The following is a 56,716-nucleotide window of genomic DNA, read 5'->3' as shown; positions in this document are numbered from 1 at the left end:
TATAAAATTTTGGTTGCTTATTAAAAATACTTTAGTAAATCATTTTAAACATTAAATTCTGATAAACAATTGACCAAAACCGTGACCATGTCCCTTTGATAGGAAGTACAATTCACCTAATTAAAGGGGATGTGCGGTTTAAGCCAGTTTAAGAAATGTTAACATTCTTATCCTCAAATATACAAGATGGCCGCGCATCCCCTTTAAAGCAAAGCTTATTCATGCCTTGCTATTTCGAAAATCAACAAATAGGTGCAATATATCTTATTAATTATGTTTATTGCATGTACATGTAACATAACGCTTTCGCATTACATCAACAGAGCTGTGACACATGATATTACATGCCGATCATTCCTTTAAAAAAATGCTTGTTTCAATGTTATATTACAGCGGTAAGTCATGTTATTTTATAAAGACATTGTAAACGGTACAAAAATATCCGTGCTAATGGTGAATAGTTATCGATTAACTATTTACAGACAGCATTCGTATTTCATTGCGTTAAATTCTTTGACTCCTCTGGTGTTATTGTATACGCCATGTTTAACAACGTGTTTACCAAAAACAGACTCGTCCACAATAAAGTGGGTCTCTTTGGTATTTCAGTTATCTAATATTTTAAATCTTTTTGAGGTGACCTTTGATACACAGCTGTTCAGTCAGGATCATGAAGAGAAATTGGAGTTGTGTAATAATGTCACCTGTTGATATTATCAAAATCATAACATGTTTAAGCTTCCTGTTGTAATTTGCTCGCATAATGCCAAACATTTTCATGGGACATTGGTACTTCAACATTGACTTGCATTGAGAAGTGATTAAATACATTAGTTTGCAAGAACTGTGTTCTTGTTAGACATGTTCGTTTACAAATCATTTAATATAAATAGATACTGTATCGGTACAAGGCTCGGCAAGGGTGCACAAGAAGCAGGTAACACTGTAACGGGCAATTTATTGTATTTCTTCTTCCTCTTTAAATACTGTAACAATTAGGTATAAACTAATAAGAATCCACAGAATCTTCATGTGGGCTAACACCTGGTAGGTGACTTTGTATTAGTATTCCATTACGAAATCTTTGATTCATGTAATTTTCGTGTGATGTCTTGGATGTGACTGATAAATTGGCCAATCAATTGCTATTGTAACCTGTAACGTGGGTTCAAAACATTTATAAACAACCACCTGTTTCGACCGTGTTTTGAACCTAGTCCAAACTATTCATTTCTAATCCTTTGCTCCCGGACTATATAAAATGATTTAATCTCTCAATTGGTCAACCCGTTGCATATTTGGGTACCGCAAATAAAACAAACCATACCGACTAATATCGCTGTATATATCCTCAAACTAACCACGATGCACAGACGTTCGCCAATTTTGTTGACTCATTGCAGGGTCATCAAAACGTTTGAGACAGTTTACCACACACAAGGAATAGCTTATGATTGAATATATTTGATTGACCCTGATTGCCTTATTTACATAATCAAAGAAATTTTCATTACACTATTTCCTTTAATTATCATAATAAATTAAGAATGTGTGTTTACGGAGAAAAATATTTTAATGGGTTCTTTTAGTGCATTCAATATAGTTTTCTTGTTCTTCGAATTTACATTTACATGACGTTAAAGATATGCGGGAAAGAAACACACTTATAGATATATTACAATTTTCCACGTTATGGTATTGTATTATTGATATTCCAAGTTAAAAAGATCTACCTAAAAAATAAACATTGTTAAGGGACTCAAAATGGATTCAATTAGTGACAAGTTATCAAATTCCTTTTGTATGATTACAGTGACACTTTTGTGTGAAAATGAAAATGAAAATGCACATCTATAGAAAAATTAAAATAAACTACTATATGTTTAAAACTCAAAGGTGAGCAGAAGTAATCTAGAAATATATTTATATATATAAAAAATGGGAACAGATGTAGTTGAATTTTGATATCTTCTGGATATATATCTGTAAGGTAAGTGTCATTATTGCCCGCACAATGATTCGCTTTGAGAAATTACCCTATGTCTTAAAGATTTTATAATTTCATATTGGTATAGAACTTTGATATTTCTTTGCATTGGTGGACATGTAAAGGAGCAGTTCACACGTGTGGCGCCTGGTTTACACTTATGTTTTGTATAATCATAGAACTATTTTGGTGTCAAATTGAAATGTAGAGTGTTATAAAACATTGAAATCATTACTTAATGTTTACATCCACATTGTCAATTTATGTCGTAAAGTTCACATTCATCGGGTTGCTGACTACTACCAAGGATTACGTTTACCTAGTTGTCACAAATTAAAAAAATTAAATTTAATTAAAATTAAATTAAAAAACCCCAAATAGAAATGCAAATCTTTGAAATTAGGTCTGATATTAACTTTTAAATAACCAGGCTAATGATCAGTGTTTTATGCTAAATCAATGCAAAACACACGTAGGTAATATTTTATTTGGAGCATCGTCAACGAAAAATTGACAAAATGGTTAAACTGGTGTTTTTGTTTTGAACCTATAAATATCAAACCACCATTCTGATTGTTAATGTTTGATCATACTTAACTATACATTTATCCTTACTGAGATAACACCCGGTACAACATTTAAAAGAAGTGCTAAAACAAAACATTGAACACATGACTTTCAAAAACTTTTATATAAACAATATCATTGACAAGATGATTGAAACTACATGTATAGTGATTTACATTTATAGCCGCATCAGAATGTTTTTAGATTGCTTACTTGTTAGGTACCATGCAGACATTTGAGCAACCAATATTTTGACAGACAACCACTTTTTGTATTACAAAAATTCATAATAGATTTACCATGGTGAATGTTTATTCTGATTTCAACTCATAAGATGAGATGAAAATAACGATTTATTGCTTTTTTTCTATAATTAACCTCTGAACTTTGTAATCCTGATAAAATCAAACATGATATAAACCTAAGCGTTACGCATTAAGTAACAACTGTTCAAACATCTGATTGAGTACATCGTGTGTAACATGTAAATGCTCTTTGCGAAAATGATTTCGTGAAAATAAAACCAAAGTCCGTACAATTTTGGACTTTGATCATTGCATGCAATCTCAAAGTGCGTCGATATCTTCTAGTTGTAGGCATTTTGAAAATATTAATTCAAACGTTATTCATTTAACTTTTAAATATGATTCTATTACATCCTTAATAATAAATATAGTTTTTTTTTTGCATATGTGATACAGATGACACCCCAAAACTCATATCGGCCTCCGGGGCTGATACAGGTTATCAACCCAGGGCTGATAAGGATGCGTATCACACCCCCTGCGGAACTGTACTCTTCTGTCTTTTTCCGTTTCGGCACTTCTGCATGTTTACAGACAGAAAACTTCAGTTTTGGAGAAGTTAATTTTAATACGCGAGGAAATTCGGGTTCTGTAGCTACATGTTTGGTAAAACAATAAGATCCAATATTTTTATTTAATATATGTACAGACTACTTTTAATAAATATTTAAAATCAATTTGTTCAAGTTGATGCCTTTTAATTATTTTTTTACTAAGTATGTAATAAATATAAAAATATATATACTTTTTCCTTATCACAGCCTTGGGCTGATATTGGAGTCTCGATCTGATACTGGTTGTGTTAGGAAAAGGGTATGCCTTATTCTCTATATAATTTAAACGCAGTAAATTAGTTTTTGTGGTGAAGTCACTTCTGGATCTATTCTATTAAGGTACAGATGTTTAGGACCCATTTATTCCCCATAGGTATCATTAAAATGTATTAATATAGAAACGAACTTCTGTGGAATGGAAGCGATGAAAAGCTTAAATTCATTTTACCCAATGTAATGTTACATATAAAGAAAACCTGTCATGTGGGTAAACTTCTCCAAGATATGTTTTGCATTTCTTTAATGAATTTGTTATATAAAAACCAAAAGGTATCTTTCATAATTCGTCTATGTCATATTACTCAATTTCACTAAAAGAAAGTATATCAAACGTATTCTAGGGGTGGTAAAATGGATATTAAGAATAAAGATATGATAAATCTTGTCAGATCTTCTTGTGGAATAAGCAAGTAATACATGTAACTATTGCAAAGAAAAAAATGATTAATTTTTTTTAAAAACTTTGATATACAACAATATATTTATTTTGTGAAAAATGGTTCAAAGAGATACTGTATACAGGGTTACTTTTGCACAGTCTAATTTTTACCCGTCTACACTTGCAAACAGTTTCGCCCCGTTTTGAATTAACCCAGGCGCAGTCTTCTTTAAAAAAAAGATAATATAAAACATTGGAACTCTCCCAGTCTTAAATTCACCAGCTGACAATTAGGCCTACTGACAATGAGGGCGGGAGGGGCGAATATTTCCCGGTATACATTATCTGAGCAGTAGCAAATATGCTATATCGTGGCCCACTTCAGTGTTAAAATACAAAATAAGTTGGAAATCAGATTCTGTTAAACAAGGCAAGTAGACACAATTAATTTTTATATTAAAACGTCGTCAACTGTTCATTAAAACTGACGCATATACTCGTCGCTCTCCAATGGACTATCTGTCCTAATACTATTTTAATACTAAATCACTCCATCATTTGCATATGTTTCTTAATCTTGTGTCCACTTTAGAAGGGATAGTTTTTTTTTAGTTTGGGCTCGACCACGACAGTATCAATAGTCGAGTTTGGATATTCGAATTTTAAAGTTTATCACAACTCTTTTGTTGCCCTTGTTGAGAACAACAAGATAGCGGTTTCTTTGTTATACGTTTGCATGGTGTTGAATATATAACTACTTGTTGATCTGTTGTTTTATCGTTAACAGTTTCCCTGTGGGGTTCGTCCACTAAACTTTCACTAATTTCCTCGTCATGTCTCTGAAAGTCACAGTCGTGATATGTGTTTTGGATACTTTCCTCCCTTTGCGCCTGCTGTAGGGGGACGTTACTACCAGACGCTGTATCCCCGGCCACCGCCATACTGCCCATGTGATAGATAGAATGGTTGGAATGGTGAACTCTAAGGTTTAAATGGTCGTAAATGTCGTCGTTTGGATTGGACTCATCTGTTTCGGAACGGTGGTTTCTGACTGTGGAATCTGTTACAAGTTTTATTAGAAAAGTATTAATATGTTAAAAGAAACCCGTTAAGTAAGGATGAAACTATTATTTACTTCATCTTTGAAAATAAATAACTATTTATACCTTTTATCATTGATATAATTATATTAGGAAAATACTTACCTGTTCTTCTTTTCAAGATTTGTGAATATCGTATTCTTAAAAAAACATAACATAATCTAAATCAAACGATTTGATATGCCACTGATACTATTTTAGAGTTTTAGGTATGATTTGAAAATGGTATATTATATTAAGCAAGTTTACCTGATGCAGACTGTGCCAAAAACCAGAAAGGCTATGACAGGAATCGATAAAGGAACGGCTACCGCTTCTATTTTTTCTTCACCTTCATCAGTCACTAGTAATGAATAACAAAATACCATCAAGAAAAGAGCATTAAAGACCGATGCCTTGCCAAAGGAAAAATATCTTTAGATGATTTCGTCTCTCTGACCCGATTCTTTAAGCCCGCTCCATCTGTGGTCTTAACTAAACATGATAATTGTTTAAAATAATTATCTTTCATAGAAGTTTCATGATTCATAACCTTTCAATGCTCTCTATGATCCGATGAATTTCATGACATACACTTCACCAGAGCGCAAAGTGCCTCTGTAAATACTTTTTAACTGTCAACTTACCCCCTAATTGACCAATGAGACCTTAATAAAAATGAAATAATTTTGTTGATTTTCCGCTTACCACGGAGGTTCTAAGTAAACGAGAACTATAATTAACAAATCATACATGGTAAAGTATTATTCAAGATTCATTATAAATTTTCTTGCATAATTTTCACTTGTCAAATTTCTTTTTCGATCATCATTATATTAGAAATTTCCGATATGTGATTAGATACAATATATACGCCAATTTTTTATGCCTTGCTTTCGCTGTCGGTCTTAAGCTTGTTCAATGAAGTTTATGAATATTTTTAACTATTCTTAATGTAAATTCAAATATATTTCGCAGTGTAACACGTTCAATATGTTAAACGAATATTATAAACAAAGTAAATAAAAATGCATTTCGCAGTGTGAAACGTTTAAAGTGGGTGATCACTATATTTTAATTTTTGTACAAAATAATACGAATATGATGTAATGTCTTATTTTGAATAGTATCGGTTTTAATAAATATGAAGCACAACGTACAAAAATTGATAATAATCGTCTTGGATGAAAATTGATAAGAACCGTTATCTTATCATCATCATTGTTTGTTTAAGAAAATAACATATTTGAGGCATCTCGGTTAATATTAGACACAGCCAATTGCACTTCCATAAGAAAACATATTAGGTTGCTTTGGTTATCAGAAAATAATTTATTTCTGGTTGTAACGCGCTTTTTGATTGGCTAAAAAATTATTTGATATCGTATAAAAAATGTTGCCTACGTCATAATAAGACTAACGTCAAAAATGTATCAATACGCCTGACGTTACGTTTGAATTTTGTACAATTTTATGTCATTTTAAAGGTCAAATAACCGTTTTTATCTACAACGGAGAGTAAAAAAATTAAATTATAAGCAATGAATTCAATATTTATTAGTTTGTTACGATATAAAATGGTTTGAAACAGTTTACGCTTTTTTATAAACCGCTTCGCGGTTTATAAAGCGTAAACTGCCCCAAACCATTTTATATCGTATAAAACAAATAAATATTGAATTCATTCCTTAACTGTCTGGCGTTTTCGGGCGTTTATGATGCATATATCGTATTTGCAGCAACGTGTTTTAATTTGGGCTATCTATTGATTTATCCGTGATTTTCTAATTCTGAAAGTTATCAATACTGAAGAGTGGAGTGTTAGACTTATTTTGAACACACTGATATAAGCTTGCCATGTGTAATAAGACTAAATGACAAATAAAAAGACTTCACAACAATGTTTTAAGTAAGGATAAGTGTATGATGGATTCAACTTGGAAAATTGTCCTTTGAATATATACAAACCGAGGATTGATGTTAAACCCTTCTTTAATTCCTAGTGTAGATCTGAATTACTTTCTTTTTGCATGTGTGTTTATATCACTAATATGACCTCACATGTAATGTAAAATCTGATTACTTTATAAACATAAATGTTTATGATTATTATCTAGTTTTCTTTGATTTAGACAAACCAGTCCGGTATTGATAGTAAATTACTCACTTTTAACAGATAGACTAGCTGTCGGACTAACAACTGTTGTCAATGCCTTTGTAGATTCCTTTTCTGTCAAAAATGGTTAGAGGTTAATATCAATTCAACGTACGCGCCCATGTGTTTAAATGCATTTTCATACGTTTCTTTATAAGCCGCAGTAAAGAATTGTACCTTGATCTGAACAGTTACCACTTGTTATATTACACAAACATCCTCTTGCAGGCTCACAATACATGTCTAGTGAACAGTTACACATCCCGAGGCACCGACGTCCGAAGTACCCGTGTGGACAGGTTCTGGAACAGTTTATACCCACGTAGCCTGGTTCACACTCTACAAAGGATTTCTTATGTCAAACTGTAAAAACTGATAAGTCTTAAAAGGGATTGCCATCCAAAGGAATTTATAGGCACGACCTAAACGGACTTAACATGTGTTTACTGAAAAACTTACTGATAGACGTAACATATACATGTATCACATGATGTAATATGGATAAAAGCTGGGCGTTTGCAATTTTTACAAAACACTTGTTAAACCTGCTTCATTTATAATGACACTAAAATATTGACAGATAGTTCAATATATGTATATACGACATTCAATCACGTTCAATGCTTTTTATTACTCTTCCGGTGTTGATAAATACATGTAGTACTAGTTTTACAATTAATGATAAAACTTAAAAATAAAAATATGATTGAAAGTAGAGCACGATTATTTTCATATTTTGGGGTTGGATGGGCTCTGAAACATTCTTTTATTGTAGAATTTTTATTTTCTGAAATATATTGTTTTTTGAATATGTAGGATATTTTCTCCTTTTCAATTGATCATAAACACAGTTTAAAGCACAATATATATTTCAAAGTAAAATCTTGTGAAGCGTCATATTATTTATTAGTATACAGATTTCATGCGCTCTCCGTCGAAACTTTTCTTAGCTATTTCCACCTTATTTTTAAAGCTATTTATTAAACTTTAATGTTGTGGGCGAGAAATGCATACTGCTGCATATAGTCCTTTGTTTGCATTCTTTAGAAATATTCTTCCCAAAAACCACCCGGCTAAAAATGTTAATATTTGTGTGAGAGCATCCTCCGGATATATTCAAGTTATCTCAAATTGTAATTCCCTGGGATAGGGTTAAGGCATAATGACAAGTTGATTTTTTTACATAGATAAAATATATTAAATAGAGAAAACTCGTCTCAAAATTCATTTGACAAGAGAAGCTGAAACATGTCTAATAGCATTTTTGAGTACTGTAGATTTATTTAAGTTTGTTCAAATTATAGGGGTATGCTCGGGTTTTAAGATACGAAAAAAAAACTTCTAAAAAACTGAAACAACAAATGAAGTTTGATGTTTATTTATAATTGTAGAAAAATATTATATAGTAGTAACAGTATATATTCTACCAACATGTCCAAATATTCTGTATTTGATACCTAAATCTGATTTGATTAGATTTAAAGCTTGTATATCTCAGATGAGCAATGTGTCCAATGGGCCTCTGGTGCGACTACGTATCGCAGTTCATTCAACATAAGCTGCCCCAAGGATTGCTTTACTATATAACGTAGAATTCATTCATCAGATAGAAAATATTCTGTATAAATTTCTCAAGAACCAATGTAGAGTTCAACAAAGTTCTACAGTGTGCTGAAATTTCATTATTTCATAAGAAATTATTTTCTCTAAAGTTACATTATTTACCTAAGAAGATAAAAAAAGGATCACTGATACTTACCATTACATTTATTTTCATTTAGAAAATATCCTGTGCAACATTGAATGGATGAGCTTGAAATTAAAGTAAAAAATAAAACAGTTGTAAAAAAATTAGAAAAACCTCATTTGTTGTATCTAAACCATCAAAAATACTCTTAACTCAAAATATGAAAAAGACGCCAAACTTTGAATTTGATCTGAGGATATGCACACCTATGCAAAGTTATATAAAAGTAAATAAGAAGTAAATAAGAGAAAACAATACTTGAAACTGACAGATACATTAAAAGCCTTCATTAATGGTATAAAGTCCTTATATTAGTACTATTTGAAATGTAATATATTCAAAGAACTGTTACCTGTTTGGTCTTGAACAAATACCTCGATTTGGATTAGATTGGCAAGCTCCCAAAGAAATGCTTAAATAATGTAAAACAAACATCCATGGCTGATAAACCATTGTAATTAAATTAGTTGAATGAATGTATCTTATGCAGTACTGCAAAACATGGAATATAATACTGATACTAATTGTTTCCCGTTCTAAACATCACAATTATATTTATATTATATTTAGATGATGAGTTTTGCAATGCGGTATTTATCCTGTTATTAACTTATGCAATGCTGTTTTTGCCCCTAAATTAGAGATAATTAATAACAACCAGAAATGATGTTAAGGGTATATAAGCCACAAATACAATCAATTACATCTTGTGTAATGTTGTCCTGACACCGCTGCAATGCAGATTACATGTATTTAATGTGAAGAAAAACTGATTAACTCAATGTTTTACAAAGTTGTACCTCTGTGGTCGTAATAGATAATAATCTCAATCTAAATAACAAACTACACTCACGATTAAACAAACCACTTTTCTATTACGACCAATGACTTAAAAAAACACCTAGATATACATGTATATGATATATCTAAAGCTATTTCTAATTGCTACAGCAAAGTATATTTTCATATTACACACACATTAACATCAAAACAGTATTTTAGATAGAGGTTGCCTTTGTTAGATTTTTATATATTCTGAACGAAATTTCGAAGAGCGTTATCGGAAGCAATTATGCGGTGTCAGTCAAGTCTTTGGTATCTGTGACATTTCTCAAGTACTACTTGACAAAATGTGTATTGTTTTGTTTTATTTTTTAACAGTGTCCCAAGGAGTTTTAATATTTCCAGTTATTTAATAAATCTACGAAATTAATGTAACAATGTTAGATTCAAGATGGTGATCTTGGAAAAGAATATCCAAAGGAATGTTTTTATTATTTAGGATTGGAATTAAAAACCCATTAATTTTTCTTCCTTAAATATGAGTCAAGAACTGTAACAAAGAACATGTTTTTATGTTGTTACTTTAACGATATGTCTGTGATTTTAACAATATGACAGAAAAGGAAAAGTTGGGTATGCATTTCTATATTAGTTTAATACAGTTTGATATGTAGCAAGAAAGCGGTGTCGCTAATATCAATAAAAATGATTATTTCAATGTTTGAATATACAGTTTCATTCTAATAACGTTTTCAAAATTTTTAAATGGGATTCTAAATTAAAATTTTCATTTGATATACAAAGTATGTGATGATTAAATATCCAAATGATGAAATCTAAACGTTAGGGTACATTATTGGGACACATCAACGGGATCATCTTTACTAGCAAAGCGTGACAATCCATGATATTTCTCTATTTACCCTTTGAAGATTTAGTTTGAATCAAGATACAAGGCATAGCAGCTCATACATCGATACAATAACGTTTTAGTTCACAATGTTTTACATTAAAAAAAAAAAAAACTCGGAAGAAGTAAAGATTTTAAGTTATTAAAATGGCATGATTAATTAGTCGCTTGTCATTTCAGGTGAAAGTTGTATGCATAATCCGATAATCCTATGATTTTTTTTAGCACTCACGAGACTAACAATGTGTATTGTTTATCACTTTTTCCCGATTAATTACCGTATAAAATTGGAAAGTATCCAAAGTCCGTAATATCACCTCTTTTTGACCCTTATGATTATTATAAGCATAGACTTGAACATACTTAACTTTAATCAACCTGGCTCCACGGCCACTAAAATGTTCAAATCACGCATTCAGTCCTCAACACAAATCCTTATATGAGAAGTGCATAAATTTGAATTCAAATCTCAATATTGAAGCTGAGTATTGACTTGAGGAAAGTTGGTGACGTCGGGACCAGGTCATTGGTTCAACTAAGGCTAATATTTGAATACAATATTATACATTAGCTCGCTTTTACAAAGATGTGACCGTTTCTAGTAGTAATGGCGGTCCTATAAACTGACCTTTATTTATTTTACAACGATTGACAAGCAAGTCCTACAACTCATACTAATATTTCTCGTTGGTACCGATGTAAGCGCGAGGGGGTTATTGGGGTGGTAAGAAGCCAGAGTACCCGAAGAGAACTCACGTGTCCAAGCTGGTGACCGCCATACCCTATCACTTGTAGCCACTGTTGATCACGAGGATCGAACAGATAAATTGAAAACCGCGCGTTAGCCCGGTATGATAATTTGTCTGCACTGCTTGGTTTGTCATAGGAACGACGACATCCAAAAATAAGCATTTAATGCTTATATTTATATTTTCATACTGATGTCTAATTTTATAAGATATTGTGAATCGCCACTTTAAAGCCATGATTTGCGCTTTAATTTAAAGATATGAAACATACATGTACATGGAACATCCATATTAACATGTTATTTAGTAAGCTTCCGCGACAAAAATATAGAACCAGAAAGATTTTGGAGAAAAATCTTATTTGATAAAGGAGAAGATTTATAATAATAATCGTTTTTCGAAAGTACATATTGAATTGGTTATGAAAGATTGAAAGTTTCATTCAATGCTACAAAAATAAATATACTAAAAAAACGTGAAAACGTTTGTATCTGTACCCATTGCGCATGAATTAGCAAAGTGTATTCATTTAAACAATAAAATGCATTCCTTTTCTGCAGAAAAAATACATAACCCGCGTTATCGGGTTATGTAATATTTTTTGCACTAATCGCTATCTTCATAACCCGAATGAATCATCAAATTAAGCAATTTATTGTTTATATTAACATCTTTCTTTTAGCTAAATAATAAATTGATTTTGAAAAGTTAGTAGAATTCACTAAATCACTGTTAATGAACAAAAGTACGTTAGCTTAAAGAAACAGTGATCAAATTGTGAGACTTGGAATCTGACATCATCATGATTATATTATGCAGTCCGTGATCTTTCTTAGATCGCTGTAGATTTTGACCAATCGATGAACAGCTAGGGCGTGTAGATTTCAGTCTGGCTGTTTCTATAGAGCTATGAATTAACTATAAGTTTCCGTAAGAAATAGAGGAAATAATACTTGGTAGATGTAAACATAGAAAATTGAACGTTGCAGATTTCCAATGCAAATATAAGGGGAAATATACACTGAATATAAATATATAAGGTTAAAAGCTTAATTTTCTGGCCGCTTCCTGGCGCAAGGGGTTATGGTAATGGTAAAAACATGTGAAAAATATAAAGGGAAGTTTGTATACATGTACGGTGTAATTGCTTTTAGAGTGTAAGTCTAGCATGATTTTACAGTTAAGAACTACGACCTTGTCACAACCTAACATTTATATAGTGATAAAAATAATTTGTGGTTGAAATACATTAAATACACGTATACCGTATGTTACTTCAATTAGTTTTCGTTTTTAGAATTAAAAGTATATATTATAACTAGAAGTAAATAGTTTAATAATATTTTATGAAATCTGAATATTTTAATGCAATGCTTGAATAAACTGTTTAAAAGGGACATACATTCCAATTGAAAAGTAATTAATATATTTGTCAATATTTTTTGATTGTATAAAACCAAATTTTAAGGTAATTGATCCACATGAACATTTATAATGTTTTGATAAAAATTTGTTTCTACACGTGGTTGATAAATGAGATGACATTAAATGTTAAAGAAAATAAATACCAAATGTGATTGAAGCTAGGTTTAAGGATTAACTTTGTAAATAGCATGTCACATTGTTAAACACGTATTACTCGTATTTGATATTCACAAATATGGTTGATTTAACTGTATATATTGTTATGATTGCCACTTTTGAAAACACTCATACCTGATTCTTCCTTATTTGTTCCAAGTTTCAGTTAAAAAAGACAGCTGTAATACGTAGAAAACTTCGTTGGTTTACATTTGTCATAGGCTTATTTCCCTCGGTGCATGTACAACCGGAAATACTTTTATGTCAGGTTGGACAAAGGACTAAGTGCGGTTTTATGCAATTTTTGCCCCCCAAAATCAAAGTTTTTGAAAGAGCTTTAAAATAAGGTGAAAGATAGTTAAAATCATATTGAAAATAAAGGTGTAAAAAGTTATCACCACAGTGACGTCATAATGTAGAAATGACGTCATGAATATTGCATTATTTTGATAAATTGATGTTTTGTAGCAAAATATGGTGGTTTCCGATGGTTTTTCGACTGGGAAACATCGAGCGCAGGCTTGCTCAAGTACCATTTTTTAGTATAATATGTATAACTATCTGAAGAAAAACATATGTTAAAATCGCACTTGAGCAGACCTGCGCTCTATACTTCCGAATGCAAAATATAGAGCAAAAATGAGAATATTTTCATTTGTTTGCAAATTTACGGGAATTAGGTCATTTAAGTGACGTCATAGATAAACAGGGAGTGAGCAATGATGACTAAAATCAAGATTAAAGTTATAGGCATCCTCTTTACAATGATTTGTGAAGATTTCATTTTCATACGATACTATTTAAAAATTGGTTGAAATCGGGGGCACATATTTGACCATACCGCACATAGTCCTTTAAGAAAAACCAATGCAGTACAATTTTGACAACACTGTCATTTTATTTAAAAAAAAAAGCAGTAAGAGTTTCATTCTCTCGCTGCAGTCAAATGATTTAGTCGTTGATCATTGTTATATCAATGCTTGGTTACTGGAGCAAATGTTGTGCAATCTGACAATGTTACAATTTAAATTAAACAAAACAAAACGTAACATTGTTAATGCTTTTGTTTCAACTGAATTAAATTTAATTATTTTTCTTTCTTTAAATTATGCCTGCAAATGTAAGAATTACTTGAGATAATTTAGCGTTATTTAGAATACACACAAGCTTAAGTTTAAATATAAATATCTCCACATAGTAATTTACGTTTGTAGTTTTTCATTTTACTTCTTTCCTCGCATTTTAAGCAGAGTCCTGGCTGTAGGCAGGCAAATCGCCAATGTTACTATAAATAGCACAACTTCAAAACTAAACAGAAAACCAAACAGCATCAAAGTAAAAGCTTTCGCTATATCAAATAGTTACACAAAGAGCCACGTTTTGTCAAAAGTGTTGGAATTTTGTGTCTTTTTAATTTCGAGAGAATTCTCTATCTATTTTTAGTTCTCTTATTAATAACGTATTTTAAAAACAAGACTATGCATTTTGGACACATATAATGCGTATGAAAGAGAGATATTTTCAGTCTTTACTACACAATATGCGTAAAGACACACCAAAAGAGCCCGGCTTTCAGTACTTTATGAATTGTTTTAACATCATTTTAATCCCTCTGCTTTGTTTTGTCAGACACACTAGAATTTTACAATGCTTGAATGTTGTCATATGTTACATAGACTACATAACCTCAGAGTCCTATTTGTCCATTTGACTGTCTGGTGTATAAGATTTGTTTGTATGAGTCAAATCAGCTTGATTCGCATATAGTTCTTTATCGGAAGACGGTTCTTGGGTTATTGAATATTTTACTTGCATTTTTCTTTTGCGAGAAACTGAATCAGATTGTGAGTCAGGAAACTTTAACATCACAGTTTTACCGCCATTTTTCCGTTTCCCTTGTTTAGTGTTTACAGAATGGTTAATGGTTGTTTTACACGGATGTGTGGTTTTGTCTGTTTGTCGATCTGACGATTGGTTCTGAATTGCTTTACAACTAATGTTATCCATCTCTTCATCAACTCTTTGCTTGGTGGTATTCTGTAGATGGCAGTTGATATTTACACTTTTTATGGTTTGCTGAGGAAGGGCATCCGGGTTTAACCCTAGACAAGGTGCCGGGTTGTCTGTCTGCACGTTCTGCGCGGATTGTATATCTGAATAGAAAGTGTCATCGTTACTACAGAGCTTAAAACTTACCAGTACCACTTAGATTTAATTTTTTTTTTTTACAAAAATAAAAGATTTTAAAGCTAGCTTAGTATATCCCAACATGTTAACATTTTCTTTTCATTATCTTTGAATACAGCAATCTACAAAACAAAAACAGAGTATTCATATAGTCCTTACTTGGAATGAATGTATTTATCAGTTTTAGTAAAACTCAACTTACTAATGTTCATACCTGATACATATAATACTGATGAGCAATACAGTGATAGCAAATACCAACGAGGGGATGATGTTTTCGTCAATGAATTGTGATTCTGTTTTAAAAAAAGTGACAACCTAGTAAAGGAAACGATACTGTATGAAGTACTACGTAAATCTCAAATCTCTCTCTCTCTCTCTCTCTCTCTCTCTCTCTCTCTCTCTCTCTCTCTCTCTCTCTCTCCTTCTCTCATTACAGTACCTGGATCAAAACGGTCGGATCAGAGAACCTTCGTCCATAAAATGACTATGCCATCTTTATATGATAAAATGTGCAGTGTATACTTATTCAACAAAGTTTTTAAAAACGAACTCTCTTCATAAGTGTTAAACGTTATTGATTGTGTACTACGTTGTAAATTTCAGAGAGTGATGAAATGATTTTTGAAAACCACTGTAAAGAAATCAGAAAAAATCATTCTGTAAAATAAACAGTGGTTGGTTGGTAATTAGTACAGAGTCCAGGACCACAAAATCACAAAATCTCGAACCAGATTTTAACCAGTTTCTTTAACAAGTCGACGGAGGAAATTCGATATCGTCAATATTAAAAAGAAGAAAAAACAATTGTAATAATCTAAATAGTTCTTTCTAGTTTGCTCTTCTGTAGCAAAATCTTATGGTGTTTTGTATGCACTTACTATGATTTGACTTATAAACTGTTGAATTATCGGCATATTCTGTTGTCAATTTCTGATCTGTAAATACACATTGATCCATTCGTAATGAGTTTAACCGTTATTCACTTTTCTTTGAACATACCTTATTTTATTGGTTTTCTTCAATGTTGCAAATGTAATATCCGAGATTTTCACAAACTACTACGTTATCATTTTTGTGCATCAGATATCTTTAAAGCGTATGCATATAATTTTTTTTCTTTTGGTATGCTGTGCCAAAAATCACGCAAATATTTATTAGGATTTACTAAGTATTGCATTTTTGCTTTTTTAAATTAAAAAGATATACGAGTACCTTGATCTGTACAGTTAACACTGTTTGGGTTACAAAGACAACCCCTTATAGGATCACAAAACATTTCAGAGGAACAAAGGCATGGTTTACTGCAAAAAAGTCCATAATATCCAGGCTGACAGGTCATGGAACAGTTTTCACCTGTGGTACCTGGTTCACACTCTGAAACAATTCAATGTCATTACGAATCATCGATAAACCCAAATGGTGAGTCTTTACTAATGTAACTTCATTATATCAAAGTATTTTACACACATGATAATGTGCTAAAACATTAATGAGTAAAACATAACTTATTTAAAAAGCAATATACTTTGATATATGATACTCAATTTGCAGCAGAACAACTCGTAATTGATTGCTATCTTCAATATCACTGAAAACTTTGAACAGTTGTAATTATAAATGTATTATCATGTATATAGACGAACGTCAAACAGTACATACGACAAATCAAAAAAAAAAAAGAGAGAGAAAAAAAGAATTGCTTGTTTATCTATCAACAAATAAAACAAACTTTCTTAAAACAAACAAATCATTTTGCTGAGATATTAACGATAAAATGTCAATAAATGACATTAGATAAATTGAATAAACGAAATTTTTTCGAGCAAAATCTGAAAAGATGAAATAAGTGTTATTGAAGTTTGCAGTGCGAAACAGTTGATCTAAAATGATCTAAATTGGTATTAAATATAAGCAGGAAATTGTATATGACAAGATGTATCAAGCGTTGTTCATCTTTGTAAAAACCCCCCTGAATTTTCCCAAATAAGAAGTCTGCGTTTTCAGTTCATAGATAAAAGTGGCAATTGCAAATCGTAATCTTTACGATAATTAGAAAATACATTGTAAAAAAGGTTAGCTGCTCTAAAGTGTAGAGAGCGGCAAAGGAAATGAACTTCTTAAAATTTTGTGAATAAATGTCGTTACATATTGTTAAGATACTGATCAGAGAGAGGCAGTTAAGGAGGGAGTCTTTTCCGGTTTTCGACTTATCAAAAGTTAATTTGATTAATTGTTTTTTAAATGAAGATAAAAGGAAATTAAAATATCATATTTTTATTTTTTCAGTATCACAACACTTTTGATAGAAATAGTAATCAAGGTTTAAAATCTAACAAGGACCATATTTTTGGCGGAACGTTGGCGTAGGTAACACTTTTTTGCAAATAATGTGAACTAATGATAAGATACTTGGGTTTCAAATATGTTCTTAAAATTTGATTAAACTATCAAACAACATTTTTATTAGCTTTTAAGCACTCTCACTCTATAAATAGATCTATGTGAAAAACTAATATCGGATTTTCTCTCTCATTTAATGTAAAAATCAGAAACATTTGTCATAATTAAAGCATAAAAAAGATAAACAAAATATTTTCAAAATTTAAAAAAAAAATGGCGAAAATGCGGGCTAAACAATATTAATTTAAGTTTAAATATTTATTCCGATTTAGTACTATACTAGACTTTGACCCATGCGTGCACGGGTTGACATTGCATATGTTATCGGACATTTACATGTACATCATGAAATAGATACATCGACACACCGTTGTGTTGACATTTACAGAACCAAGCTTTAAGCCTACAACTAATACTCTGCTTAGTTAGAATAAACAAGCTGTGTCTCCGAACAGGATTTCACCACAGTTAAAATGCCTCCATATACCCTAATGTAGCAAAAAATTGCAGAATTTTTCCTAAACGATTTTGGAGAAAAGTAATGAAATTGCATTGAAAAAAAAACAGTCATAATATACACCGTGTACACACATCGGGATTTATCAAATTAAATGAAATGTGCTAGAGTAATTTCGCGTAACTTCTTTTAATAACAGAATATAGAGCAAATTTCCAATGAAAATAATTTACACGTATTTGTATTATCGTTTCAGAGTTTATCCATGCAAAATGTGATATTGTGGAAACATAAATCAAAAGCCTCCCGTGATTTAGCGAGATTGCAATGTGCATGCGCAAGATTGTAAAATCCAGATAATCTAGATGATTTTGGAAATTTTTTGAGTAATTTTCGTTGATTATCAATTAGCGAAAATTGATTTTAAAATTAAAAAGAAATTGGTAATCTTCTAAGACAAATACTTTTTAAAATATATAAAACAAATTTCAGTATTTTTCCTATTTTTCGGTATCAAAGGCTAAAAGTCCGAGTCTATTATTGATATATAGTAGTGTTGAAGACAATTTTTTCCCCCCTTTTATTCCACTGAAAAATAGCAACTTCATATCTTATACATGTGTCTAGATAACTGCAGATAACTACATTTAATTTTATCATCATTTTCGTTGAGAGAAGTGACCTTGGTAGTGACCTCGACCAGGCCCTTTTGCAAAAAATTGATTGAACTGATATAATTATAAAGTTATATGATCTGTTTGACAGTGTAAAAAATTCATGAATTTTAATGTTTCAATATAGAATGTATTCTTTTACAAATGTATCACCGTAGTAAGATCAAACCACCGTTGAAATGGTATTTGCATAATCGACAATAATCTTTTCTATCTCTTACACTGTGTTTATTAAATTTTCATTATCGGATTTTTAAATTTGATATAGATCTCTGAATAATTGGATTGATAAAATAAAATTGTCTAAGCGCCTTAATATCAACAGACAAAATATTGAGCAAATCATATCTTTTTAAAGATGGATTACATCCATTGTCAAATAAACAGACGATTGATAATACAATTCGTGAATCATTTACACCAATAGACCTGAAATATAATTCTCGTTGTTAGTTCTTTAAAGCAATTTTGGTTGGTTTGTTTTTTGTAGAACGTCGACAGAGAATGAGCAAACAAAACATTTATTTTAAAAAAATATAATAGTATCAAATGAAGATTAGAGTTATACTAAATAAACGTTTTATAATGAATTTAACACATCCAAGAACATATCTTTATGAAAGCTACCTTCTTTCAAACGATTTACAATTTTACTCACCGAAACACATGTTTTCTTTTAGAATATATCCAAAACAACATGTGATGATTGAGCTGAAACATAATATATCTTTAATTTAGCATTAGCATTAACGGTTAGCACAAAAAATAGTCAAGCATAAAAAATAAGCCTGTAATTAACCCTAAACCTTTTCATTAAATGGTATAAAAACCCATCGCAAATGATTTTAAGGTTAATGAGCACAAGCCCACTTTCAGTCTTGTGGATTATATTCTACGCAGATTTATTTCACACATTGTTGCTCTGTCGTTCATGTTCATGTTTGCAAATGTTCAATGTTTGATTTTGAGAAAAACGTTCGTTGATAAGAATTCAATTCAATTAAAGCATAAACCAACCTGTTCAGTTGCATACATACTCCTGGTCCAGTGATATTTTTGCAGACAGTCAAAGAAAAGCTTACACAGTACATCAAACAAATCAATGAACGGTTTTCCATTACTAATTTTGGTTGCTGTTCAAATGAAACATACCAAGAAACAAGGGGAAACACGCTTGTACAGTGCTTCACAAAGAACGGTCAAACGTTGTCGGAGGTATTTCCTAGTTGTTGCTCATAAGCTCATAGTAAATGATACGCGTACTTTGACTGCTCACTTCATTATATTACGAACACATACGTGTTTATTTCCTCATCATTAATTTTGTGTACTTACTTTGGGCAAAAAAATCAAATATATTTCATGTAGAAGTGCAGTACCTTATGATTTCCTAATTATAAATTCATACGTCCTTATTTTAAGCGTCGTATCATTCAGAGAAAGAATTGTATATGTTCAAGCAAACAGTTCAAATCTGCATTAATCAATATACTATCATAGAAATAAGCATATCTGGCTTTGTTGTATTATTTATTTTTTTATCAGAATACAAACAAGTCAAAATCTATTCAAAAGTAATTTTTAACAGTTTCAAAAGTTTAGATTTCATGTATCATGTAAAGATTTGATGTTTAATCAGATAGTGTGACAAGGGGAACAACTCTTCGACATCATAGCATTGATCAATTATGTACAACCTATGCTTTATACCTTTTGGGCTTATCAGAATTTGATTACGTGACCAACCAAGTTCATATCGTTTGAACGTTTTAACGTGTTTATATCTTAATTAATTGAACAAAGTGCACTTCTCATTGCATTTGTTTGACGTTATTTTTGCAATCAATTTTGAAGAAAAAAATTAACGTAGAATTTAAAGCATATTGCTGTTAAACTCAAAATATTATAACCTAATTTTAAACCCGTTATAACAACAACATAACTTTGGTGAATTTTAATGCAAATAATAGAGAACAACATAATTAAATATTGTTATATATTGGGACTAATGATTTGGCAAATCACATTTTCATCATGCGTAGCAAAAGTTAGGGATATAATAAATGCAAATAAATTATTTTTGTTAAATTAAACATAGCAATCATGGACGGTATTTTGAACGTATCATAATTACTATGTGATTTTTTACAGGAATATTGAACAATACTCCAAACTTATTATAAGGGAACATTTGCTATGTTGAGATAAAAGCCACCATGGGGTATAAGAAAATTTGGTTAATTCTCTTTGAATCTATCATAGAAACGCCTACATCACAAAGCATAGCTAGTTATGAAAATGCGTCATTTAATAGGTAACAAATTGTTGTATTCCATTTCATGATTATGAAATCGGAGTTTGTATAATAAAGTCACCTGTCTATTTATATATAGTATTGTTTTTGTTGCGTAAACTCTGTTTTTGTAATTACTTCAACCTTCCTTCCTGAAAAATAAAAACAGCTGGTTAAATCCGATTCTGTAGGAAAATTAGTACTATTACATGCATTTCCGTTCAAAGATAAATAATAAATAACAAGACCTTTATTCTAGTCATGCTTGTCAGCTTATGAATTACTTTAAAAATATTGATACATAATTTAGGAAATTAAAAAATTGTTAATTTCTTACTTCTGTCATTGTTTTGACCAAGAATATTCAAGAGAGCTTTTGACCTGATTGTGCTCCTACGGTTGATCAGTACCTGATCTCTACATTCACTAAGAGATGTTGGAAGGGCTTTTAGAAAAATGCTTTACATTTCTGACCAATGAGAAATTAACTGCAATCTATATTACAGTCTTTCTGGACTACCTGCACACTCCTGTGCCATATATGTCATCTAAACATGAAAAGCTAAGCATTAATTCTATCAGAATTTGTTGTTTTATAATATTAATTTCTACACCTGCATCGAGAAATAAAACCCTTGAAATAACTTTAAAAAATAAAATAAAAGAATGAGTTGTATGCATTGAAATAATACATAATATGTGATAAGATTAGAAATAAAAGGTATACCGTTTGCGTAACAACAATAGCAAAACATAGTCAGTCTATGAACGATCAAAGTCTGACTTCCGTTGTTGATCAGCGTGGTAACAAATGTTAAAAATGTACCATTGAAACACTTTTTGCTTTTGATAGGTATCCAAAGTACAGATACGGTATATAAACAAAAGTAATTTATAGAAACATTCGGTGGATTATTGTGAACTTGTCGTTATCCATGTTTAATCACGTTATGTTAGATATCAAAGCTTATCAATCACTCGTCATTGAGTGTCCATGTCTTTTACGCTCCATCATCTTCTACTAAAGATATCTCAGTTTTGCTTCATTGTTGACGGTTTTTTATATTGTGTTACAATTTCTGAGTTGTCTGTGGTATGAGTTGTTAAAGTAGTGTTCATTGCGGGAACTTAATCTTGTCATTGATTAAATATTTTCTTACATCCGCTGTCGATCATGGCGACTTTTGTTTCCACTTTTCCCGTTTTAATATGAAATGGGTCACTAAATGGGAAAAGTTGTTTTCGGTGTCCGTCCACAACCACCAACATTTTTATTCTTTTTATTTTACTTTCAACAGTATGTACATGTAGTGTATATACATTCATAAGAATCGAATAATAAATCAAAGAGTAAAAAAGCATATCAAAGATACCTGAAAACTAAAGCTTACATACAATATTCATAAATATTAGTACTCTTTTAAATGAGACTTACAAGTTTTAAATATCGAATGAATTCAACGTAGAATATATGTTTTTTATGTAGTTGTAAAATAATCACCAAAAATATCATTCGGTTTCAAGTTAAAAGAAAATAGAAATAGTAGGGCATTTGTATACCGTTTGAGTGGTAGTAAAATTAATTAATGTTGCAAGTATCTAATTAACAAAACAAATAGATATTACACTATTTTCACAAAACAATGTTAAGAAAATTTACTCATACTTTAAAGAACAAGAGGCCCATGGGCCACATCGCTCACCTGAGGAACAATAGGCATGATAAAATCAGCTTAATGGAGTCACAATATAAACTATCTGGACAATGTACAGTAATACATGTAGATCCTGTATAAATAAAATCCTCCCCCCCCCCCTGGATATTCTTATGTTTATAATCATTAGTCCCTTTTCTAACAGGATGATTTTATAGTCATATCACATGTTGAGTATTGCAGTTCTCAAAAAGATCCTTAAAAATAGTTTATATACGGGATATAAAGCTTCATCAAACTCTTAACCTTCTTGTGAGACCAAAGAATTGTCCTGGGGCCAAAGTCTTAACAATTATAAAGAATATTCTGGCTGATTAGTTTATGAGAAAAAAAGTTTTAAAGATTTACTCAATATATTCCTATGTTAAACTTTGATCCCCCATTGTGGCCCCACCCTACCTCTGGGGATCATGATTTTCACAACTGTAAATCTACATTACCTGAGGATGCTTCCACACAAGTTTCAGCTTTCCTGGCTGATTAGTTTCTGAGAAGAAGATTTTTAAAGATTTACACTGTATATTCATATATAAAACTTCGACCCCCCCATTGTGGCCCCACCCTACCCACGGGGGTCATGATTTTCACAACTTTGAATCTACACTACCTGAGGATGCTTTCACACAAGTTTCAGCTTTCCTGCGCGGGTAGGTTAAGGGAAGTCCGAGTTTAATGACAGTCAAAATTATAATCAATTTAAAAACTGTTTATTTTTATGAAAACTGTGCGGAATATAAATACTAAGTGAATGTGTTCACCAAGATTTTATTTTTCTACTTCGGAATTTACTCGATCTTTGAAGCTGCCGTACCATGGTATCACGTGACAGTTAAAAATAGATCACTTTTTTACCTTAACAAAAAATCAAAAAGTGTAACACTACCCCGAAGTTCATTTGTATGTTTGCTACAATAATTCGATCGGCAATTACTTCATGTTTATTAGTATTACTGCTAGAATCCTATTGTTAATCGCATAAATAAATATTGTAAATATTTATCGGAAACCCTCTCAACTTCTATAATTTCATTGAAAATACTACGTATTTTTCATTTAAAACAGCGAAGCACAGGATTCTAGCAGTACTTTTCAAGTAGTTTAGGTCATATACCGTTGATTTTTACCAAAGTCATCTTTCATAATATCCGGGGTAGTGTTACACTTTTGTCTTTTTTTGTACACACTGACAGAGGAAAGGCTGGTCAAGCCATATAAATGTCGATCTGCTTACCTTATAAAACTCGCTAATTAAACAAAATATCCATGCCTGTGTTATCCTGATTATATCCTAACTAACTCATCTAAATCTCCTAACTAACTCATCTAAATCTGAGTTATCTGTATTAAATAAGTCTTATTCCGGCATTGTTTACACTGCATTCCGATGATTTGTCTCCCGAACTGATCTTCTCTATTAAACATGCTTGTGACGTCATCAATGATAATTATACGCAATAGAGAAAAATCGAAAATATATTCAGTTAGAAGAGTTTCTAGTGATATTTTATGCCTGTACATTTATAATTTAAACCAGAGATAAAGTTAAAATCGACAAGATTCTGAGTAAAATATGACATCATGCTGCTTATTATGACGTCATATCGATCAGAGGAATTTGATCGCTGAGAGTTGCCTTATCATACCCGCGTGGCTGATTAGTTTCTGAGGAAAAGATTTTTAAAGATTTACTCTATATATTCCTTTTTTAAACTTTGACCCCCCTATTGTGGCCCCACCCTATCCCCGGGAGTCATGACTTTCACAACTTTGAATTTACAATACCTGAGGATGCTTCCACACACGTTTCAGCTTTCCTGGCTGATTAGTTTCTGAGAAAAAGATTTTTAAAGATTTACTCAATATATTCCTTTGTTAAACTTCGACCCCCCCCCCCATTGTGGCCCCACCCTACCCTCGGGGGTCATGATTTTCACAACTTTAAATCTACACTACCTGAGAATGCTTTCACTCAAGTTTCAGCTTTCCTGGCTGATTAGTATCTGAGGAGAAGATTTTTAAAGATTTACTCTATATATTCATATGTTAAAATTCGAAATCGCATTGTTACCCCAGCCTATCCCCCGGGGGTCATTATTTTCACAACTTTGCATCTACACTACCTGAGGATGCTTCCACACAAGTTACAGCTTTCCTGGCTGATTATTTCTGAAAAGAAGATTTTTTAAGATTTACTCTATATATTCCTATGTTAAACTTCGAACCCCCCCCCCATTGTGGCCCCACCCTGCCCTCGGGGGTCATAATTTGCACAACTTTAAAGCTACACTACCTGAAGATGCTCTCATACAAGTTTCAGCTTTGCTGGCTGAATAGTTTCTGAGAAGAAGATTTTTTAAAGATTCCCTCTATATATTCATGTTAAACTTTGACCCCCCCCTATTGTGGCCCCACCCTACCCCCGGGGGTCATGATTTTCACAATTGTGAATCTACACTACCTGAGGATGCTTTCCTGGTCTTATGGTTCGTGAGAAGAAGATTTTTGAAAATTTCTCGAAAGTTTTCAAAAATTCCTAATTATCTCCCTTTGCAAAAGGGCGTGGTCCTTAATATTCACAACTTTGAATCCCCTTAGGCTAATGATGCTTTGTGCCAAGTTTGGTTGAACTTGGCCCAGTGGTTCTTGAGAAGATGTTGAAAATGTTTACATACGGACAGACAGACAGATGGACAGACAGACGGACGACATACAAAATGTGATCAGAATAGCTCTTTTGAGCTTTCAGCTCAGGTGAGCTAAAAATGCAAGTAATAAGTATCAATCTACTGAAAAGCACAGGTGCTTGAGTACAGGACCTTTGAGAACAGCCCACTCCCCTTTCCATCCCCCAAGTATAGACCCCTGAGACTTTATTTTTTTTTTATTTACGGTAATCATCCATTCATGACATGTTTCTAATCTAATTTATACATGTATTCATTCAAAATAAACATTTTTAAATAATCAGACCCTCTATAAATGTATTAAAACAAGGTTGCTAACTTCGTCTGACAGCCGAAAGGCACTGCTGACAAATATTTGTTTGAATGTACTATCAAACTACAACTACCAGTAAAAACGGTGACCTCATGTTGTAGCCCAATAATTCCATTCACTGAATAACACTACTGGCTCTAAAAACCCCTGTCCGTATGAAAATCCCCTGTCTTCCCCTGTCACCCCCTGTGTTTTCACTGTCATCCCCTGTACATCCCCTGTGTGCCACTGTACAGAACCCCTGTGTACCCTGTCATCCCCTGTGCGCCCCTGTACACATCCCCCTGTGTGCCACTGTAAGCCCCTGTCACCCCCTGTACGCACCTGTCATCCCCTGTAAGCCACTGTATACCCCTGTGCATGCCCCTGACATCCCCTGTACGGCTTTTGACTTGTTTTTTTTTTAATGTCATTTTCTTAATTCAGCTATTGAAATCACATGTGTTATATTTTGAGCTATATTTGCACTCAACAGCGCCGAATCACAAGACACACTGTTATCGTAATTTTAGAAATCACATGTTTTATAGTTGATAATTTATTGATACTTAAATAATCATGCTAACAACTAAACAATTGAGATTCACCGGGTGGTTAACCTCAGGTGAAGGCGGGAATTATTTTTTATATTAGGTGTTCAAGCCTCATGTTGTCCTTTGGAGCTCGGGAACATCACTACTCCCTAATGTTTGAAAAAAAGACATAAGAATACAACCTATAGAGTGAAATATTAATTTTTTTGAATTGTCTACAGATATATGTACACTTTACTTATGAATATCTTAAGCCTATGAATCATATGATTCTTGGTAATAAACAACACACTAGAGACTAAGATCAAGCGCGGCACATGGTTTTTAATTTTGTATATATCTAAACATATAGGAGCGAACTAAAACCAATAAATCAGTCAAAATATAGAATTTATAATCAGCTATGTAACGATAGAGTACACCTTTCTTCTTTTTCGTAACCAAGTTCTTGGTTATACCTTTATTAATTCCCCGTGCATAGCAAAATAAAGCTTCAATAGCTTATATAAATTTGCCTAATAAATTATCTTTTTATGTTTGTTCAATACGTTTCTGACCGGCTAATTGGAGAGAGAGAGAGAGAGAGAGAGAGAGAGAGAGAGAGAGAGAAAGAGAGAGTTTGCATTGATTTTGAATTAAAATTTATTAATTATATAGTTTACCCTGGAATTAATTTCCTAGTAAAAATGCAATCCTAATTTTTATTACCTTTTCGTTATCATTCAGCAGCCCTGGTCAGAACATACACAACATACATGTAAATGTAGAACTAGTGTGTTCTTTACATGTAGCCTAAGGAGTTTATACAGAGAGAGAGAGAGAGAGAGAGAGAGAGAGAGAGAGAGAGAGAGAGAGAGAGAGAGAGAGAGAGAGAGAGAGATTGCATTGATTTTTAATGAAAAGTTACTAATAGTTTAATCGGGAATTAATTTCCTAATACGTAAACATGCAATCCTAATTAATTTTCATAACCAATTTTCTATAATTATTTAGATTAACTTAGAGCTGTCATATTGATTTTTAATACATCAATGTTTTATACTAGACCAGATCAATTGATCAAAATACTTGAAGACACATGATTAACAACTAGCTGATTGAAGCTACAGTTTTCAAAGAAGAAGATGTTGACATTATTTCACTCGGTCAGTGATTATATAATAGCTACTGTACACAGCCCTTCTTGACAATTTGCAGTTCACGGTAGCAAGAGATGATAGACACACGTGTACACGTATATATACACACAGTTCCTCAGATCTGAATGGTCGGTCAGTGATTATATAATAGCTATATACTGTATACAGCCCTTCTTGACAATTTGCAGTGCACGGTAGCGAGATTAATAACAATGAGGTGACAGACACACGTGTACTTGTATATACACACACGTTCTCAGGTCTGGATGCTCGATAATGCTACACAATAATGCAATATGTTGTTCAAACACACCTTATGACCTTTTTTCCCAGTCTGTCAAGTACAGAAACAAGAAATTGAAAATTTCAATTTTTCAGTTCTGAGAATTTCAAACATGAAAAGATTGAAGAGCTTTAAATTCAGAACATTATTTGGCACAGTGATATGAATTAAAACTCTATATAGTGCTTTTTAATATTTTTCATTTTTCAAATGAAATAAAATTTAAATAAATGCCTGATATTTTTCTGATCCGAAACCCGGACCATTGTTTAAGATAATACATGTGTGTATAATTAAATGGTACCCCGTTACCGGCATTTGCATACAGTCACGCATTAAATCATTCATTAACGGTTTCATTGAACTACAGTGTATATGCATGAGGACAATTCTATAGAATAATGCACATAGATAACTCAACTGGAAAATGCACACTAACTGATAGAAGTTAAAAGTGTCAATGGACCGGTCTAATCCCCCTTTCCGAAAAAAATCAACTCTCTCTCTCTCTCATGATTTATAAAAAAACAATACTGACAGCAATTATCAGCGATTTACATGAACTTCATGAAGGCTGTTTAATTCTATGCATCATTACACTAGTCAAAACATTCAAAATATATCATTTCATCATTTCGATCGGTGTGTGGTTATCTGCACGTGTTGATCATGTTGTGTTATTATACATGGCACAGAACATTGCAGATTTCACGCACTCCTCCACTTATTTTTCTTTCTTTCTTTTTTTATACAAATTACAGAACACGGTCATTTGTATAAACTAAATGCATGTAATAAAATAAGCGGTTTATCGGTATACAAGTATATCTTGATTTGTGTCAATGTTGAGACAAAATTATTTACGTTTTTAATAATATTGCCCTCTATGAAATGCAAAGAAAAACAAGCACCGTCTAAAACATGAATGCTAAATATAATTTTTAAAAAATCCGAATTAATTAAAAGCTATTTATTTACTTAGCGAGCAGTAAAAGACAGTACAGGGGATGTCAGGGGCATGCACAGGGGTATACAGTGGCTTACAGGGGATGACAGGGGCGTACAGGGGGTGACAGGGGCTTACAGTGGCACACAGGGGTTGTGTACAGTGGCGCACAGGGGATGACAGGGTATACAGGGGCTCTGTACAGTGGCACACAGGGGATGTACAGGGGATGACAGTGAAAACACAGGGGGTGACAGGGGAAGACAGGGGATTTTCATACGGACAGGGGTTTTTAGAGCCAGTAGTGTAACTGCATGCCATGCTGATGTAAATACTTTTTCAATCTTTAGTTTTTAAGATCTGTGTACAAACATAGAATTGTGAGCAAATCTTTGTATCTTGCTTATAATTCGAAGCTTAACACTCAAATATGGTTAGTAAATAGAAATTGTAAACAATTAAACACAAGAAACATGCACTATTACAAATAAAGAACACAATTTATTTTTTCGAAATGAATCATATATAAACATGTATATACCTACATATTTCCGTCAGCGATATCAAACTCTATTTAAACTGAATAAACTCGAGAAAATGCCGAGCATCTCAACAAAACCTATTGCATTAATCTACCATTACGCAAAAGATAATGCCGATCGATTACCGATAGAATGAATTGTATTTTAGTACTTTTTTGATACATCAGATTTTGCTTTCATTTGCGCAGGTAAACAGTTAACTGTTTGATTTACCGAAGTCTCTGTTTGATTTGATACGTAAAAATCACGAAATACAGACGATAGTACCCAGGTTACAAAGCATAAATAATGAAAACGAAACGAAAATCAGAACAAGCTAACACCAACGTCATGTGTGAAAACTGTCGACGCATTGAAATATTTAGCCTCAATTAACTTCACAAAATCGGCACCAATATATTTTGCATGTTTCAAAAATTTCCCTTCATACGCGAACTGTTGCACAACAAGCAAATTCATCATAGTCAGATCGACCCTTTTTCGTATAATGTCATGGCTGCTTTAAACAAAGAACCTCGTTTTAGAAGTATGGAATACGAGTCTTGGTAAAATGGTAATGCAAACCCGGGCCGTGGCAAAATAAAAGCCGGGGCAGATCGGCAATCGTCAATTCCAAATATGCATTATTTTGCAGCAATATTTACAGCGAATACAAATATACTGGTCCATCAAATATCCTGAAATTTTAATGAGATTGGCAGATTAATACCTGCCAATCTTTTGTTTTGCTCAGGCCAAGTCTTGCCTACCCATTTTACCGTATGCCGAACCCGAAGCTATTAAACTGATTGAAACACGCCTTTCCTTTATTATTTTTTTCGTAATAACTCAGATTTGAAACAGAATTAGCACTTAATTTTTGCAATTTTTATTTTCTTTCCCATAAGGAAAATTTATGCTAAACTACGTTGAATTGGACTCGGTACATGTAGTTCTTGAGAAGAAGATTTTTAAAAATGCACCCCCCCTTTTTCTACAGTTTCAAGGTTTTCTCCGCTTTGAATACAGCTCGGACTTTTATTTCCGCAATTTATATTTGCCCTCCCATAAGGATGCTTTGTGCCAAATTTGGTTGAAATTTGATAAGCGGTTTAAGAGAAGAAGTTCAAAATGTAAAAAGTTTACAGACGGACAGACGGACGGACGGACGGACGGACGGACAGACGGACGACGGACAAAATGTGATCAGAATAGCTCATTTGAGCTGTCAGCTCAGGTGATTTAAAAATGATTAGACTGATCATATTCACCTATACATTTATCCTGACTAAGATAATACCCAGTGCAACATTTAACAGAGGTGCTAAAACAATACAATAAAAGATGACGTTTGAACGCTTTTTTGGATGGCAAATAAATTGATATTACCAGGTGTTTTCAAAAAATATTTCAAAACAATTCGAATTGAATCTACAATTAGTGTCGCATTTAAATTCTATTTAGTCAGGAAAATTGCTTACTTGTTAAGAGTCCTGCAGACATTCAACCCACCAATATTTTGACAGACAACTATGGAAATGTTCAAATAATGTATTAAAAAATCCATAATATCCTCCTAATCCTTTTACCATGATAAATGTTGACTACGATAACAAAGTACTAATAAGATGACAGGAAAATACCGATTTATTTCTACTTTTTTATTTTCATAGATCTACATTTTTTGAATTTCATTTTCCTTGAGTTATTCCTGTGTAATAATACATCTTTATTTTTAAATTTGCTTTTAAAAGACGTTACTAATAAAGGTATAAGAAAAGGGGTTTTGTTGTTTACGGTGTTTATACATGGGATTTATGGTTTATTTGCTTGCTAGAACAGGATTATCAGAATACAATAAACGGTAATCTCATTGTGTCACATATTTTTGCATGGAAAGGACGTTATTGAACGTTTCCGCGGAAGTCCCGATTGCTTAAAAAATTTCTGATGGAGATTTTCACTAAAACGTAATGTAAAAAACATCGATAAAGAAGAACTAAACTTGCGTTGATATATTTTACAAACATCTTCACGATGAATATGTTATGTTTCAATATCTTGCATTTTTATATTGACATACAAATAAAGCAAGCATTCTACACGAATGAAATAAAATGAAATTTTTTTATGATATTAAATTTTTAAAATAAAACAATCTATAATCAATCCAAGTATTTTTATATGGTGGAAAATCATTCAGCTATAAAGAATAACCATCAAATAACTATACTCGATAAGAAATAATTTCATTTACACTCAAATTCATTGAAAAATTTACTGCTTTTGTATGTTTTGTTACAGTTTTGATCGGATTTTGGCAGAAACAAGATTGTAGTAAAGTATTTACTGCATGACATAAGGATATGCAATCAAGATAAAAGTAGAAAAGATCATCTTGTTTACATACTTTTACTTTCAGCGGTGGGAGAATGACGTAATATGATAAATATATAGGATGATTCTCTTAGCTTGTAACCTGTTAAATTTTTTTTTGCCTTCAAACTTGCATAATACCATAAAAAAATGAAGGAAATTAACCATAGTCTACAGGATGGGAACTGTTATGCAGCTAAAACACGTAGTGCCCACCACTACATGTGGGAAATATAAATCACTTGGTACCCGAGTACAGTTCAATACAGTAACAACAGTAGACAAACACAGTACTATATAACATAAAGTTTGTTTTATCATAAAATCAATATGAGTGACTTAATACATTTATTACATCGTTATAAGTCAGCGAAGATCGGATGTTCTAAGGATCATTTGAAATAGATGTACAATGTTCAATAATTAAAATAACTTAACGGTAAAAAGGAGTCAATTACACTACTGGCTCTAAAAACCCCTGTCCGTATGAAAATCCCCTGTCTTCCCCTGTCACCCCCTGTGTTTTCACTGTCATCCCCTGTACATCCCCTGTGTGCCACTGTACAGAGCCCCTGTATACCCTGTCATCCCCTGTGCGCCACTGTACACAACCCCTGTGTGCCACTGTAAGCCCCTGTCACCCCCTGTACGCCCCTGTCATCCCCTGTAAGCCACTGTATACCCCTGTGCATGCCCCTGACATCCCCTGTACTGTCTTTTACTGCTCGCTAAGTAAATAAATAGCTTTTAATTAATTCGGATTTTTTAAAAATTATATTTAGCATTCATGTTTTAGACGGTGCTTGTTTTTCTTTGCATTTCATAGAGGGCAATATTATTAAAAACGTAAATAATTTTGTCTCAACATTGACACAAATCAAGATATACTTGTATACCGATAAACCGCTTATTTTATTACATGCATTTAGTTTATACAAATGACCGTGTTCTGTAATTTGTATAAAAAAAGAAAGAAAGAAAAATAAGTGGAGGAGTGCGTGAAATCTGCAATGTTCTGTGCCATGTATAATAACACAACATGATCAACACGTGCAGATAACCACACACCGATCGAAATGATGAAATGATATATTTTGAATGTTTTGACTAGTGTAATGATGCATAGAATTAAACAGCCTTCATGAAGTTCATGTAAATCGCTGATAATTGCTGTCAGTATTGTGTTTTTATAAATCATGAGAGAGAGAGAGAGTTGATTTTTTTCGGAAAGGGGGATTAGACCGGTCCATTGACACTTTTAACTTCTATCAGTTAGTGTGCATTTTCCAGTTGAGTTATCTATGTGCATTATTCTATAGAATTGTCCTCATGCATATACACTGTAGTTCAATGAAACCGTTAATGAATGATTTAATGCGTGACTGTATGCAAATGCCGGTAACGGGGTACCATTTAATTATACACACATGTATTATCTTAAACAATGGTCCGGGTTTCGGATCAGAAAAATATCAGGCATTTATTTAAATTTTATTTCATTTGAAAAATGAAAAATATTAAAAAGCACTATATAGAGTTTTAATTCATATCACTGTGCCAAATAATGTTCTGAATTTAAAGCTCTTCAATCTTTTCATGTTTGAAATTCTCAGAACTGAAAAATTGAAATTTTCAATTTCTTGTTTCTGTACTTGACAGACTGGGAAAAAAGGTCATAAGGTGTGTTTGAACAACATATTGCATTATTGTGTAGCATTATCGAGCATCCAGACCTGAGAACGTGTGTGTATATACAAGTACACGTGTGTCTGTCACCTCATTGTTATTAATCTCGCTACCGTGCACTGCAAATTGTCAAGAAGGGCTGTATACAGTATATAGCTATTATATAATCACTGACCGACCATTCAGATCTGAGGAACTGTGTGTATATATACGTGTACACGTGTGTCTATCATCTCTTGCTACCGTGAACTGCAAATTGTCAAGAAGGGCTGTGTACAGTAGCTATTATATAATCACTGACCGAGTGAAATAATGTCAACATCTTCTCCTTTGAAAACTGTAGCTTCAATCAGCTAGTTGTTAATCATGTGTCTTCAAGTATTTTGATCAATTGATCTGGTCTAGTATAAAACATTGATGTATTAAAAATCAATATGACAGCTCTAAGTTAATCTAAATAATTATAGAAAATTGGTTATGAAAATTAATTAGGATTGCATGTTTACGTATTAGGAAATTAATTCCCGATTAAACTATTAGTAACTTTTCATTAAAAATCAATGCAATCTCTCTCTCTCTCTCTCTCTCTCTCTCTCTCTCTCTCTCTCTCTCTCTCTCTGTATAAACTCCTTAGGCTACATGTAAAGAACACACTAGTTCTACATTTACATGTATGTTGTGTATGTTCTGACCAGGGCTGCTGAATGATAACGAAAAGGTAATAAAAATTAGGATTGCATTTTTACTAGGAAATTAATTCCAGGGTAAACTATATAATTAATAAATTTTAATTCAAAATCAATGCAAACTCTCTCTTTCTCTCTCTCTCTCTCTCTCTCTCTCTCTCTCTCTCTCTCCAATTAGCCGGTCAGAAACGTATTGAACAAACATAAAAAGATAATTTATTAGGCAAATTTATATAAGCTATTGAAGCTTTATTTTGCTATGCACGGGGAATTAATAAAGGTATAACCAAGAACTTGGTTACGAAAAAGAAGAAAGGTGTACTCTATCGTTACATAGCTGATTATAAATTCTATATTTTGACTGATTTATTGGTTTTAGTTCGCTCCTATATGTTTAGATATATACAAAATTAAAAACCATGTGCCGCGCTTGATCTTAGTCTCTAGTGTGTTGTTTATTACCAAGAATCATATGATTCATAGGCTTAAGATATTCATAAGTAAAGTGTACATATATCTGTAGACAATTCAAAAAAATTAATATTTCACTCTATAGGTTGTATTCTTATGTCTTTTTTTCAAACATTAGGGAGTAGTGATGTTCCCGAGCTCCAAAGGACAACATGAGGCTTGAACACCTAATATAAAAAATAATTCCCGCCTTCACCTGAGGTTAACCACCCGGTGAATCTCAATTGTTTAGTTGTTAGCATGATTATTTAAGTATCAATAAATTATCAACTATAAAACATGTGATTTCTAAAATTACGATAACAGTGTGTCTTGTGATTCGGCGCTGTTGAGTGCAAATATAGCTCAAAATATAACACATGTGATTTCAATAGCTGAATTAAGAAAATGACATTAAAAAAAAAACAAGTCAAAAGCCGTACAGGGGATGTCAGGGGCATGCACAGGGGTATACAGTGGCTTACAGGGGATGACAGGTGCGTACAGGGGGTGACAGGGGCTTACAGTGGCACACAGGGGGATGTGTACAGGGGCGCACAGGGGATGACAGGGTACACAGGGGTTCTGTACAGTGGCACACAGGGGATGTACAGGGGATGACAGTGAAAACACAGGGGGTGACAGGGGAAGACAGGGGATTTTCATACGGACAGGGGTTTTTAGAGCCAGTAGTGTTATTTACACTATCAATATTCATGCAGATATATTCAGTTATAAATAAAGAACGATGAAAAAACCCCGCAAATTAAAGCTAATAACTGGTATAATACCAATGCACCCCCTTCAGAATTAAATTAGATGAGAAGATTTCGATTTTCCAGCAGTAAAAATATTCGGATGACGTCACTCTTTGATGTGTGTTATAGACGTATAACATTTTATTATTTTTTTTTTTAAAATCACCATTTTTTCAAAGGTTTAAAGTTTCTCTTCAGAAATCTTTAGCGGGCTGATGGTTGTGGCCATTTTTAGACAGTATTGATCAGTTAAACAGCTAAAAAATGCTTAATTTCTCTTGGTCCATTGTTCATTTTTTATCTCACTTATATGTACTTAAATTGTACTGGAATAATATATATCGACATTATGCAAATAATATTAAAAAGACAATGATTTAGAATTATGAGGGATCTGGACGGGAAACCTTATTGCATTCAATTTGAATGAAATAACGTTCAATGGAATATACCTTTATTTACGTTATGAATTCCTGTAGATAGATTAATCAATGTGAAGGAAAAATTAAAACACTAGAATATACTATTTGCAAGTTAACATTGTTAACAGTGTTTAAACAGCAACAGGCGACTTAAGGGACAGGTGCTTGCTAGACTGGGATCATCAAAAACAACGTTACTCATTATATCACCTCATTATATCAGCTGTTTATGGAACCCTATACCCAACGTTTCTCTTTATACCACTTGTTTATGTTATCTTATACACAACGTTCTCATTTATGATATAATGCTAAATTATATTGATTATCATAAGGTGTGTTTTATTATTTTACCCAAATGTTTCATAGCTTTTCAGTTTAACTGTGTGGCTCTTATTCTGAGAAGCAATTAACGTTCGGGAGAGGTTATCGATACCAGTGCCACTAATGTGTAAAATTTACAAATTAAAAATATTACTCGACTTTATCATTGATTATTTTATCATTTATAGAGTGATTTGCTTTGCAAATAGGAATCATGTCTTACAGAAATAAAAAAAAATAAAATCCCGCTGATGTGATTTATCTTCTATAAAACAAATCTGAAATTATCAATGCACTTTAATTAGTAGAAATAATCTAAAATATGAATTAAAACATATCTAATCAAAAGCAGTTCTTTGCTGTTTCAAAAGTTTTTATATACAATAAGAACTATATTGCAGTAAGTTGATCCAACTTAAATTTTCGGGACCAGGTTTGGACAAACAAGGGCACACTTTTCATTTTTGAGTAATTACGCCTTCAGCTGTCCTTCATAACTGACATCAAAGTATTCACCAGAGTCGTAGCTTTCCAATGGACTATTTAGTTTTATAGAATTGTTAGCATAAGGTACAACTTCATCGTTTGCATATATTTCTTCCTCTTGTGTCCACTTTAGAGAGGAAATGAGTTTTGTTTGTGATTCTGGCTCGTGAACGATTGCATCAATAATCGAGTTTGGAGACTCAAATGTCACAGTTTCATTGCCGTTTCTATGTTGTCCTTGTTCTGAAAAGCAAGAGATTTGTTTCTTTGTCATGCTTTTGCATGGTGTTGAATATATATCTGCTTGTCGATCCGTTGTCTTGTTGTCAACAGTGTTTAGGTAAGCTTCGTCCAAAGTACTTTCACCAAACCGGTCGTCGTGTAGACGCCATTTGTTTTGAATACTTTCCACACTTTGGGACTGCTGTAAAGGGACAGTAGTAGTCAACACAAAACTTAATGCCGAGTCCCTGACAACTGCTGTATCGCCTGTGTTATAGATAGAGTGGTTGGAATGATGCACTCTAAGGTTTACATGGTCGTAAATTTCGTCGTTCGGATTTTGCTCTTCTGTTTCTGGAGGATGGTTTCTGACCGTAAAGTCGGCCTTATTTTGCATGGAAAATTGATCTACATATTAAAAGAAGACAGTTTGATAAGAAATGACATACTTTGCAATAATTGAGACTTTGTATATTAAAAAAGTCATGTTATCAAATTTACCATTAATATTTTTAATGCCACTGATATCATTGTGTTTATAGTTACCTTTTTTTTTCTTCATCATTTGTGAATATCGTATTCTTAAAAGACACAACATGTACCGGTTATGAAAAAAATTCATTTCCCGATGATTACAATTCAATTATACGTGTGATGTTATGAAAATGGTCTATTATATTGAGTAAGTTTACCTGATACAGATTGTGCCAAAGATCAGACAGGCGATGACGGGTAACAAAAAAGGGACCGCTAGTAGAATTCCTGAAATACCATCAGCAGCTAGTGTTTGAATATTTAGAAAACAATAATCAAGGAAAAAGGCAACCCAAACTATGCCTTAGTAAAGTTTTTAATGAGTTGACAATATATAATGTAACACCATCTTTTGCAATATCCATGATGGCAATTAAAATAAATCCATTTGAAAAATAAAAGTTAAACAATCATGTTAAATAAAGTCTCTGTTTTTGGATAAAGTCAAAATACAACATGTTAATCTCGTATTTCAAATACGATTTTAGCATAATTCGATCTGCAAGTAACAAATACTATTTCGTTGTTTTTGTTTTGAGGACGTACCTTTCTTGGTCATATTTAGACTTTATTAATCTCCGTAAGATGAATAGCTCTTTATAAAGATAGAGTTGTCCAATTCTTAAACTGATTTCTTTGGACTTTTTTCTTCACTAAATAATAGTTTATGACCCAAAATATAACTTTTATAATGTTATTGTAAATATGATGTTGAGTTGGTTGACCTTCCAGCCTTTATAGTTATATCTGTGTTTTGAGAAGATTTCAACAGCAGTTTTGTTTTGAAACACCAACAACATATATTAAAATTATCAAGACTACGCTTTTATTATTTTATTAACACGATTAATAAAAAGGGGAATCACTGGCATGTATCGGTTACCTAAACAACAATGTCAAATCTGACCAAGCATTTACATACCGTAATATAATTTTATCAAAATGAGTACCTCTGACTCAAGGGATCATACGTTGTTTTAACTGGAACATTTTTCGTAGGATCTTTATTACATTATACTTGTTATCCAATTTATCCTTTTTAAAACCTCCATTTGCTTCAAAAAGAATATCTTAAAATCTTGCTTCGGAGGGCAGGAAAGGGATGCCAGTGCACCCAGGAGAAGACAGGCGGTACACATGAAAGAGCACCATAAATTTGAAAGGTCAGGGACCATGCACAGAGATGCGATACATGCGGCAAAGCCTTTGCCGGATTGGTCTCTTCCATCCAGCTAAGCAAAGACAAACTATGCTATCTGTGATAGATGCGATAAATCAGGCATACTTCCGTTCTTATTAAGTTAATCTTTATCAAAGGAGACCTGTGATAACTTTGAACAAAAACATATACGGTTAAAGTCATATTCTTTTTTGAATAATATATTCTAATCAACTATCATAAATTTTGAAAATTGTATCAAAAATATCTGATATAACTTAATACACACAATACCCACGCTTGGGGTTTACATTATTATATCTCTTCAGCGCCCGCACAATGAAGTTTATGGAACTTATGACTGGCATAAACTACATAAACATTTCGCAGTGTCAAATATACATTTAACGAATCTATTTTTATGTTTATAAATGAGACTAAGAACAAAAAATATACTTTGGAGGAAGTGGTTTGTTTATAATGAATGGTCTTCATTTTATTATAATTATAAAGGAGACTCAAGGAATTTGAAAATAAATATGATACTGAATATCTTTTTATATGAATAAAGATTATTAGTGCTGCTTTTCTGTCATCAAATCTTTGCTAATGAAAGTCAAACATTTTAGATACTTTCTAAATGTATAACTGTACGAATAGAAGTTGGTATTTACCAGTAAACTGCGTAGTATTTTCTTACATAAATGTACAGGACAAACTTATGAATCGTACTTTGAGGAACACCTTTATGTTTCCTTGTTTTCTGTTGATTTACCTTAAAAAGTGTGATTTCGAAAGATATCCTTATAAAAATGGTCTGATATTGTTGAATAATGTTACACTTATATAGAGTTCATTATTATCAGACTGCCTAAGAAGTACATAAACTTGTTTTAAACGTTTGACGTTGACAGTGTGTTTAATAGAAACTTCAATTAGAGCACGAACTCATAGAACTCCACGAACCTTTATTGGATGACCTCAGACTTACAAGTAGCTGTAATATCACTAAGTTCTGCGTTATATCTAGATTTACAAGAACGACCATTTACAAATTTTCGCTCACTTGTTAAAGTAATAAATTAAGTTATATTAATATTAACAGAAAAATGTTTTCTTTAGTGTTTCATACTGTCTAATGGAAGTTATGTATTTTTTCTTTAATGCTCAATACGTTCATACCTTCAAGAACAACGTTCGATGGATATTATCGTGTAAATAATGCTTACGTTCAACAGGCTGCATAGTGGTCGGATTTATTGTCATTTCCTGCGTCGATTCATGCTCTGTAAACAATAATTAAAATTAAAATCAAGAAAAATAAACGCATTTTTGTGTCAATAATATACTTTGTGTTTCTTTTTCATTCGTATTGTAAGAATGAAGTATACCTGGATCTGTGCAGTTAACACTGGTTGTGTTACACACGCATCCTCTTATTGGGTCACAGTACTTATCTGGGGAGCAGTTACAAGGTTCTCTGCATTTAAGTCCAAAGTTTCCAGGTGGACAAGTTGAGGAGCAGTTCTCACCAAAGAAGCCTGGGTCACACTCTACAAGCATATTTCTTTTATCTTACTATAAACTGTTATAAGGCTCAGAAAGGAAAATGTATAGTTATATTTCAAATAGATAAAGTGTTTTCACACATTGTTACTGTAAAACTCTTTGACTGATGTATTATGTGATCAATTGAGGACACTTATTAGTATTGAATCATGTGAGACGACACAAAAGTTATGACATATATAGCAGTATCAACATAAAAATAATTCATTCATATTCATTGATTTAATGGAACTCTCATGAATGATGCAAGTAGTGCATTTTTTCACAATTTAGAATTAAATGACCAACGGGGCAGAAACTGTTACGTGTCTATAGCTATAAACTCTAAGTCCGGACAAGGAGAAGGAAAGTAAAAATGTAAACGAGTAGCCCTGCACACTATTATGCCATCTCACAAAATATTTTCAAATTAAAAGTTAAGGGTCCTCGACACCCTGTGACTTAAAGTTTTTAAGACAGTATGTCACAACATGGCGATTTTATCTGATTGTGAAACCGTTAAGTCAACGAAATTGGGTGTCTTTTTCTGTAGTGCAGAGGGTATAACTTTGGTCTACTAGCCACCAGGTCCCAAGTACGACCATATCAGGAACTTTTGTTTTTATGAAAAGCAATACATTTTGAAATGTTGATTTTCCCCCAAAATTGAACATTATTTTCAAGTCAAATGCATTCTTAGATTTCATATCAACATATAAAAGTATTTGTGAAAGGAACCTGGCCCCCCTTTTGATGTGACGTATGTAAATTGTTATACATTAAAAAAGGCATATAAATGTGTACATGGGTTAGAAAAATTCCCAAAAAGATAAGCAAAATCAGGTAAGTATTTTTTAAAAATTGTTGTTCAACATTTTTGAGTATGTTCCCCCTGAACACCTTCTTCTTTAAAAATTTTTTTTAAAAGAACACAGTACTTGGTCTTGTATGCGAAGTTAAAATTTTTTCCAAACATGATGAGGAACGATAACGTAAAAAAAAACTATTTCAGCTGAAAATACAGTAAGAAAAAACTAGCTTACCAAACATATTTGACGTTTAAAAATTACTCAGATGTCATCTTATTATCTATTTATACATACACATGCAGATTTTATTAAAATGTATTAAGAGCAAAAGGGCCTAAACTCAGAATGATTTTTTTGGGGGGAGTTTTGACTTTTCGAATTTTTTTTTTTATAAAATGTATACACAAATGTGTCAAATCCATAGAACTCAACTATAGTATGCTCTCTCTCTCTCTCTCTCTCTCTCTCTCTCTCTCTCTCTCTCTCTCTCTCATATATATTATTTTATTGCATGTTGCGCAGATTCTAAATGAAATTTGAGAAGGTCACAATAGAATAGTTTTGCTATCAAGTATTTGTGGTAAATCTAACAGTTGAACCAGTTCACTATTAAACAAGACATTTCCATTTTAAGACGACTGCTTTTTAGTACCAAATGAACTTTTGGTGAAGTCTCATTTACAATATATACTATCAATATCTCATTTACAAAAACCCCCCTCAAAAACTAAAAAAATAAATAAAAAAAAAACAACCCCCCCCCCACAAATAAAATCAGGACCCGTCAAATACAAGTATAAACATAAATATATAAGGTAATACACACCTTTACATTTGTTTTCACTTAGGTAAAACCCTGCGCAACATCTAAATGAAGAACTGAAAAATTAAGTTAATAAGAAAATTAGTCTAATAAGAATTTTTATTTTATAAGGTGAGATGTAAATTGATCAATGATAAAAGATCTAAATACTCTTAAATCGTATTTCAAAAATATAACATTATATGAATTGGTTTTGTGTTCTAAAGGAAAGACAGAGAAAATGAAGTGGTTTTCAAAAAGATTAATTATATCTTAATTTGATTTTTCTATATAAAGCGTCATCTGATTGGTCTAGAGAGTCATGTGACAGGGCGAACAAAACGTCGTGTCTCCCGGGAAAAATTATCGTTCTCACCTTATCGGTAATCTCAGGTTTTTTCATTCCAAAAGTATAAAAATGCCAGTATGAGTATACGATGTTGACAAATTTGATTAAACTTAAATTATTCATTCATTTAAATTCTCTTTATGCCTAAAAAGCAATTTTACTACATTTGATTCGAATGAATTCATGAAAGAAAACAGGCAAAAAAAAAAAAAAAAACCCAAGACAATCACGACATTATTGCTTTCGACAAGTCGAAAATTATCAAAATTCGACGTATTTTGTAAAATCATATGCTGTTCGGTATAATAAATCTTTTTTTGCGTGAAAGTTCGGGAAATATGAAGATTCATTCCCCAAGAAAAATCATATCTATAATCATTTATCATATTCATAATATGATTTTTCTTTGGGGAATAAATCTTCTAATTTCGCTCACCATCATGCAATAAATGTATAGTGTCAACATTTAAACATTATATGCTAAAACCTATTCCATGTTCCAGTTCTCCTCTGTCTTTAAGATTATTCTATTCCTTACCTATTTGGAAGATTACAAAGACCTGTATTAGAAGCGGTTTTGCAAGCACCGGGAAAAATGTTTAAACAGCATAGAACGATAATCCATGGCTTATGAATCATTGTTAAACTTCATTTAAAGGAACTCAATATTATGAAATATACACGTAATAATTAACAGCTGAATTTTGCATTCGATATATTAGTTTAAATGCTTTCCTGGTTTGTTCCCATAATCATAAATATATGGGGATATATATAATGAAATAAAAAATAATTTAACCATTTCCGCAATAGCAAGTTGATTTAAATATTCCTAATATACTTTTAGTGTTGAGTATATATCAGTACTTCTATTCAAACAATTAGCACATATATTTCAAACTTTAAGTTAATAATAAAAATATAAACATATTACAAAACTTTTGACCGTTTTGAAAGTTTGTATTTCATGTGATCCAAAGGGGTCAAAACTCAAAGATAGTTTGGTTACATTGTAATTATAATCAACAAATTAATATATTTCCTAGGAATTCATAATTGCCTCTATTTAAATAGTGGTTGGTTATTGGTTGGTTATTCTTCCCTCTCTCTGACCATAAAAAAGTTAATTTTTTAAAAATGCTCTTCCCGATGTATATCTTTGTAAAACTGGAAAGCTCCCTAATTTCAAAAATATCACGTCTTTATGACCGAAATGTTTGTGATAACTATAAACGAAAACACCCCAATAATTTATCGCTGTACACCAATTCAAAAAAGGTCATTTAGAAAAAATCTGTTTTGAGAGAAAAAGATTCTATTTTCTGTTTATTGATACCCCAGAGGTTTACATTAAAAACTAGATGCTGTCATTTGACAGTAATACCCGCACCAAGTGTTTGCCCCCAAATAACACTGTTATGTACCAGTTTAATTAAAAATGAAGGCCACATGCAAGCTCCGGTAATACATTTAAAAATTATAATTTTTATAACTGAAGGATGAGATCCCTTCCCATGATAGTACGTGATAATACACATGAGCAGCACTTTATGTGCAATTTGGGGTTGAACTGTTTGTAGTGAATTTTCAATTAATCAATGATCTTAACATTTCATGTCATAGAAAGAATAATGGTCTATATAATTATTAAAAACAAAATTAAAAATTAAATTATGCCCCGTCCCCGTGGCGGTTGCCGGTTTTAGATTTGCTTCTGTGTGCCTACATGTAGATCATCGGAGGCACAGATTTAGAGAAGGGGTGGGAGTGAGGGGTCCAGACCCTCCCCCCCTCCCCTCATGAAAATTCATTTATATCAATAGTAAAATTACCAAAAATACACATTGGACCCCAATGCTCTTACACACATGTAAACGCTCTAACCCATTGCGATTCAATGTTAGGTAACATTATTTGGGGGGTAAATATTTAATTGATATTTAATATACTTTATTGTTTATCTCAATAGGAAGTATACATCACAAATATGCAGGTGTCCTGCACCACCTTAAAGCTGTTATTTACCTAATAAAATAGTGCAAGTGGATTTGAAGAATAGGTCATGAAAATACATGCATGTTATAAATAACTGATCTTTGTCTGAAGTTACGTACACAACACAGGTCTGCAGGTCTCATTAGCGGGTACTAGTTTTACCCAGCTCTTCGATTAGATGGGTTCACGTGTATACATACATGTATGTGTTTTCCAAATGCAGAAGAGGATTAGTTAAGATCAAATTAAGGAATTCATTATTGTGTTTTAACTGGATTATCATTATGATGTTGATCAAAATAGGTAAGCATAATACATGTAGTAGCAGTAGCACAATATAATGAGATGCCAGCATACGTAAGTTCTACGTTCACTTTCTAAATGTGATCTCCCTTTGACAGCATACTGTATCATCATCTTTTAATATTTGAATAAGCTTATCATCGTTACCTATCCTATCGCATTTGTAAAGTTTTTGTCATTTTAATTGCAAAAGTTATTTTTTTAATTTGTCAGACTTGCACTATTGAGTTGACCCCATATTGACCCTGTATAAACAATTTCGTATTTAATTTGTGTATTACATCACAGTAAGTAAGTGTAGACACTTATCATTTTTATATAAGTTATGATAGGATGGAAGGAGTATTTCTTTCTTAATGTATTATAATGCATCAAATACAATGTAGGTCATGACCTTATTGGACTGTTCTGACCCCACGAAACAGGAAAATACAAAATATCTTCTAATGTCATTATGATGCATCATATGGTGTAAAGTATATTAATGACCCCCAGGTGTTGTCTTTAACACCCCCCCCCCCCGCCTTTATGAAATAGGAAATGATGATACACTGTATATTATTCCCTAAACCATATAATTTATTCTTGCTCTTTGTGTCATTGCGCGTAAAATTGTATATCGATTATGCCCCCTTGGAGACAGTCTGACATTTAAGAACTAGAAATAATAAAGTATTTAATCTTATTCATATATACTAGTGTTTGATCCATGTGGGTAATTCCTAGCCTAATGATGATACGGATTTATTTAGGAAATTTTACAATTGCCCCAAATAGGCGAATACACATGCATATAACATTTTGTTTATAAATCTAAAAAACTGAATGAAGCAATTTCCAAAATGTTAATGTGCATCAGGAGAGAAAAAGCAATCAAGAAATGATTTAAAATTTGCTACTGTAAACATGTAAGAATGTATAGGTCCTGTATGAAGACTGAATCTTTAGAACCAGGATAGATTGGGGGCGGGGGGATGAGTGTGGAGTATAAACATTTATAATTTGAATCATTTATTGTTATTAATTCTAATTTGTCAATGCCAATACTAGTTATTGATCCCAAGGTAGAAATATGACCTCTGATCATATTTCAATAGATCATTTGTCAAATATACAAGATGTAATGTAATTTTTTTAAGAATAACATTTTTTACCAGTTTATAAAAGTGTTTAGACACCCAAATTATATTTTGATTTTAATAGATCATTCGACAATAAAGGAGGGGGGGGGGGGAGAATAGTTTATATTTGAGTTTGTTTGGGGGTGGGGGTTCCAAGTCATATATTTGACAATTTTTTAATGTATTTTAAAATAAGACTAAGCCATACTACAGTCATGAACATGAATAGTATAGAACAAAACACAAACTAATACATGTATATGTACATAGGAAGTATTACAAAACATAGATGATTGATCTTAATCTGGGTTCTTAAATTGAATCATATATCATGTACATATCATATATTATTGTTTCTTTGTTCAAGACATTTCAGATGGTATGTAGATCATGATCCCAAGTGCTCTTCCTGAAATTAACAAATATCATAAAAACCATTGAGATCCCCACCTTAATCCAAAGATATTATTCCTCCTTAGGTCACACATTTTAATTTCAAATGGACATATGAAACTATCTAAATTAAAATTCAAATTGAAAACTTATTTCAGCCTATGAAGTGAACTCTTAAAAGTGGCTAAATTAAAAGTTGTCTTTCTTCAACAATAATTTCAAAGAAATAAGCTTTAGCTAAAATGCACATGATCTCCACTTAATTAGTCTATTACGTATTCATTAAATTATTCTATACATAATCTTTTCGTAACTTCTATGGTCGATACAACAACCTTGTCAGCAAATACAATCTTCTACTGGTCGTCTGAGTGACGCTTTTCATATTAATTGTTAGACCATATTTAATCACCTTATTGGCTACGGACTTTTCCGTTTTTTTTTCCCGATGACGACAAAAAGCACACAGTTGGTGTGACCGGTCAGCAGAGTCATTCCTCAATGGCACCTGATTCTACCTCTATAGAGGTCCGTGTTGCTCTGCTTTGGATTTGTATTTCGTTTTATGAATTTTTGAGATACTTGACAGTTTGTTATTGTCATTTTTCATTGTTTAAGATACTGCAACACATTGTATTACTTTCACATCTTCTAAATCGGTATTTAGAAAATAGAATGATTTATAAGGCGATTGCTCTTAAGAAAAGTGGATTATGACGAATAGTGTTCAACTTTAACATAAAACACATCAGTAAATCCTATACATTCGAATTAAATAATGCCATGGCGGCGCTTAAAAACATTATACATGTACATTGAATGTGAGTACTTTAATTCATGTATCTTTATAGTATTGTTTTTCTCACTAACAAGTCAAGCATTCAAAAGCTTAAGTAAAAAACACAATAATTGATGCATCATTGTAAATTTTGGTTGTTTTATCAAACAAACAAATGGAACAGAACTTTCTACTAAGCTTAAAACAAAGATACCAACAAAACTCTGACTGACGTTTTCATTTGTGTTGCTCATAGCGAAAGACTCATAGTTTTCAGATTTTGATTGCTCATCTAATAGTGTTGCTACCATATATTTGATTATTTCGTCATTAACATTTTCGTGTACCTACTTTGGCCATCATTTCAAAATATCGGGTATACAAGTAAAGTGTTTTATAATGTCTTCAGTATACAATTTCCTTATGAATGGTACTTTTGGAAATGTATTCTAACATCTTGAAATAGGAGGCACACAAGTATCTGAAATGCTTAAAAAAATGTGCATGGAATTTTGCTTTGTCACAACCCCTTTTATTAGAATTAAATATTGGAATACATTTAGGTTGGCTGGTATATCAAAATGAGCGTTGATGTTTTTGTGACAATATATAAATATTCTAGTCTTGGACTTGATCACGCACGTGTTTATCATGTAACATTTCAATAGTGTTTGCAAAGTGATTTTTCTATTGAAATACATTTCCAACCATCATTAAAATATTTTATTTCAATAGTGGTTTTTTTTACAATAGTGGTTGCAACAGGCCAGGCCATCCGTTCAACTAAGGCTAATAACTGAAAACAATATTAAACATTAGCTTCCACAAAAAAGTAACCGTTTCTAGCAGAATTTTTTTTACCCAGAAAATTAAGTTTATTTTATGTGCATTGCTTCCTGGCCCCAGCGGTTATGGTCATGGTATGAACAAACATATGTAATATACAAAAGGAAGTTTGTGTACATGAATTGTGTAATTGCTTTTAGAGTGTAGTTTAGCATGGCTTCACAGTTGAGAACTTCGGTCTTTTCACAACCTTTCCTTCATATAATGTGGTCGAACTACATTGTATATATGTACCATCAGATTTAAATAATTTTTTTAGAATTATAAGTATCTAATATAACTGAAATAAATAGTTGAATATTTTTATAAATTGAAAACTGTTATGAAATACATGCAATTAACTGTTAAAAAGGTACATATATATTGAGAGAGAGAGAAAGAATATGAGAGAGAGAGAGAGAGAGAGAGAGAGAGAGAGAGAATATAAGTCACTTGCAGGTAACCCACAAATTGAAGATAATATAAATGTTTTAATACAAAAAGCGTCGATAAATGGGATAGTATAACATGTTAACGAGAATAAATGTCACATGTGATCGAAGCAAGATTTAAGAATTAACTTTATAATTAGCATGTCACACTGTTAAAAACGTATTACTGGATTTGATATTCACAAGTGGTTGATTTTGATGTGTTTATTGCCATGGTTGACTTATGAGGCCACTCATACCTGGTTTTTCCTGACTGAAATAAACAAGTTCCAGTTACAAATGCCAGCTGTTATACGTAAAAAAAACTTCCTTGGTTAAAATTTTTGAAAAGCGTATTTCCCTCAGTACGTGTACAACCGGAAATACTCCTATTAATGATTCGACATATAAAAAAAAAACTATTTTGACAACACTGTCAGTTTATTTAAAATAAAAGTAGTAAAAGTTTCATTATCTCATCTCATCAATGCTTGGTTACTGGAGCAAATGTTGAGCAATCTGACTCTGTTACTATTTTAAATAAGCAAGACAAGACGTAGAATTTTAACTATTAACTAATTTTAACGTAAATAAAATGATGCATCTATTATTGAATTAATCAAAATATATATGTACAGTTAATGTCTTATTAAAATTGAAATTTATTTGGTATTTCATGGAAACTGCCTCTTATGACGTCCAATCTATATTACACTTATTGTGGATAATTTTACACACATGAGTCCATTTTGTCCATCGGACTGTCAGGTCTGAAAGATTTGTTTGTAAAAGTCAAATCAACGTAATTCGCATATAATTCTTTATCGTTAGCTGGTACTGGGGATACCAAATGTTTTGCTTGCATTTTTTGTCGCCGAGAAGCTGCATCAGTCACCGACTTAGGAAATCTAAACATCAAAGTTTTACAACCATTGTTTTGTTGCCTTTGTTTTGAATTGCTCATCTCTTCATCGACTCTTTGACTGACGGTGCTCAGTGGATTGCAGTTTTTATCGATACTCTCCACGATTTGTTGAGGGGAGGCATTCTGGTGTAGGTCTACACATGGTGCCGACTTGTCTGTGGTTGTCACATTCTGCACGGAGTGTAAATCTAAAGAGTTATAGAAATCGTCATCGTTACTACAGTTTTTGACATCATACAAGTATCAATGAATGAAAAAAAATTAGAGAGAATTTTAAAAACTAGACTTTTTACAGTAATTACAACATTTTACCTTTTCTTTTCATTATCTTTGAGTACAGCATTCTGAAAAGCAGAAAATACAGAATGTACATTGCGCATATTTGAAAATAAAAATGATTATCAGTTGTATAGCTACCTAAACTATTAATTTCCATACCTGATGCAAATAATACCGATGACCAGAACGGTTATGGCAAGTACCAAGGACGAGAGAATGTTATCTACAAAGAATTTTCTTTCTATATAATACTTAGGTTTAAATTTTAAAATCATTGATAACGGTAAATCTCTAAATTGATGGTTGTATGTGCTTTTTTTCTTTCAAACTGCCATCATATTGATACATTTGGCCACTATTAAATAATAAAACTAACCCACCTTTACTTTCAAGAATCACATTCTTATATAAATACTTCAAGTTATTATAAGGTAGTAAACATTAAAATTCTAAATATATTTCAAAACGTTTCTCGTGATCAGAGCAATAAAATGTGATATTTTGTATACACTCACTTATATGCGACTGATTTGCTGTTGAATTGTTGGCAAATCCTGTCGTCAATTCTGAGATTACCAATAGAAGACAAGGTACATATTTTATTAACAAGTTCAGAATTTTTGCCCATTACCTTAGTATTAATAAATATATATATTTTTCTACCATGAAGAAACAAGAATAAGAGACAGTATGTACGTTTTATACAATATGTATAGTGTTAATGTGTCAAAGCAACTCCTCAATAAAAAAGAACAATTTCTCATTCAATGGAAAAGTATGTTTATGATCTACCTTGTTCTCTACAGTAATCACTGGTTGAGTTACACAGACATCCTCTTGCTGGATCACAATACTCATCCTGGGAGCAGCGGCATCGTTCATTACATTGACGTCCAAAGTACCCGGATGGACAGGTCGATGAACAGTTCCCACCGGTGTAGCCAGGGTTACATTCTACAAGAGTTTATATAGGCGTTTTAATTGAATTATGATTTTTTATATTTAATTAGTGACATTTTTTTAAAAAGGCCACGAAGAAAAATTGAATGTGTGTAACACGTTAAAAGATTGTGGTAAGAATAAAGGACGTTTTTAAATCTTTTAAAGAGAATGGGATATGAATTCTTGATGATAACAAGAAAAATGCCTGTAGGAAATCAATTGGATATGGACATTTCTGATCACCTTTGTATATTTTACAAATGCTGTACATATTTAACGCTTATGCGACAGTTTGCATATAGTTTACCAAAACTATAATGATTTAACGTTATATAAGTAATATCATAGTTTAGGAATAGTTTAGTTAATATATTCTCTTGGACAATGCATGAAACCAAAGTTTCAAGATAATATCTTATAAATAAAAACATAAAATTGACTTGGTTTATGAATTATTTATAATGTCAGTAAATAACAAATGCTGCCGACAAATAATGCGCATAAAGTATTTGAAAGGTATTAATTGATGCGCATGTATAAAATTTCAGACCAAAATGCATACAATCATAAATTTTATATAAAATAGTATGACTACTCTTTTCATACAGGGAGGAACATTAACTTTTTTCGGGCAGGAAAAACGTCTTGCTACAACTCCGGATTCGTTTAGCAGAAACTTTTATAGAAATAAATTGTCTAAACCATTCTTTTTACAATCTCATCTTTTATTGCTTTTTAAAAATATTTTTGAGTTATAATAGATCAAAGCTTTGGTCTTTTGATCCTTGAAACTTCTTCTGAAATGACTTTATACATGATTTATTATAGCACGCTATAGGAAGCTGTGTAAAAATGAACGTATTTTTTCCCCTGCAATTTAAAACATGTTATAAGGAGATTTGAATGATAAATGTTTTGACACGGTGGTGTTATGTTCGAAGGGTCAACGTTTTTTTAATGACAAATGCAATATCTTGCCTGTTTAACAAAATATATTAAAGAATAGAAATTTTGTAGTTGTGTGGTATTTTTCTAGATATCGACTACTTCCTTAACGGACCGTTTAACAAACATTTAAGACAATTTCGTATTAGAAATATATTATTCTCTATTGCTTTTCACAGTCTTTTCCGTTTACATACATACATGATTAAAGATTTGATCTTCTGGTCCATTAAAACCCTCAACTACCGGTATGTACCATATTAAAGACTAATGTTATGCATTAATGAATTATAACAAAAGATGTTACATAAAAGAGCTTTTGAGGGAAGACTTGAAACTGATTTAGGCCTTCTATATGAAGGTGCAGCCCTTTTTTCTTGGTGTCACTTACTAGATTACATTTATGAACATTTTTAGTTTGATACTAAATGTGTTCATGGAAAATTATCGAGAAAAGAAACAATCGAAAAAAATATCAAAATGCCTTTTTATTTTAATTTTCGTGTCGTCGGTGCTTCTTGTGCCAGACAGATTTGAATGCCCTATGGAACATCTATAATTCAATTAATGTTTTATGGAAAAGTTTCAAAGTCTATCCGATCTTGCTGATGTAAGCTCAAAAACATCTGACGACAAAAAAAAATTAACTGCTGTTAAAGACGGAAGACTTTATTTAAATTTTTGAAAATAATAATTATAAATACTGAAGATACGTATAATGTCAACTTTACTTTATATCATTACCATAAATGTTTAATAAATGGTATTTGTTAAATTCAAATTTTACTCACCTAAACACATGTTTCCTTCGAGCATATATCCTGTACAAGATTGTATGATTTTGCTGAAAAAAGAGTATCTTCAGATTACCGACATAAATAAAATATATAAAGTAAATGAAAACAGCTTCTAATCTAATCTCATCAAAATAAGAAAAGGAATTGTAATTTTAAAGGAAATTCATTTCAAAAAGTATTCAGATTAATCAAAGCAATAACTTACCTATTTGGTAGCAAACAAACTCCAGGCCCACTTATTTCTGTGCTTGCAGACAAAGTTGAGCTTACACAATGCAACAACCATATCAATAAACGGCATGCCATAACTAATCTTTTTTGCAGTAACAAAGGAACAGAAAAAAGAATGTATGTTTGTTACAATTCTTCACAGAGAAGGGTCAAACTTTCACAGACGCATTTCCTCTTTGTTGACTATAAACTCAGAGACATACGTTCTTTGACTGTTCACATCATTATATTACAAACACACATGTGTTTATTTCCTCATCATTAATTTCGTGCACTTAGTTGGGCATAAAATCAAAAATATGTCATGTAGAAGTGCAGTACCTAATCATGTCCTAATTATAAATTCATCCATGATAATGACGATTTTAAGCGTCGCATTTTTAAGAATTGACTATAGAATAATATTGCATATTTTAGCGTGTCTTTAATATACGCATTTATCACAGTAACAAGTTAAATGGTGTATACTATTGATATTTTATAGTCATACAAACATGTTATTATTTGTGTGTCTTGGTTTGTAAATTTATGTTGCAGCTAAGGATGTGGATCCTAAATGCCCATCAGAGCAATAGTCACGTGCACGGTAATGTTATGATGTTATGCAGTTCTCGCATTAGCGGCGTTATCGTCGCATCCCAACACCAATGGATGCATGTGTATTGATCAATTTTCTTTCACTTTATATATCATGGCTACATGGCCTTATACCTTAGCCAATGAACTTTGGAACATTGCATATTTGTATTGGTCATTGGTATTGTATAATGTATATTTGTATACAATGATTTAATGCCTGGGCAGTCAATAGACCAGAATGTTTTTCCCGAGGTGCATGGAATAGCTCAATGTGTACTATTGCCAGAGGCCAACGGCCAAGGGCAATAGAACATACTAAGCTGTTCCCTGCACCAAAGGAAGAATGTTCTAGGGTATTGAGTGCCTGGGCATTTAATAAATGTTACATAACCTTATTCTATTTTAAGTATATAGTGTTCATAATTGTATGTTATAAAAGATTTTTAAACATTATTCATCCAGATCATTGTAAATCAATACCTAGATGACCTAAATGTTAAATATTAAGAATGATAGTAAAACAAACTTAATACAGTGATCTTTTAATCTTGCAGCAATTAATTGAGAACATTTCTAACTGAAAAAATAAAGAAACAGGTTTTTAGGTTGGTAACTTCGTACGTTTATTGAAATACATTACTTCAGTTTGAATGATCATTAGGCGTGTTATAGTGATAATGCATATGAATCTCTTAACATGTTTAAAACCATATTTGGCCATAGTTGGTATTTGCAGCCCGCTCTGTTAGTACTCTCTGGACATAGATGGAGCTGCTAGTACTGGTGGCACCAAGTGACGGGTTTGGTGAATCAGATTCTGGAAGGATAGTTTGGAGAAGAGCGCTTTCTTGGGAAAGACAGAGCTCTAACAAATCCATGTCATCTGGAAATGACTGAAAATTCCCTTAATCCTGACCTGCATTGAAAAGCAAAATCATACATATTAATCATATTTGCTCTGTTATAAAATGTCTTTATAGATAATTTTACGATTTGGAAAATAAAACAATACCTTCAGTCATAACACTGTCTAGAAAATTGTCGCCTCCATCATCTAGTGGGGAAGATATTTCACTCTGCTGTGGTGCATCTGTATTATAAATAAAGTAGCTCTCTCAATTAAAGTTTTCCATCATTTAAATCTTACATTTTCAAATAATTAATAGATCACCTTAAATGAGCACTTAATGAACATATGTTCATAAAGAATGATTACCCGTTTTTCCATTTGGCTCTTCCTTGCTCTTTCTGCTGGTGGGTTCCCTATGAGGATACTAGTATCAATCTTAAAGTAATGGTGAGTGAAAATGATCTTACCTGGAATTTTGTTACTAATTGTTTCTGCGATCATCCGCTTTTTGGATTCTCCTGTTCTGCTGTAACGTTTTATACTTGTCTCAGATTTTTGTCCATAAATTGACATAATATGCCTTGCCTCACACCCTTCCTCATCCAATAGGATAATTGTAGTGACACGCAAAGAATGGTTTGTGTAAGATTTGCTTAACTTGTACTTCTCACTTAAAACTGTCTTTTTATTTCACAATGTGTTTTTACCAAAAGGAATATTTTCACACCAAACAACATCAGTTTTCTTTTCTTTTGATTTAGGAGGTTACCAAAATGAATCACAATTTGGGTTGAATACAGCTAAATACTTCTCAATAGATTTCACTGGGCTCAAAGCGATGTTTTGTACAGTGCACAACCGATTACCCTGACTTTCATCAGTCTCTGTAGAATCTCCTTGGTGGTTTTTAGTAGAGTGGTCATTTAAAGTAACATACTTATTTGGACCAGAACCATGAAATTTAATTGTTTTTAAATTTTGAAGATCACTAGGGTTTTCTAGAACCCATTCCTACTTGTTACAGTTTTACCGTCATTGCTTGAAACACAAGATTTGCTTAAATGCATCGTTATCAACAATGTTTACGTCTCTAATTTTGAGAAAATGGCGTTGAAACTTATCATATACTTTTTGGACTAAACGCCTCCCTTTTAGTTTCTTGCAGATGCATAAAATGTTTTAAAATGTTTACACAAAGAGTCCAATGGAAGCTTTTCAAAATCCGAAAAATAATGATTTTGTGAACATTTGTGAGTTGGAAGACTACATTCCAGAGTATTCTTAGAGAACTTGAAGTATCTCCTCTCGAAGAATTAGATCTCTTACAACAGTATTTGGGATCTGAATCCTCAAGATATGCAGCAAGCAACCGTGCCGCTAATTCACACAACCCTATGAGAGGGGTAGAGAAAATCTGGGATAGACTCAATGACAAATATGGACGTCCTGAAGTCGTCGAGGCATCACTAAAGGCAAAGCTCTTAGCCTTCCCAAAGATGGGTGTTAGAGACTCTAAGAAACTTTTTGATCTAGCAGATCTTTTAAGTAAAATTGAATCCGTCAAGGAGAATCCTCAGTACAGCGCTTTGTTATCCTACTTTGACACCTCCGCCGGAATTAATCCAGTGATAAACAAACTTCCTACAGGTCTTCAAGAGAAGTGGGTGACAACAGCAGTGAAATACAAAAGGACTCATAATGTTGTTTTTCCTACATTCAGCCAATTCGTTCAATTCATTCATGAGTTAGCACTAGTCAAGAATGACCCAAGCTTCCAATATGAGACTTTGCAGTCCTACACTGTCGCTAGTCGAGAACAACCAAAATGGTAACCTAGAGAAGCAGCCCATAACACCATGATTACGACAATCAAAACTGACATCACTCAGAGTGTTTTTGAAGATGCTAAATTATGCCCCATACATGGAATAAATCATTCTCTGAATGATTGCAGAACATTTCGATCAAAATCCTTAACAGAAAGGAAACAATTCTTGAGGGAAAATGGACTTTGTTACAAATGTTGTGGTACTGTAAAACACATGGCCAAAGACTGCAGAGTGAGAACTGTGATATGTGGCATTTGTCGAAGCAACCATCATCCGACTGGACTTTATAAGCCAGATGCAACACGAAACCAAAGGTCAAGCAGTATGGTTTCTCAAGGATGGAGAAGGCATGGCGGGGAAGATACAGCACCCACTAACAACGTTCAAGTTAACACTCAACAACCTGTAGTGTCAAAGTGTACTTTGATTTGTAAAGATGGAGCTTCCAAAAAATCCTGCGCAAAGATAGTGCAAGTAAAAGTATACCCATAAGACCAACCAGAGAAAGCAATTAAGACATACTGTATCATTGACGATCAGAGTAATAGGTCGCTGGCACGATCAGAGTTCTTTGATATCTTTGGTGAACAAGGATCAGAAATACAATACACCTTGCCGTCATGTTCAGGCACACATCTTACCTCAGGCCGACGAGCATCAAACTACAACATATAGTCGTTAGATGGCCAAACAGTACTTCACCTACCAACATTGATTGAATGCAATGAAATCCCAGATAACAAAGACGAAATACCTACAGCAGAAGTAGCAAGATGTTACTCACATCTCCAAGATGTAGCGCACGTGATACCACCAATAAACTTCAATGCAAAAACACTTCTCTTGTTAGGACGAGACATCATTAGTGTTCACTATGTGCAAGACCAACGCATTGGCAGCTCTTATTCTCCTTATGGACAAAAGATCAGTCTGGGATGGGTGATCGTAGGAGAAACTTGCATTGGAAGAGCTCATAAAAGTAGTCAAGTGAATGTGAACAAAACTTTCATACTTCATGATGGACAACCAAGTCTGCACCCTCCGTGCATCAATTTTCATGTTAAAGAGAGTAACCTTGACGCTTTGTTCTGTGAACAAGACAGCCATCTTTTCATCAAAACAAGGGACGACAACAAACCAGGGAAATCAATTGAAGAACGACAATTTGAAACAATCATGGAAGCAGGACTGGTAAAAAATAACCAAGGAAATTGGGAAGCACCCTTGCCATTTAAACCAGATAGACCACTGATACCAAACAACAGAGAACTTGCTCTGAAGAGGGCAAAGTCTCTTGAAGTAAGCTTAATGAGAGATAAAACAAAGCAGGAACACTTTTTGACATTTATGTCAAACATATTGGACAAAGGTTTTGCCGAAGAAATTGGACAAAGGTTTTGCCCAAGAAGTACCTCCACTTCCCGACACAGAAGAGTGCTGGTACCTGCCTATCTTTGGCGTTTATCATCCAAAAAAGCCTTCACAAATTCGCGTGGTCTTTGACTCATCAGCGCAGTGTTAGGGCACGTCGTTAAACAGTCTTGCTGACTGGACCTAACCTGACTTATGATCTTCTTGGAATTCTATTACGTTTTCGTCAAGAACTGGTAGCAGTAACAGTGGACATTCAGCAAATGTTCTATGGATTTTATTTTCAAC

At 32.5% G+C, this 56,716-nt stretch overlaps 5 protein-coding genes across 5 annotated transcripts; all 5 read right to left on the bottom strand.

The window, feature by feature from the left end:
- Positions 1-4,049: 4,049 nt before the first annotated feature.
- Positions 4,050-7,731, bottom strand: LOC136273402 (uncharacterized). The gene is made up of 5 exons (XM_066077810.1): positions 7,483-7,731; positions 7,318-7,380; positions 5,421-5,514; positions 5,277-5,311; positions 4,050-5,131 (listed from the first exon to the last, which is right to left on the bottom strand). Exons 1-5 carry the CDS (start codon positions 7,565-7,567, stop codon positions 4,734-4,736), a joined length of 675 nt encoding a protein of 224 aa, XP_065933882.1. The 5' UTR covers positions 7,568-7,731; the 3' UTR covers positions 4,050-4,733.
- Positions 7,732-14,634: 6,903 nt separating this feature from the next.
- On the bottom strand, positions 14,635-20,055 carry LOC105333518 (uncharacterized). Its single transcript, XM_011436542.4, has 7 exons — positions 19,814-20,055; positions 19,455-19,507; positions 16,478-16,639; positions 16,144-16,200; positions 15,477-15,558; positions 15,353-15,384; positions 14,635-15,228 (listed from the first exon to the last, which is right to left on the bottom strand). The coding sequence occupies exons 1-7, from the start codon at positions 19,912-19,914 to the stop codon at positions 14,771-14,773; spliced, it is 945 nt and encodes a 314-aa protein (XP_011434844.3). The 5' UTR covers positions 19,915-20,055; the 3' UTR covers positions 14,635-14,770.
- A 16,119-nt stretch (positions 20,056-36,174) lies between these two features.
- Positions 36,175-37,409, bottom strand: LOC136273401 (uncharacterized). The gene is made up of 3 exons (XM_066077809.1): positions 37,326-37,409; positions 37,180-37,214; positions 36,175-37,041 (listed from the first exon to the last, which is right to left on the bottom strand). The coding sequence occupies exons 2-3, from the start codon at positions 37,196-37,198 to the stop codon at positions 36,398-36,400; spliced, it is 663 nt and encodes a 220-aa protein (XP_065933881.1). The 5' UTR covers positions 37,199-37,214; positions 37,326-37,409; the 3' UTR covers positions 36,175-36,397.
- A 1,748-nt stretch (positions 37,410-39,157) lies between these two features.
- Positions 39,158-42,475, bottom strand: LOC109617123 (multiple epidermal growth factor-like domains protein 11). The gene is made up of 4 exons (XM_034481221.2): positions 42,373-42,475; positions 41,510-41,562; positions 39,718-39,879; positions 39,158-39,612 (listed from the first exon to the last, which is right to left on the bottom strand). Exons 1-4 carry the CDS (start codon positions 42,471-42,473, stop codon positions 39,503-39,505), a joined length of 426 nt encoding a protein of 141 aa, XP_034337112.2. The 5' UTR covers positions 42,474-42,475; the 3' UTR covers positions 39,158-39,502.
- Positions 42,476-48,180: 5,705 nt separating this feature from the next.
- Positions 48,181-51,642, bottom strand: LOC105348377 (uncharacterized). The gene is made up of 6 exons (XM_066077808.1): positions 51,563-51,642; positions 49,677-49,838; positions 49,400-49,450; positions 49,044-49,107; positions 48,918-48,949; positions 48,181-48,793 (listed from the first exon to the last, which is right to left on the bottom strand). Exons 1-6 carry the CDS (start codon positions 51,585-51,587, stop codon positions 48,411-48,413), a joined length of 717 nt encoding a protein of 238 aa, XP_065933880.1. The 5' UTR covers positions 51,588-51,642; the 3' UTR covers positions 48,181-48,410.
- Between the last annotated feature and the right edge of the window lie 5,074 nt (positions 51,643-56,716).

The sequence above is a fragment of the Magallana gigas genome, chromosome 3 (assembly GCF_963853765.1).
Source record: "Magallana gigas chromosome 3, xbMagGiga1.1, whole genome shotgun sequence".
Lineage (NCBI taxonomy): Eukaryota > Metazoa > Mollusca > Bivalvia > Ostreida > Ostreidae > Magallana > Magallana gigas.
The sequence above is the reverse complement of the archived record's forward strand: the minus strand, read 5'-3'. Positions and strand labels throughout refer to the sequence as shown.

What these genes read in the sequence shown, in the direction of transcription:
- LOC136273402 (XM_066077810.1), bottom strand. Translation starts at nt 7,567, where the DNA reads ATGTGTAACTGTTCACTAGACATGTATTGTGAGCCTGCAAGAGGATGT. An exon ending in TGGTAACTGTTCAGATCAAG is followed by an intron (nt 7,381 to 7,482) that starts GTACAATTCTTT and finishes CATTTTTGACAG; the next exon opens with AAAAGGAATCTACAAAGGCA. An exon ending in AGCTAGTCTATCTGTTAAAA is followed by an intron (nt 5,515 to 7,317) that starts GTGAGTAATTTA and finishes ATTCATTACTAG; the next exon opens with TGACTGATGAAGGTGAAGAA.
- LOC105333518 (XM_011436542.4), bottom strand. Translation starts at nt 19,914, where the DNA reads ATGGAAAACCGTTCATTGATTTGTTTGATGTACTGTGTAAGCTTTTCT. An exon ending in GTATGTATGCAACTGAACAG is followed by an intron (nt 19,508 to 19,813) that starts GTTGGTTTATGC and finishes ATTATGTTTCAG; the next exon opens with CTCAATCATCACATGTTGTT. An exon ending in AGTTTATAAGTCAAATCATA is followed by an intron (nt 15,559 to 16,143) that starts GTAAGTGCATAC and finishes TTTTTAAAACAG; the next exon opens with AATCACAATTCATTGACGAA.
- LOC109617123 (XM_034481221.2), bottom strand. Translation starts at nt 42,473, where the DNA reads ATGATTCATAAGCCATGGATTATCGTTCTATGCTGTTTAAACATTTTT. An exon ending in CTTTGTAATCTTCCAAATAG is followed by an intron (nt 41,563 to 42,372) that starts GTAAGGAATAGA and finishes TTAATTTTTCAG; the next exon opens with TTCTTCATTTAGATGTTGCG. An exon ending in TGTTAACTGCACAGATCCAG is followed by an intron (nt 39,613 to 39,717) that starts GTATACTTCATT and finishes TATTGTTTACAG; the next exon opens with AGCATGAATCGACGCAGGAA.
- LOC105348377 (XM_066077808.1), bottom strand. Translation starts at nt 51,587, where the DNA reads ATGCTCGAAGGAAACATGTGTTTAG. An exon ending in CGAAGGAAACATGTGTTTAG is followed by an intron (nt 49,839 to 51,562) that starts GTGAGTAAAATT and finishes AAACTCTTGTAG; the next exon opens with AATGTAACCCTGGCTACACC. An exon ending in AAAGATAATGAAAAGAAAAG is followed by an intron (nt 48,794 to 48,917) that starts GTAAAATGTTGT and finishes ATAACTCTTTAG; the next exon opens with ATTTACACTCCGTGCAGAAT.